This window comes from Lytechinus pictus, chromosome 16 (genome assembly GCF_037042905.1).
Source record: "Lytechinus pictus isolate F3 Inbred chromosome 16, Lp3.0, whole genome shotgun sequence".
In the NCBI taxonomy this organism is placed as follows: Eukaryota; Metazoa; Echinodermata; class Echinoidea; order Temnopleuroida; family Toxopneustidae; genus Lytechinus; species Lytechinus pictus.
This window is the reverse complement of record NC_087260.1, coordinates 22,736,491-22,795,641: the sequence shown is the minus strand read 5'-3', so window position 1 is coordinate 22,795,641 and position 59,151 is coordinate 22,736,491. Positions and strand designations below refer to the sequence as shown.

Below are 59,151 nucleotides of genomic sequence, written 5' to 3'. Positions count from 1 at the left end.
CTAATTCTACTACTATTACTATTACTACTACTACTGCTAATATACGACAAATACTACTACTACTACTACTACTACTACTACTACTACTACTACTACTACTACTACTATTACTACTATAATACTACTACTACTACTCCGAATACTACGAATACTACTACTACTATACTACTACTACTACTACTACTACTACTACTACTACTACTACTACTGTACTACAACAACACCAATAACTACTACTACTACTACTACTACTACTGCTGCTACTACTACTACTACTACTACTACTACTACTACTACTTCAACTACTACTACTACTACTACTGCTACCACTACTACAACTACTTCAACTACTAATATTACTAGTATTACTAGCTACTACTAACTACGACTACTACTACTACTACTATACTACTACTACTACTACTACTACTACCACTACTACTACTACTGCTAATTCTGCTACTCTACTACTACTACTACTACTACTACTACTACTACTACTACTACGGTGATGATGATGATGATGATAATAATAATAATGATAATAACAATGATAAAAATAATGATATTGTACAGTGCAATAACAATTATGATAATACTGATAACAATAATAACATTGATAATAATTCTATTTTACTGATGCATCATTATTACATTTCCGTAAAAAGCCAATTTTCTTAAAAAGCCATTGTCCCTATAAAAACCAACTTCTGTTTTGGACTTTGTAATCGCTATCACTCTGTATACACGCATGAAGTATTTGATAGATGTAAGTTAAAGGTAGCTCCCACATAACATTATTTTGATATAAGTTGACGATTAATTTACTGTTCTATTTAATTGTATAATTTAGGAAATACGTTGCAATCCGTGTATCCAAAATGAGTCTTTATTTTGAATTAGGTATGGAACTCGCCCTTTGCTAAAAAAAACAAACAAAATGAAAATAGAAACGAAAAAAAAAACGCGATCACATGGACAGGGAAGACTGCTTAAAACAAAATAATCAAAACGGATAGAGGACAGTGACACAGAGTTTCCCTGTAGTTCAATTGCGAGTCATGATTGGAAATCAAAATGGCTGATTGTCAAAGTTCTCCTGTACGGATCATGGCTTGGATCATGCCACGAACAATCTCAACCGCTTTATGCAAGTGTCTTGTAGCGTAGATACTCAAAACATTGGCAACTCTAGCTAACTACTCTTAGGAAGAAGAACTAGTACAAGTTGGAAGTAGCAGACATGGCATAAAATGATAACGAATAATAAAATAAAGGAAAATAAACTAAAAGGAAGTAGAAATGACAAGAAACTAGGAAGAAAAAATTAGGTAGCATAGCACAAGTTTCAGTACACGAAACAAGAAATGATGACGTGGTAGCGTGAGCATCCTGAGCGTGGGAGAAACACAATCACCAATTTAAATACGCCCTTTTTGGTTTGGTTCCTTATAGATACCATAACGTGCAGAAAGAACTTGAGGCATCCACCAGTAAGTATATCTTTGTCAAGAACGGGTAGATGGCTTTTCCGGATAAGAAATGACGGCAGTACCTACCAAAACGATTCAAGCATGTCTTTCTCATCCGGGAACCTCATAAACTGTTCACATCCTACATGAAAGCGATGTATCAGCACCTGACAAATGTTGGAATCCGCTCAGGGGATGCCGCCGACGAAGGCGCCTTCGACATCGGTCACGGTGACCCTGTCATGAACGCGAACGAATTCTACAGCGGAATAACAGAGCTTTGGAATTACGTCCGGGACAACTTGGATCCCAACCCAATCGTCATCAACACTGATGATCTGTTGACCAACCCCGCTGATGTGCTTCAGAAGTTCTGCGATCTTACCGGACTTCCTTACAGCGATTCTCTTCATTGGGACGCTTCTCCAGATGTGATCAAGAACTGGATAAGGGTTAGCGACAATGTCATCAAGTTGGCCAATGCGTTTTTTAAAACAGCACTGTTCTCCAGTAGATTTCTTCCGCCAAAACCGGCAATTCCCATAGACAAACTTGCACCAGATGTCAGAAAACTGGCAAAGGTCTCCATCCCACATTTTGAAAACATAAATGGGTTTAAGATATGAAAGAGGTAAAACTACTATCATTTAAAACGATGAGCAATGAAAAAAAAGTTGACTTAAAATATATACAATAATGATAATACACAGTTTTCACATATAACATAGCAAGAGTCTATCCACGGTTGTGTTTACTAATTTCACCGAGGCTTTTGATAGGCTGGATCATAACATCGTTAGAAAGTTGATCAAACTCAATGTACGATCTTGCATCATTAAATAATCAATGTCATATAATGATTATAAGTTTTTGGGGAAGAATCGTTAACCGTGTAAAAAAATATCAGGCACTTTGTCTAATTACCCAATCACGGTGGCGTACCCCAAAGGCACTAAATTAGGTTCTATTCTCTTCCTGATTATGATCAACGATGCTAGTGAATATATATCAGTCTATATAAATATGAAGACGATCTTACTTTGTTGGAATGTCGTAAAAAATATATACACCGAATTAACATTTCTACAATGTCCAATATATATAGATCAGTGGAGCTCCCTAAACCACATTAAGTTGAACCTTTCAAAATGTTCTGACATTCTCAAAATATCCTATATGGTCCTGTTATGGAATACTGCACTCAAGTTTTTGATGGTGGACTGACACAGAAAAATTTAAAAAGTTTAGAGCAAATAAAAAAAAGAGCTTGTAGAATCATGTTGGGCCAAAACTACACAGATTATTATGCCAGTGCTTGCCTATCATCTCATTCTTTAATTCAGAAGGGAGAAACTCAGCCTGGATTTCGCAACGTCTTCAACCAAACATCCAACATTTAATACATGGTAACCTCCTTCAATCCGATTCCGCAATAGCCCCATATCATATTTCTCAAATCTCCTGAATAAAGACTCATTTGAAAGCAATACCTTAAATATGCCTACTTGCAATAAAAATTTATATTATTTAATTAATAGGAAAGTAACACTTCTATTGAATATCCACATACTTTAATGATCTTTTAAAACTTGCTTATTTTGTTTTATTCTCCTTAATTTACCACTTCCTCATTATCTTATGTCTACTTATTTTCATTGCCCAAGTATTCTTGCCTTATTTACTACATACATATTCATTTTGTAAGTTTTTACCAAGATTATTATTTTTTTTTAATTTTTGAAAAATGGAACGAGTCTTTTAATTGTTTGTACTTTTAATACATGACCAATTCAGCCATTGATTTGGCTGCGACTCATGTTTTTTTTAAAAATAAACATTGAATTGAATTGAATCACGTATACATTACCGTATAACGCCCCTGCTCCTGATGCTCTCCAAAGGACGCAGCCGTTTACAGTACGCAAGCATACAAGGAATGCCAGGCTCCCATCCAATAGTATAATTTCTTTTTAAACGTGTTTGAGTGTTTATGAAATGCTACAGTAAAATTATTTGTCAAAGTGCTATGAAGTTTTATATTGAAGAAAATTATTAAATTGTTCGTATTTATTGTCATGTTTATTGTATTGTATATTGGGTTTATAACTAAAGGATATGCAGTATTTTACATAATTTTGTAATGTAAAACTGCATTAATGGAAAGAGTATGATTTTCAAAAAGTGTTTGTGATTGGTGTTTGAGTGCAAGGTGAGTGAGTGTGCGCGCTCGCTTGAGTACTAAGTATGTTAAATTAATTTAGAATGATTTAGTACAAAACAACCCAACAATAACAACAAAATATAAAATTATTTACAAAAAAATCAACGATTCGTGTAAATGCACACACCCACGGAACACTCACACACACCTTCACGCCTCAGCACACACCCATCCACCCACGCACACACACACCCCATCACACACACACACACATATACATATACATAATATATTGTTACGGAATTTATAAGGGGGGTTGGAAATTATTAAACCACTATAGTGTAGGCTCGCACAGATCTCACTGAGTTCACAAGTGTTCGTTTTCTCTCCTCTCACTGTCTCTGTATCAAAGTTCTTACTTCAACTCTTTCAGTTCCGTCAGAACGTAAGTCAATTATCTGTACATGTGTCTATATTCTCTCACAAGTGGGAAACAGCAAAGTGAAACAACCAGGGCTGACTTTTAGGTTAGACTGTCCATTTATTAATAAACACGTTCGAAGAATAAGATACAGTCCCGGAGGGGCCACTTCCATTGACGGGTGGATACCATGCGCGACCACGGGGTCTTGAAAAGCACCCTAAACACGTATTTTCCATATTCTGAAAATGCACCCCTTAACAAGCATTGGCGTGTGAAACCCTACCCTTAACAAGTATTGGCAAGTATTCCCAGAATTGAGCCCCTAAACAAGTACAGCGATGTATTTTCAATATTCTGAAAATGCACCCCTTAACAAGTATTGGAAACAAAACGATACTCTTGGCAAGTATTCCCTGAAATGAACCCCTAAACAAGTACAGCGATATTTTATTGTTATGTCACGGGTCCGTCCGATCGTCGGTTTTACGTTACACACCATTATTTTGGTTTAGTAAGGCCCGACCTTCCACACCTCGCGCAAATCGGACTCTAAACACGTAGTGTTGGGGCAAAAAGGACATCCTTTATGAAACATTTTGATTTTGTTTTATCATCCCCGCATATTTGACCCTAAACACGTATATTTTCCGAGCGAAATAGATACCCTTTTTTCAATATTTTTGTGTTTTTGACACCCTTATCACGTTACGTACGTAACGTGCCCTATCTTGAAAAAGACATCCTTTTTACGTGTTTTTTTGGTCGCGCATGGTATCCACTCGTCAATGTAAGTGGCCCCCCCCCGGGGATACAGTCCAACTACACTCAAATGAAAAGGACTCCACGACATGCCCCGAGGAACTCTCCCCAAATGCGAATTACCACCCCTTTTATAGAGAGCTAAATCGAGCAAAGCATCCTTGAGCTTGTTTCTATCCCTCTCCCAAGAACAGCATTCGTCCTCGGCATAGATGGGCTGCACGCGACTGAGAGTCGGTCCTTGATGTTGCATAACACAAGGGCAGACTCTGTTTACGAGCGATCGAGGCCCTGGACTTATGCAAAACAGAACTGTCCTCGGCGTGAGGTCAGGCGAGGTCGCACGCGACAGAGGTCTGACATCGTTGGGCGAGGCCGCACGCGACTGAGAGACTATCCTCGCCGTTACGTAAGCGAAGGACAGTCGCTCTTGACGAGCGAGGCCCAGGTAATAAATAATGTCTGACCTCAGCTGGGAATGTTGGAAGGACGCTCAGGCAGAACGAGATGTAGACATCCCGCAAGCTATGCGATTTACAAACTCGAGAATGCTTTGCTCTCAATGAATACCAAGAATGACAGTATAGTACAAATACAAATTCGTGACACTATATATATAAATGTATATATATAAATGTGTGAAGTTATACATGTACTACAGCTTTGGCAACTCTTTTATTTAAATATTGTGTGAAAGAAATGGATGAAGAGAACAATGGTATATAAATGTATATATATACATATGTGAGAAATTACAGATGCACAACGCATTTAGCAAATCTTTTATTCAAATATGTAGTGAAAGAAATGAGTGAAGAGAACAATAGTCGAGGGGAACTATATTGTTCTCTTCATTCGTTTCTGTCATGATATATAATTATTTATTTAGGGCGAGGAAGGTAAGACAGGACGGGGATTACCAGAGAGAAAGAGGATGGGAGATAGTAATGGGGATAGAGGAGAGATAAAAAAGGGGGTTGGGGGCCGGGGGAGTATATAGGCATACAGGAAATGGTTTGAAAGAGAAAGAAAGAGAGGAGGCTTACAGAAACGATAAAGAAAAGAACCCCAAAATGAGGAGGAGAGAATGAAGGGTAAAAGAAGATAAAGCCACGGGAGAACGACAAAGGATAAGGCTATGAGGCAGACAAATATAGAGTAAGAGAGGACAAGGGAATAAGGGCAAATTACTTGTTATAAAGTGGAGATATATAAAATCCATGCAAGCTGAAATGTTGACAATGAGATTAACTGATGACTTTGGACTGATTTATAATAACTTTATAAAAAATAGGAGCTATAAATGAGGCCTCGTATCCTATCTGTTTATTCTATCCACAACGTACAAAGGTCAAAAATTATATTCCAAATTATCAATATTGCTTTGTTGGCCGTTTGTGTGTTCAAGGTCAATGGTTACTGACACCAAGATAGCACCACCCTGTGTTATACTCTATGTGGTTCTTTTCTCTTCAGAACTTATCGTATCTTAAATACGTTAGCGCAACTCGTTCGTTTGTATTTTCTCTCACTTAACCAAAAATGGCCGATTCTGAAGACACCCCGGTTAAAATAATCGCTTGGGTCTTGCCAAGAACCATCTCCACGGCTCTATGCAAGTGTCTGAGTGGCGTTGAAGGAATCGAGATTTGGTTTGAACGGTTTACACGAGCGCACTTTATGAAGAATGAGTATGAGAGTCAGACTGGCAATAAAATGCCCCTGGAATATGAGGGCAGTGAAGAGCAGGTACGGGAAGCTGCCAAGTTGTTTGGACGTCTCATTGGTACTGACGTAGTCCCCCAAAGAGCTGTGTAAGTACAAAAAACTCGACAAATTATATTCCTCAATGTTAGATTTTAAAAAGCATCTGTCTGGCTCATATTCTTGGGAATTGTTTTTATTTCTATTATTTCTTTAAAAGAGAAATATATTGATTATGAATATGGCCTTATTATATATCAGTGGAAAGGTAATGATGTGAGGATTACCATTAGGTCATTCAAAAATAACGAAAATAATACATAAGGTGGAAATCGCCAATTAAAAAGCGCTAAAATGCCTCTCCGAAATATGCCTCGCATCGGTCTCTGAATTGACTCGAATTTGATGACGTCACTGTCTGTACGAGAGGCGTGATTGGCTCTCCCACGTCAAGCTCCACTTGCATGCAAAACCTGTTGCGAGGGTACGTTTTCTCCACACTGACACTGAATACTTCGATCATGAAATGAAAGAAAACCCAGAAATTTATCTAGATTTGGATTTTCAAATTGATGATTATGAAGATGAAGAGAATGATGATAAAGTTTCTAACTCTAGAAAAACAAAGTGACGTGGATGGTGGTAAATTAAGGGAATTACGCCGGTGATGATGAGTAAGACAATTCAACTTGCAAGCCGATTCGCTACCAACGCATGCAGCTGCTAGCTGCACCGCGGGTCAAATCCATGAAAATGAATTCCATGCAGCATGACCACATCCAGACAGAGTCTCTTTCCTCTATCAACAACATAATGAGAAGGAAAATAATAAAATAACTGTACTTACAAATAAGTGAATATATCCGAACCTAGGCTGAAGGTAAATCAACTCAAGAAATAGCAGCAGACGATATGCACCGACGATGAATTTCACGTGGCTGGAATAGATTGTCACTCGTTCTGTTAGATAAAATTTATATCTCATTATTTTGACTAAATTACGAAACTCGGATAATTAGTATTCTACATAATAATTAAGTAACACCTGGTACTATTTTTTGAATTACGATAAAATATTTTTGAAGCAAAGAAATTGAGGTAAATTAAAATAAGATATAAAGGATCATCCACTTAGCCGCATGCGATTGTAAACAAACAACCAAAAGCACATGGCCAGCTTGCTCCACTGAACTGAAAATACGTATTTTCAGTTCAGTGGCTTGCTCGCCCATAGAGTTGGAGCGTAGCTTTATCCAACTCTATGTGCTCGCCTTGCTGATTGTTTACAATCGAATGCGAGCTAGGCGGATGATCTTAATTTATATCTAATTTTAATTTACCTCATTTTCTTTGCTTCAAAAAGGTTTTATCGTAATTCAAAAAATAGTACCAGGTGTTACTTAATTTTTATGTAGAATACTAATCCTCCGAGTTTCGTAATTTAGTCAAAATAATGAGATAGAAATTTTATCTAACAGAACGAGTGACAATCTCCCAGCCACGTGAAATTCATCGTCGGTGCATATCGTCTGCTGTTATTCCTTGAGTTGATTTACCTTCAGCCTAGGTTCGGATATATTCACTTGTTTGTAAGTACAGTTATATCATTATTTTCATTCTCATTATGTTGTTAATAGAAGAAAGAGACTCTGTCTGGATGTGGTCGTGATGGAATTCATTTTCATGGATTTGACCCGCGGAGCAGCCATCAGCTGCATGTGTTGGTAGCGAATCGGCATGCAAGTTGAATTGTCCGACTCATAATCACCGGCGTAATTCCCCTAATGTATACCTCTATCCACGTCACTTTGTTTTTCTAGAGCTAGAAACTTCATCATCATTCTCTTCATCTTCATAATCATCAATTTGAAAATCCAAATCTAGATAAAATTCTGGGTTTTCTTTCATTTCGGGATCGAAGTATTCAGTGACAATGTGAAGAAAACGCACCCTCGCAACAGGTTCTGCATGCAAGTGGAGCTTTACGTTGGAGAGCCAATCACGCCTCTCGTACAGAAAGTGACGTCATAAAAAATCCCCAATTTCGCGGACGTAATTCTGCGTGTTTGAAGCATTCAGAGAGAGAACTTTAAACTATCAATTAACTGAGTTCCATCGGTCTCCATGATAAATGATTTACACCATCGTGTTCTCCTTATTTTCTCCTTTAATTTGATATATGATTCTCCATTTTTACGATTTTCAATATAGTTCTACTTTAAAGAGGTGGACGGGGAGGAGAGCCCACCCTCGCACAGAGTTTTGATGGCTTTTGTTTTCTGCTTGTCATATTTTTTTTTACTGTTGAGTTGGAATACTGATATAGAGGTGACATTTTGACCGTTTTTGGTTTTCAGAGAATGTTCACCCATAACAATTATCCAAATTTTAATTGATTCCGAACGTTGGTCTAATTTTATCCTAAATTTAGACCCCCACTGCAGAAAATATTTGAATGTGAAATGAATTGAATGACGAAAAAGGGGTGACCCGACAATTGCTCCGCCGACATCTGCTCCACCGACAATTGCTACGCAAAATAAGACAATTGCTCCGCCGACAATTGCTCCGGACAATTGCTCCGCCGACAGTTGCTCCGTCGACACTTGCTCCGACGATATGTGCTCCGTCGACACTTGCTCCGCCGTTATTTGCTCCGCCGATATTTGCTCCGCTGACATGTGCTCCGCCGACATCTGCTCCGCCGAAAATTGCTCCGCCGACAATTGCTCCGCCGACATCTGCTCCGATTATACGGCAATTGCTCCGCGACAATTGCTCCGCCGATATTTGCTCCGCCGACATCTGCTCCGATTATACGACAATTGCATGAACATCTTATTTCTCCAAGTTGGTCTATGTTAAATGATAAAAAATTCATCCAGATACAAATTGTTTTGTCGTTGTTTTGTTCTTGTTATTCGTTAATGTTTTATTTATTTTATTCTCCCCCTATCATCACAGCTTTCTGCTTAAAAAACAAAACAAATTGTTCTCCCTGCCGCTGCCACTTGACAAATTGTAACGGAGAAGGGGAATGACACACTCCCCATTGAAATTGTGAATCTGGATTTTTGTTCATATATTATTATCATTGGTTTCACTCCGGTCTTGAGCGGGGAGAGAATTTGGGGGGGGGGGGGGGTGCTGGACACAATATCTCTTCTGCTTTCCAGCAACTTATACACCATACATTCGCGCGGGCTCTCTCTCTCTCTCTCTTTCTCGTTCTGTTCTTTCACGTTGTTTATTTTTATTGGTGACCGCTTGATTTATTGTATATTTATCAGTATTATAATTATTAATATTTTTATCAATAATTTTTATTTACGTCTTCGGCCTTATCTACCCTTGCACTTTTTTTCTTTCAATTTGTTTCAAACGAAAGTATGATCATCACTGGCGTACAGATGGGGGAGGGGCGTGCTAGGGGTCACGGATCCCCCCATTCTCCCTACCAAAAAAAAAAGAATAAAGGAAAGGAAAATAAATGTCATCCTTGTCTCGCCCCCTCCATTTTTTTTTTGTTGGCTCATTACGCTACTGGTGAGTTACTATAAAACTAGACTTCGGTTGTATTTTTGTTCTATTCTGTGCAATAGCGACAATATAAATATATTATAATAAATGAATATATGTATGTATCTCTCTCATTACGTCTAAACAAATAATGTTAATTTTAAAAGACAATAATATATATACCAGCAATAATATAGTTACAAATTCATGAAACCCAATACGCATCTCACTGAATTTATAATGCGAGCACAAAGCACGAGCTGTTATTGACATGGAAAGGGGACATTTATACGCCTTTTTTAAATTGTAAACATGAAGCATATCTCGGGGGGGGGGGGGGAGATATCTCGTAAAAGAAATGAGAGCACGATGCGTTAATTGAATATTTTTGATATATTTACCAGAGTTACAATTCTATATATTTCCTTTTCTTTGTGTTATTTCTTTCGACAAACTGTAATTGAAGTATTGAAGAGTATATAGGCTGTTATGCCTGCTGATCATGATAGAACGGATTATTTTGGTGATTCATTAGATCTTAACATGTGTTCTTTAAATTTGGTAATTTGGGTACATGTTAGAAACACAGGCATTGTGCATTCAGATGCACATTGTGGAAATGAGATTCAGTATTCCTTGCTGCTAAGAAAGGTTTTGAAAATGACACTACTCTCAAATCAAATAAAAAAATGATAATGACAAGAACTTGTTAAGTTTATCCTTCTATTTCAATCCCATGAATAAACAGAAATCGCGATATTCAGAAATAATAAGTCATACACCTCCTTTTTTCCTCAAGCTCTCACTCACTCCCCCTCTTTCTCTCTCTCTCTTTCCCTCCATAACCCTTTTCACAATCATTTTTGTTTGATTTCCGCATAAGCAAAACGACGACGACAATGATAATGATGGTGATGATGAAGATGCTGATAATGATGCTGATGATGATAATGGTGGTACAATGATAATGATAATAAGTACATGAACACACGTTTTCTTCTCATATAGTTCATTCTTGGAAAATACATAGGCGGCCATATACACATGAAGGAATATCATTTATAGAAGAAAATCTTGTTTGATTGATTTTTTTTATTTTTTGAAACTATACGTGTAAAATTATATCCCCCATCAACAACAAATTGTTACTTACATTATAACATCATAATGAATATAATTCGACTATTGGCGGACCATATTTAGATTTAGATTAAGATTTATTCATTTTCCGTTCACAAAGCACAACAAAATCAAAGTAACAATACATAGTCAAATTTAAAGTACAATATCAATCGGAATAATGCATAAGAATTAGAACGTATAAACAATGAGAACTAATGCGAACTAAAGTAATCTTGACTAATAACTATATAAAACAGAACATATGGATTTTATTTTTGGATTATTAAAAAAAAATTAATTATCCTTTTTCTATCAGTGAAGAAAACAATCATGATCAACATAAAACAAAAACCAACTCACTATTATATACAGTATTATCATAATCTAAAAACTTACGGTGTGTATGACATGATGTGGATGTGGAGACCAGACTGAGAGCACTGTGTGTACGAGAGGATATGGAAACCAGAGTGGAGGGGTGTGCCGAGAAGGTGACACGACATGTAGCCTTTCACAAGTTGGTATTTTCTTTACTTACTGAATGTCTTGGTCATGTTTGCGTGACTACAGTACAGGTTTTCGACAAAATAAGGTGGGGTATACCGTTGAATTTCACCTGGAGCAAATGGCTCCACTTCGGAGCATATTTCGCCAGTCTGAGCGATTTTGACGCTAAGAATGGGATATGTCTAATTGGCTATATGGTTATAATATTTACATGAAAACGCGTTTTTTTTTCTTCATTTTAATCGCCAGGCACGTAATAAAACTTACACAAATGCTCCCCCCACCATGAATAAGCATTAAGAATATCTATCCCTCCTTTGTGCTTACCCTTTTTTTCTATTTCTTTCTATATGCATGTATCAGGGGCCGCGGAGCCGGGGGGCTTTAGCCCCCCCCCCCCCCAATTTTCCAAAGCCGTGTACAAAAAACGTAAGAATGACCATATGATTGTGATTTTATCATGGACAGCCCCCCCACTTTTGACTCAGCCCTCACTTTGAAAACCGTTCCGCGGCCCCTGTGTATGACATGTATTGTACAACGCCTACTTAGCTTGTTGTACGCGAGCAAATGGGAGGCTGAATGTCAAACATTCGTACCGCTGCACAAAAGACGTACCATCCAAAATGTACCGTCCAAAATGTACCGTTGCACGGCTTTAGGAGGTGACGTCACAATACGATTCAATTCATTGCGCTCAGTAAAAATGCAGGTGCAATTAATACGCGTATAGCCTGCAGGCTAAATGCGCAATGCTGCCCGAGGTGTTCGCTTGTGGGATTTTGCTTTTCGCTTTCCATATTTTTGCTCCCTTTTCATAGATTACTGCAGGAAAAACTCTTTGTTTTTTCATAAATTCGCTAAACTCCGAGGCGTTGTACAACACAAATAGCGAATATTCTTATTCGTGCAATGGTGCGAGATTTCGCATTCGGTGAAAGAAAGAAACACTCTATTCAACTCGGCTAACGCCTCGTTGAATAGAGCATCTTGCTTTCACCTCATGCGAAATCTCGCACCATCGCACTCATGCCTATTCGCTATTTGTATAATATATCATGCAAGCATAGTTTAAGTTTACCTTGTAAATTCATGGAGCTATGCTCCATGGTAAATTGACGCCTTCAGCCTGTGCTACAATTGTCATGCGTATGAAAGTACGAATTAAAAAAAAAAAAATAATTGTCGCATTATCGGAGCAATTTACGGCGGAGCAGATGTCGGCGGAGCAATTGTCGGCGGAGCAATTGTCGTATAATCGGAGCAGATGTCGGCGGAGCAAATATCGGCGGAGCAATTGTCGTATAATCGGAGCAGATGTCGGCGGAGCAATTATCGGCGGAGCAATTGTCGGCGGAGCAATTTTCGGCGGAGCAGATGTCGGCGGAGCAGATGTCGGCGGAGCAAATATCGGCGGAGCAAATATCGGCGGAGCAAGTGTCGACGGAGCACATATCGGCGGAGCAAGTGTCGACGGAGCAACTGTCCGGAGCAATTGTCGGCGGAGCAGTTGTCGTATTTTGCGTAGCAATTGTCGGCGGAGCAAATGTCGTCGGAGCAATTGTCATGGAACCGAAAAAGGAGCATTTTGAAATTATGGACTGACGAAAGCCGACGGACGCTAGGCCGTGGCATAAGCTTTTCCGGCTTGAAGGGCTGGATAAAACAAAAGATAAGAATAAATCATGGTAGGATGAACGAGGAGAAACGAAACAAAGGGGGGGGGGATTGAAAATGTATGAAAAGTGTGTGAACATAAGCAAGGAGAAGTAAAGAATCAGAAATCGAAGGGGATGGGAGCGAAACGGGGGAGGGGGGTAAGAATTGTTTGTCGGGGATATCAAATTACACATAGTAATTAGTATTTATAAAATACTTTCAAAAGAAAATCAGAACTAATTGAGTATCAAAATGCATCTACCAATATTTTCATTGTACTTGTTTAGATACGGAGACGTAAAGAAGAACATTGAACGATCCAGTAGCAAGTATATATTTGCAAAAGAAGGGTATATCGCTTTTGAAGACAAGGCAACTCGACCATACCTACCATCCGGATTCAAACACGTGTTCTTCATTCGGGATCCTTACAGATTGTACACTTCCTACAAAATAGCCTTGTACAAACATCTTGCAAACGTTGGTATCCGAACGGGTGATCCGGACGACGAAGAGGCATTCGACATTGAATATGACGACCCACTCATGAAAGCTAACGAGTTCTACAGCGCAATCTTAGAATTCTTGAAATACATTCGTGACAACCTGGACCCCAACCCAATTGTCATCAACACAAACGATCTGTTGGCCAACCCTGCGAAGGTGCTGAAGAAGTTCTGTCACCTGACCGGTCTTCCCTACAGTGATTCACTACTTCATTGGGATGCCTCTCCGGACATCACCAAGACCTGGAAGACAGCGAGCGACGACATCATCAAGTTGTCCAATGCATTTTTTGAAACGGCAGTCTTCTCAGACGGGTTCCTCCCGCTAAAACCAACGGTTCAAGTAGAAAAGATGCCACGGGATGTTATCAGACTAGCCAAGCAAGCTATGCCCTACTACGAAGAACTGAACAAGATGAAAATATGAATACAAAATCTGAAACATTAATTAACAAATGAAAGGGTGAAAAAATTATTTTCTTCAGAAAAAACCCATTCCAAAGAATTAAGCAATATTGAATGCACATAATGTTTTTAAATGGGAAGACCTACAAAAACAATGAAAAGGATGAGTTTTTTCGGTGGAAAAAATCACACAGGTTATAATTTAAATTACTCTCAAATATATTTTGAAAGCAAAACCCAAAGGGTCATTAGCCGTATAAGTTGAATGATTTGCAGTTGTCCCCGTGTAGACTTATAAGCCACAATAGTTAAAATGACATTCAAATAGCATGAATAAAAAAGTTCTATGTACACTTTGTCACTATGATGTTTGGGCAATATTTAATTGACGGTGCATGTCTGTTTTAGTGTGTTCAGGAAAAATAGCTAGGTCAGTAATAAAACATTTGCCGCCCCTCTCTCGCTCTTTATATGCAATGTATGTTATGGAACTGGCAATACTACTAATAAATGACAAGTCCACCCCGAAAAAAATTGAGTTGAATAAAAAGAGAAAAATCCAAAAAGCGTAACACTGAAAATTTCATCAAAATCGGATGTAAAATAAGAAAGTTGTGACATTTTTAGGTTTCGCTTAATTTCAGAACACAGTTCTATGCATATCCTAGTCAGATTGCAAATGAGGGGACTGATGACATCACTTACTCACTATTTCTATTGTATTTTGATATTTGAAATATGAAATATTTTCATTTTCACCCTTTGTCCTGTGAAACAAAATTTTATTCCTCCCTAAACATGTGGCATTACCATTGTTATAGCATGTATGGTTCGGTTAAGTTGGTTCTCAATGTCAAATTGGTAAAAATAGAAATATTGTATTATTCAGACAATATAAAAACAAAAGAGATAGTGAGTGATGGACGTCATCGAATCTCTCATTTTCATGACACTGAGTTGTGCATATAACTGTTTTGTATAAAAAAGGAGCGAAACTTTAAAATGTCTCAACTTTCTTTTTTACAACCAATTTTGGTCAAATTTTCAGCATTATGCTTGTTTGATTTTTCTCTGTTTACTCAAATCAACATTTGCCGGGGTGGACTTGACGTTTAAAGACATTCGCAAAATTACAAAGGTCTTATCTTAAAAAAATCCTGAACTTCGATGTGTATTCATAGGAATAAAAAATACCAAGGAAAATATATCGAATTTTTGAGACACTTTCAAGACAAATGTATTTTTGACTAAGAAGAAAAAAAACCCAACGTAATTTGGCTTATCTGCTGGTGACTCTTTTGTAACATATGGCATGTATGGTATCCTATACATGTTTTTTAAATAAAAATTTAGATGACTCTTCCGGTCAGAGTGCATTTTTCTAATTTTCTTGAAGCATTAAATCATGATTATCGGGTACATTTTTTCCGGGGCTTCATTTCAAAACGCATCACAGACATGAGAAACAATTCTAAAAATTCGGACACCAGATTGTTTAACATGTTTTTAATGTCCCCTCAACTTAATGTTAACTTTTAAAAATGGGATTTAACAAACAGAATGAGAATGGATCGTTGATCGCATGGTGTACGTAGTACAAAGACATTTTCGATATCAACTTACTTAGTAGAAATAGAACCGTATTTAGTTTATTATAAATCCAATTTCATTTCTGTCCTTTGTTATAAATGTAATCTGATTTTTATGATGTATTTGTCTTGAATCATGTAATATATTGTTTTCCTACTTTCATATTCTTTTGTAAAAAACGAAAAGAGATTCGCGATTCACCATTTCCCTTCTCTGTCCTATCCATCCCATTCATACCCAAATGTATTATTATTTGATATTCTACTTTTTAACCTCTGTGTGTTTGTGAATAAGGGGATATCTCTTCACAATATCTGCTTCTGATTTCATATATACATTCACTTATTGCTGATAACTATATCATATAGCCTATTATGTATGCTTGCGATCACATTGACCTGTTTTTTTTTACTGAAAGAAAAAGAGAAAGAGAAATAGAATTAAAAGAACGAAACCTTAATTCCTGAGTCATTTGTGATTGTATTTATAGGACCACTTTAACATACATAATACTTCTACATTATATGACTGCTAATCATACTAATTTGCACTAAATAATCGAGCTGAAAAATTTTCTTTTCAGGCCAACGAATTGGAAGATAATTATTGAAATATATGGACCACCTGGGGAATTATATTTGGCATTTGGTGGTTTATCAAAGCCGGAGGAGGGCCCATGCAAAGTTGTACCCAAATGTAGGATGCACAAAAAATTAATATAGGATGCTAGAAAGGAAATCCTTGTGCAACTTGCATATATATCAGAAGTCTATTTCTGCCCCCCCCCCCATGGAAAAACACAGTACTTTCACCTTTTTTTTAAAGAAAAGTGGTTAGTAAACTTTCCTTTTTCACATGACACATCCAGTTTTCAGAATTTCTTTTGGAAAAGCCACTTTTTAGTAACTGCAAAACGCAGCATCAACACTGAACTTAGGTATGCGTTTGACACTGCGTTATCTTTACCCCATACTATCTTTAACCCCGGACTATCCTTATAACCCCATGCTATCTTTTTTTGGATTCACACTGTCTTTCTTAACCCCATACTATTTTCTTAGCAGGGGTCAACGCCTTCACCCCGGACTATCACATAGCTCATGAATACTGATGATTTTACCGGGCAGAGTGCGATTAACGTGCAATTTTGACTTATGTGATTAGCTAATGCTTTAATAGCCCCACTTTTCATTAGCCCAGTTTCGTTCACACTGCATCTCTAAGCACCGCGATTGTGCTGCTAGCATCACAATAAGCCGGCTAACCCTGCTTTTTTGCAGGGCCAGATAGTACCGTACTATTTACCGTGCTAGCCCACTTTGCTAAAACGTAGTGTGAAAACGAAGCGGGCTAAGCTTAACCCCGGGAAATTGGTGGGGCTAAGACCCCCCTTAGCCCCACCAACTTCCAGGGGTTAAGCAAAAAAAAGTATAGTGTGAAAAGCAAATATGTTTCACATGGAAAAACGCAGTATCTACATTTGCACAAGTTTAGGATATTAAGCATACTATTTTATTCTTTCAAAGTCCTCGAAAAAAATATTTCTTAAGTATTCCTTTATCGTCAATTGCAGATTGTGTATGTGCCTATTTCAGGCCCCAAGAAACCCCACAAAAGTTGTTGTATTTTGAGATATTGACGTATTTAGATTTGAAGCGAATGCTCAGTTTCCCAGTGGAAAAACGCAGTATCTACAGATGAATAACATGTTACTTAAATTCATATTTATCATAAATTACTCAGTCGATATTGCTTCACTACCAAAAGAATGTACATATGTAATTAAAGGGAAAATAATAGCTTAGATGCATGGAGGGCGCCCTTTACCAAGAAGGACGCCCTCTGTGGTAATTTTACTACAGAGGGCATGATTTGTAGAGGGTGCACTGATCTGTATTGCCCCCAGAGTTTCTAAGCTAGTAAATACACAAAAATCTAAGTACAAACTCAAAAGTTATAAAAGATAAACACAGCAACTCGGGAGACTTGTTAATTGCATTCTTTACAAGAATGTTTTGTGTAATTTTTTAAAACCATTTTGGGGACTTTATCACAGAGAGCGCCCTTGTTAGTAGAGCGTGCCATTCGTGTTTCTAAGCTATTATTTTTCCCTTGACTTACACATTGATTCGTTATTTTATTGTAATGAAAACTGAATGGAATTCTCTTTTCTTCTGTAGATACTGCGTTTTTCCATGGGGAAACCGTGCATTCGGTTTGAATTTCCCCAAAGTATCTACATTTTCTTCAAAAAAATAGAGGAGGTATACAGAAGCGATAAAGAAAAGAACCCCAAAATGAGGAGGAGGTTATATGGAAGAAAGAGGGCAGACAGAGAGATAAGGAGAGAATGAAGGGTAAAAGAAGATAAAGCCACGGGAGAACGACAAAGGATTAAAGGCTATGAGGCAGACAAATACAGAGTAAGAGAGGACAAGGGAATAAGGGCAAATTACTTGTAATAAAGTGGAAATATATAACATCCATGCAAGCTGAAATGTTGACATTGAGATTAAATGATGACCTTGGACTGATTTATAATAACTTTATCGAAAATAGGAGCGATAAATGAGGCCTCGTATCCTATCTGTTTATTATATCCACAACGTACAAAGGTCAAAAATTATATTCCAAATTATCAATATTGCTTTGTTGGCCGTTTGTGTGTTCAAGGTCAATGGTTACTGACACCAAGATAGCACCTCCCTGTGTTATACTCTATGTGGTTTTTTTCTCTTCAGAACTTATCGTTTCTTAAATACGTTAGCGCAACTCGTTAGTTTGTATTTTTCTCTCACTTAACCAAAAATGGCCGATTCTGAAGAAGCCCCGGTTAAAATAATCGCTTGGGTCTTGCCAAGAACCATCTCCACGGCTCTATGCAAGTGTCTGAGTGGCGTTGAAGGAATCGAGATTTGGTTTGAACGGTTTACACGAGCGCACTTTATGAAGAATGAGTATGAGAGTCAGACTGGCAATAAAATGCCCCTGGAATATGAGGGCAGTGAAGAGCAGGTACGGGAGGCTGCCAAGTTGTTTGGACGTCTCATTGGTACTGACGTAGTCCCCCAAAAAGCGGTGTAAGTACAAAAACTCGACAAATTATATTCCTCAATGTTAGATTCTCAAAGCATATGTCTTTGGCTCATATTCTTGGGAATTGTTTTTATTTCTATTATTTCTTTAAAGAGGTGGAAGGGGAGGAGTGCCCACCCCCGCACAGAGTTTTGATGGCTTTTGTTTTTTGCTTGTGATATTTTTTTTACTATTGAGTTGGAATACTGATATAGAGGTGACATTTTGACCGTTTTTGGTTTTCAGAGAATGTTCACCCTAAACAATTATCCAAATTTTAATTGATTCCGAAGGTTGGTCTAATCTTATCCTAAATTTAGACCCCCACTGCAGAAAATATTTGAATGTGAAATGAATTGAATGACGAAAAAGGAGCATTTTGAAATTATGGACTGACGAAAGCCGACGGACGCTAGGCCGTGGCATAAGCTTTTCCGGCTTGAAGGGCTGGATAAAACAAAAGATAGAATAAATAATGGTAGGATGAACGAGGAGAAACGAAACAAAAGGGGGGGGGGGATTGAAAATGTATGAAAAGTGTGTGAACATAAGCAAGGAGAAGTAAAGAATCAGAAATCGAAGGGGATGGGAGCGAAACGGGGGGGGGGGGGGGGGTAAAAAATGTTTGCCGGGGATATCAAATTACACATAGTAATTAGTATGTATGAAATACTTTCAAAAGAAAATCAGAACTAATTGAGTATCAAAATGCATCTACCAATATTTTCATTGTACTTGTTTAGATACGGAGACGTAAAGAAGAACATTGAACGATCCACTAGCAAGTATATATTTGCCAAAGAAGGGTATCTCGCTTTTGAAGACAAGGCAACTCGACCATACCTACCATCCGGATTCAAACACGTGTTCTTCATTCGGGATCCTTACAGATTGTACACTTCCTACAGAATAGCCATGTACAAACATCTCACAAACGTTGGTATCCGGACGGGGGATCCCGACGACGAGGAGGCCTTCGACATGGAATACGATGACCCAATGGCGAAGGCAAACAATTTTTACAGCGGAACCTTAGAATTCTTGAAATACATTCGTGACAACCTGGACCCCAACCCAATTGTCATCAACACAAACGATCTGTTGGCCAACCCTGCGAAGGTGCTGAAGAAGTTCTGTCACCTGACCGGTCTTCCCTACAGTGATTCACTACTTCATTGGGATGCCTCTCCGGACATCACCAAGACCTGGAAGACAGCGAGCGACGACATCATCAAGTTGTCCAATGCATTTTTTGAAACGGCAGTCTTCTCAGACGGGTTCCTCCCGCTAAAACCAACGGTTCAAGTAGAAAAGATGCCACGGGATGTTATCAGACTATCCAAGCAAGCTATGCCCTATTACGAAGAACTGAACAAGATGAAAATATGAATACAAAATCTGAAACATTAATTAACAAATGAAAGGGTGAAAGAAATTATTTTCTTTAGATAAAACCCATTCGAAAGAATTGAGCAATATTGAATGCACATAATGTTTAAAATGAGAAGACCTACAAAAACAATGAAAAGGATGAGTTTTTTCGGTGGAAAAAATCACACAAGTTATAATTTAAATTACTCTCAAATTACTCTCAAGTATAAGTTGAATGATATGCAGTTGTCCCCGTGTAGACTTATAAGCCACAATAGTTAAAATGACATTCAAATAGCATGAATAAAAAAGTTCTGTGTACACTTTGTCACTATGATGTTTGGGCAATATTTAATTGACAGTGCATGTCTGTTTTAGTGTGTTCAGGAAAAATAGCTAGGTCAGTAATAAAACATTTGCCGCCCTTCTCTCGCTCTTTATATGCAATGCATGCTATATGGAACTGGCAATGCTACTAATAAATGACAAGTCAACCCCGAAAAAAATAATATTTGAATAAAAAGAGAAAAATAAAAAAAGCGTAACACTGAAAATTTCATCAAAATCGGATGTAAAATAAGAAAGTTGTGACATTTTTAGGTTTCGCTGAATTTCAGAACACAGTTCTATGCATATCCTAGTCAGAATGCAAATGAGGCGACTGATGACATCACTTACTCACTATTTCTTTTGTATTTTATTATTTGAAATATGAAATATTTTCATTTTCACCCTTTGTCCTGTGAAACAAAGTTTAATTCCTCCCTGAACATGTGGCATTACCATTGTTATAGCATGTATGGTTCGGTTAAGTTGGTTCTCAATGTCAAATTGGTAAAAATAGAAATATTGTATTATTCAGACAATAAAAAAAAATAAAAAGTGAGTGATGGACGTCATCGAATCTCTCATTTGCATGACACTGAGTTGTGCATATAACTGTTTTGTGAAAAATGAGCGAAACTTTAAAATGTCACAACTTTATTTTTTACAACCAATTTTGGTCAAATTTTCAGCATTATGCTTGTTTTATTTTTTTCTGTTTACTCAAATCAATATTTGCTGGGGTGGACTTGACGTTTAAAGACATTCGCAAAATTACAAAGGTCTTATCTTGAAATAATCCTGAACTTCGATGTGTATTCATAGGAATTTAAAAAAATACCAAGGATTATATCGAATTTTTGAGACACTTTCAAGACAAATGTATTTTTTACTAAGAAGAAAAAAAAAACCCAACGTAATTTGGCTTATCTGCTGGTGACTTTTTTGTAACATATGGCATGTATGGTATCCTATACATGTATTTGAAATAAAAATTTAGATGACTCTTCCGGTCAGAGTTCATTTTTTCTTATTTTTTGAAGCATTAAATCATGATTATCGGGTACATTTTTTCCGGGGCTTCATTTCAAAATGCATCACAGACATGAGACACAATTCTAAAAATTCGGACACCAGATTGTTTAACATGTTTTAATGTCCCCTCAACTTAATGTTAACTTTTAAAAATGGGATTTAACAAACAGAATGAGAATGGATGGTTTTTCGCATGGTGTACGTAGTACAAAGACATTTTCGATATCAACTTACTTAGTAGAAATAGAACCGTATTTAGTTTATTACAACTCCAATTTCATATCCGTCCTTTGTTATAAATGTAATCTGATTTTTATGATGTATTTGTCTTGAATCATGTAATATATTGTTTTCCTACTTTCATATTCTTTTGTAAAAAGCGAAAAGAGATTCGCAACTCACCATTTCCCTTCTCTGTCCTATCCATCCCATTCATACCCAAATGTATTATTATTTGATATTCTACTTTTTAACCTCTGTGTGTTTGTGAATAAGGGGATATCTCTTCACAATATCTGCTTCTGATTTCATATATACATTCACTTGTTGCTGATAACTATATCATATGGCCTATTATGTATGCCTGCGATCACATTGACCAGTTTTTTTTTACTGAAAGAAAAAGAGAAAGAGAAATAGAATTAAAAGAACGAAACCTTAATTCCTGAGTCATTTGTGATTGTATTTATAGGACCACTTTAACATACATAATACTTCCACATTATATGACTGCTAATCATACTAATTTGCACTAAATAATCGAGCTGAAAAAAATCCTTTCAGGCCAACGAATTGGAAGATAATTATTGAAATATATGGACCACCTGGGGAATTTTATTTGGCATTTGGTGGTTTATCAAAGCCGGAGGAGGGCCCAAAGTTGTACCCAAATGTATAGGATGTACACAAATATAGGATGCTAGAAAGGAAATCCTTGTGCAACTTGCATATATATCAGTCTATTTCTGCCCCCCTCCCCTATGGAAAAACACAGTACTTTCACTTTTTTCAGAAAAGTGGTTAGTAAACTTTCCTTTTTCACATGACACATCCAGTTTTCAGAATTTCTTTTGGTAAAGCCACTTTTTAGTAACTGCAAAACGCAGTATCAACACTGAACTTAGGTATGCGTTTTATTGCATTTCCTTTAACCCTAAATAGACTGGGCTATTTCGATGCCTAAGAAGACGGGGGGGGGGGGGGCTGATTCAGCCCCATCTCGGCCGTCGATCGCGCGATCGCGACAAAAATTGGCACGCGCTTATCAACAAAACTATAATATCAAATTCTGCGAAAAATCTAATTGCTCATTAATTATGCTAATTTATGCGTAAAATCATAAGTTTGCTCTAATTAATGAAATAATGGCCCTAAAATGCTAATTTCTGTTTCACATACTCTAGATAGGCATCTGATCAAATTTATTTTTCAAAAATTTCAACATCACATTTATATTTTTATGTATTCTATTGTTTTTCTAAATTTCTTATGTATTTCTTTGTTTTTTTACTTTTTGTTTTTTATTGTTTTTTCAATGGAAATTGTCGGGGACTTTATTTTGACCATATAAAAGATAAAATTAATTGATTTTAAGCAGTAAAAGGAAAAATAATGATACATTTATGAATTTTGGCTAAAAACACTATTTGCATTGGGTTTGTACACAAATTCACGTTTTTTTGTAATTTTGGGTCTGCATGCACTTACAAAATGTTGCGTAATTTCGGAACCGCGTACCCGGGGGTCACAATTTTGGTCTCAAAAGTTGCGCGAGACTTAAAAGTAGTCAGCGAGCGACGCGGTCAAAAAATTTCAAGCGGCGGATTTATCGCAAAAAATGTCGAGGGGCCGGGGGGGGGGGGGCTGAATCAGCCCCCCAGTCTTCTTAGGGTTAACCCATATTAACCCCATACTATCTTTTTTTTTATTCACACTGTCTTTCTTAACCCCATACTATTTTCTTAGCCGGGGTCAACGCCTTCACCCCGGACTATCACATAGCTCATGAATACTGATGATTTTACCGGGCAGAGTGCGATTAACGTGCAATTTTGACTTATGTGATTAGCTAATGCTTAGCCACACTTTTCATTAGCCCAGTTTCGTTCACACTGCATCTCTAAGCACCGCGATTGTGCTGCTAGCACCACAATAAGCCGGCTAACCCTGCTTTTTTGCAGGGCCTGATAGTACCGTACTATTTACCGTGCTAGCCCACTTTGCTAAAACGTAGTGTGAAAACAAAGCGGGCTAAGCTTAACCCCGGGAAATTGGTGGGGCTAAGACCCCCCTTAGCCCCACCAACTTGCAGGTATTAAGCAAGAAAGAATGTAGTGTGAAAAGCAAATATGCTTCTCATGGAAAAAACGCAGTATCTACATTTGCACAAGTTGAGAATATTAAGCATACTATTTTATTCTTTCAAAGTCCTCGAAAAAATATTTCTTAAGTATTCCTTTATCGTCAATTGCAGATTGTGTATGTGCCTATTTCAGGCCCCAAGAAACCCCACAAAAGTTGTTGTATTTTGAGATATTGACGTATTTAGATTTAAAGCGAATGCTCAGTTTCCCAGTGGAAAAACGCAGTATCTACAGATGAATAACATGTTACTTAAATTCATATTTATCATAAATTACTCAGTCGATATTGCTTCACTACCAAAAGAATGTACATATGTAATTAAAGGGAAAATAATAGCTTAGATGCATGGAGGGCGCCCTTTACCAAGAAGGACGCCCTCTGTGGTAATTTTACTACAGAGGGCATGATTTGTAGAGGGTGCACTGATCTGTATTGCCCCAGTATTTCTAAGCTAGTAAATACACAAAAATCTAAGTACAAACTCAAAAGTTATAAAAGATAAACACAGCAACTCGGGAGACTTGTTAATTGCATTCTTTACAAGAATTAATGTTATGTGTAATTTTTGAAACCATTTTGGGGGATTTTATCACAGAGAGCGCCCTTGTTAGTAGAGCGTGCCATTCGTGTTCCTAAGCTATTATTTTTCCCCTGACGTACACATTGATTCGTTATTTCATTGTAATGAAAACTGAATGGAATTCTCTTTTCTTCTGTAGATACTGCGTTTTTTCCATGGGGAAACCGTGCATTCGGTTCGAATTTCCCCAAAGTATCTACATTTTCTTCAATATCTAAAAAACAACAACCAATATTTGTTATTTGGGGCTTGAAATAGGCACATATTATATGCTCTTCAATTTCATTATTACAGAATACTGAGAAATAAAATAGTTTTGAGCGGCTATGAAAAAAAAAACCGCCGTAAAAATGCTTAATATTTCAACTCGTGCAAAATGTAGATATTGTGTTTTTCCATAGGGGGTAGATTTTATTTCCAACATGTTTTTAGAATAATGATTATCTTGGAACTTATGTTTAATCAGTTCATTCTATATACAACGTTCAAAGGTCGGAAATTAAGTTCCAAATTATCAATATTGCCTTTTTGTAATGTTTGTGTACAAGGTCAGTTGTTATACTTTATGTAGTTCTCTTCAATTCAGAACTAATCTAATTTAAGAACCATGCCCCTCGTTCATCTTTAGAAGCCGACTTCGCCTAAAGTCAAGATCGCAAAAAAATAATTTAAGACGAATTTCGACTTCAATACCAGTCAGGAACTCGGAAAATGTAACGTTAGGTCTAAAACAGTTGAGAAAAGACAGCAGAAATTACACTGAATTCGCTGCTGGGTTATGATATCATATTTGCGCTCAAAATGTGCGATTTTGGTATCAAATTGAAGAGTAGAATTCATTGAAAACTTACCCATGCATGCTGCAACACTAAAAAATAACACCAAGCTGCACGCTGTAAGTTTGTTGACCCCTTGCAGAATCTCGTTTTTTCTCGTGATACACGAAGAGTTCGAATTCGGCCAAACCGGCGAACGGGAAGTTGAACGGGATCCCAGCTGTAGCTCATTAGCATACGCTGTGCGGACTGACTGTTAACGCAACTCGTTCGTTTGTATTTTTCTCTCACTTAACCAAAATGGCCGATTCCGAACAAACCCCGGTTAAAATAATCGCTTGGGTCTTGCCAAGAACCATCTCGACGGCTCTATGCAAGTGTCTGAGTGGCGTTGAAGGAATAGAAATATGGTTTGAACGGTTTACACGAGCGTACAGTGTGAAGAATGATTACGAGAATCGGACGGGTGATAAAATGCCCCTGGAATATGAAGGTAATGAAGAGAAAGTACGGGAAGCTACCAAGTTGTTTGGGCGTCTCAGTGGAACTGACTTAGTCCCAGAACGAGTGGTGTAAGTACGAAAAAGATCTTAATTATATTCCTCATTGTTGTATTTTTCAAAGCAGATTTTACAGCTTATATTCTTTGGAGGATTGTATATCCCTTTTATTATTTTTTGGAGGGGGCAGCACAGGTTCAATTCATTTCATTTCAGAAAAAAAATTATCTTCTTCCAAATATAATTTTTTGGTATGAATTATACAAAATCTTTTCTTATAACAACATAAATATATAACACTATTTGTTCTTAATTGTGCTAGATATTTTTTAGTCAAAATTTCAACATTCTGTGTAAAAGATATTTAATGAGTTTCAAAAGCATTTAAAAATGTTGGAATCCCCTATATCGTTTTATCACAAAAGCAAACTAAATTTAAATCAGGCATGAAATGACGAAGAAGAGCCATTTTGATTTTGTGGACTGACAAAAGAGGACGGATATTACGCCAAGGCATACGTTAATTCGGCCCTCAAGGCAGCACGAGCTAGGAAAAAAATAAGAAGAAATAGGATGAGGAATAAAGGGAACAGACAAAATACTATGAAGAATATGAACATGAGAAAGAAGGAAAGAACGACAAAAGGAAGGGGGTGAGAGCAGAACAGGGGGGGGGGGGGTTGTTTCACTGGGAGCTGAAGACATAAATTATTGTAATATAAACTAGAAATACTAACATAAATTTACCAATATTTCGTTGTTCTTGTTTAGATACGATTACGTGAAGAAGGACATTGAACGGTCCACTAGCAAGTATATATTTGCCAAAGAAGGGTATCTCGCTTTTGAAGACAAGGCAACTCGACCATACCTACCATCCGGATTCAAACACGTGTTCTTCATTCGGGATCCTTATAGATTGTATACTTCCTACAGAATAGCCATGTACAAACACCTCACAAACGTTGGTATCCGAACGGGTGATCCGGACGACGAAGAGGCATTCGACATTGAATACGATGACCCAATCGCGAAGGCAAACAATTTTTACAGCGGAGCCTTAGAATTCTTGAAATACGTTCGAGACAACCTGGACCCCGACCCAATTGTCATCAACACAAACGATCTATTGGCCAACCCTGCGAAGGTACTGAAGAAGTTCTGTCACCTGACCGGTCTTCCCTACAGTGATTCACTACTTCATTGGGATGCCTCTCCGGACATCACCAAGACCTGGAAGACAGCGAGCGACGACATCATCAAGTTGTCCGTTGCCTTCTTTGAAACGGCAGTCTTCTCAGACGGGTTTCTCCCGCTAAAGCCAACCGTCCCAGTAGAAAAGATGCCACGAGATGTTATCCGACTATCCAAGCAAGCTATGCCCTATTACGAAGAACTGAATAAGATGAAAATATGAATAAAAATCTGAAACATCCGTTGACTAATGAAAGGATGAAGATTGTTGTAGAACATAAATATTTTCATGAAAAAATAAGCCCTCTTCCAAAATTGAGCAATACGTTAATTGCCCCTTCTCTTTTTTGTAATGTATGTATGTTATGGAACTTCTAATTGTATTACTAAGGTCTTATGTTTGAAAAAAAAATCATATTAAATTTGCGCAGACACTTTCAAGATACATGTAACTGTGACTGAAAAAAAATTAACAACATGATTTATATTTTCTAATGGCGACTCCTATTGTAACACATGGAGTCTGTGAAATAAAATTCGGATGGTGATCCAGCATTTTCACTATTTGAAGCATAAAATGACGACTATCTAATATACAATTTTCCCAGGGCTTCATTTTCGAAACATAACAAAAAGTAATTCTAACAATTCTGACTATACATCTTAGATTGTTTAATTTTGAATTATTGTCAAATCATGTCTTAGGATAACGATAGAATGAGACTGTATGGTTTGATGGTCCAAAACAATTGAATACTTTGATATCGAACTTCTTAAATAGTAATGGAACACTTTAGTTTGTTATATAATTTGATTTATATTCTTATGTAAATGTAATCATGCTCTTATGATTTTATCTGTGTTGACTTTTGTAACTTTCATATTTTCAAAGTCTATTATACCCCCCTTCCACAAATGGTAGATGGCGATAGACCATTACCATACACTCTCCGATATCCAGCATCCATATCCTGTTCAATTGTGTAATGTAAAAATGCCGTTAAAACAGAAGTGTACCCCCTCCCCCGTTTTGAAAGTGAAGACCTTTTTCTTTCTTTTTTTTCATGTAAAATTTTGTCATAGACGAAATTTCCTTAATTTTGGGTTGAAAACCTTTTTTATTTATTTTTTTTTGCTTGTCAAATTTTTCCTCGGGAAAATGTGCCTCCATTTGGGAAAATCCTGGATCCGCCCCTGTTCTACTGTTTAACCTCGGTGTGTTTGTAAATAAGGGGATATCTCTTCACATATTCTGCTTCTTTTTTTAACTTGATCTCATATTTACTTTCACTTTTTGCTGATAATTATATTTATCATTTATTATGTGTGCCTGTGCTCACATTGATTTTTTTTACTGAAATAAAAATTTCTGTGAAAATAACGAAACCTTGAATCCTGAATCATTTGTGATATTTATGCAACGTTTTTAACATGCATGATAATTCCAGCTTATATGACTGCTAATCGTGCCAATTTGTACTAATTAAGCGAACTGAAAATGTCCTTTCATGCTACCGAATGCATAAGATAACATATTCAAATATAATTATAAATTGACCGCCTGGGACGCTATATTTGGAATTTGGTGGGTTATTAAAACCCGAGGTTGTACCCATGCAAATCTAGAATGCTAGAAAGGAAAACCTTATGCAACCCAAATGAGAATTCTATTTCATTTGCAACATGTTATCGCAAGAATATATATCTTAAAACATGGGGATGATTTACATATACCCTACCCCCCGGCTCCTCTAACCACCACCTTGAAACCTGGGGATATTCCTTCTCCTCCACCTCGTCCGCTGCAGCTGTTTAGACACCTATTCCAGTCTTGCCATAACGAATATCTAAATGCGGGTCATGACGAAGGTATATAGATCAAAGTCCCCTTTTTGTGTGTTCCTAATCAAAGCTTAATCTTATCTTTCATTAATCATAATGTTAGTAGTATACTATTTCATCTCTTCATACAACATTATATTCCATAATGGCGGACAATGATGAGGAACATCAACATATGCGAATTTTCCTGTGGCATGTTCCACGAACGATCTCCACCGCCCTTACCAAATGTCTCAGTTTTATTGACGGCATGGAGGTTTGGTTTGAATGTTTTACATACTGCCATATGGCAAAGGAACAATATATTCTATTTACTGGTGAAGATTTACCAATGGAGTATGAAGGAAATGAAGAGACGATGAAACAAGCAGCATCGACCTTGGGTAGTGTTGTGGGTGGAAAAGTAGAGGCCGACAGAATCATGTAAGTTAGAGGCGAAAAACCGAATTAAAATGTCATAAATTTCCTAATTTACATTAGATTTGGATGAAATTTCAGAATCAAGCTTGTTTGAACTTTCTCTATCTATTTAATTACTTTTTTTCGTTAAGGTTCATTGACATTTGTTGGCATTGCATGGAGGACTTAATGCCAATAATGTTTCATTTGTTTCAAACACTGTTTTCTTTAGGTATGGCAATATCAAGACGAAGATGGAGTCGTCTACCAGCAAGTACCAGCTGGTAAAAGAGGGGGTCGTGAGTTTGTCAGATGATAAAGTCTGGCAATATCTACCAAAGGGCTTTAAACATGTCTTTCTCATCAGGGATCCACACACAGTTTTCAGTTCCTACAGAAAAGCACTATACAATCATCTTGTCAGCGTAGGTCTTCGGAAAGGTGACGCTGCTGACGAGAGGGAATTCGACCTGAAGAAAGATGACATATTGGTGAGGAATTCTAACGAGTACTTTTCTATGATGCACTCTATCTGGAAATCCGTTCGTGACAGCACTGATCCTGACCCAATTGTCATCAACACTGATGATCTGTTGGCCAACCCCGTTGAGGTGCTTCAGAAGTTCTGCCATCTGACCGGTCTTCCCTATAGTGATTCACTACTTCATTGGGATTCCGCTCCGGACATCACCAAGACCTGGAAAGTTGCCAGCGATGACACTGTAGAAAAAGCGGTTCACTTGTACGGAACAGCAGTAACCTCGAGCCAGTTTCTACCACCTAAACCTCCTATAAGCAAGGACAGATTGTCGCCAGATGCCTTGCAGTTTGCAAAGGATTCAATGCACTTCTTCGAGGAAATGAACAAATTCAAAATATAATTCACCGAGCTAAACATGCGTAGATAAAAATGAGGGCTAAATAAGCCATCTGTTGAACCACACCTGGAAAGCGTTTCATGAAAGGACTTGTCGGATTTTTTGCCGACCAAATCTGCTTTGTCCGACAGTCACCATGGTAACAGTCAGATACCTATACTTCCTATTCAATCATAACCAAGGAAAGTTGTCAGATCTAACAACATATTATATAAATGGCGATAAAACGCTCCTCTGAGTACTACTTTTTATGTATCTAATTGTTCATCTTTAGTATTGAATCTTTCGATTTGTTCCTTTTCCCTGATTCGATCTCCTTTTCCTGTTTTACTTTCTTAAACCCTATACCCACTTAACATGCTTACCGTCACACCCTTGCAGTGTCAATTAACCCTCTTCTCGCCTTTATACAGTCATGAAGGTCTTTTCAATGAATACTTATCAGTAAGCACTAGACTTTCTTTAAATAAGTAAGAAAATGTTATTAGTTGGCCTACATCGTTAGCATTATGCAAATAACTTGTCATTTAAAAAAATAGAAATTACACCTATCAGATGGACATTCTGAGTTGCGGTTCTGCATAAAATCAGTATTTGCATTTCCTCTCATTTTCCGTGTGAAATAAATTTCATATCTTTATAGGGTGCCACGATACTCAATCCCACATTTAATTTTGCTGATCGTCTAATGCCATTGTGCAATGAAAATATACAATATAATAAGCAGAAGTAAAGACGTATAGGCCTATTATTCTGGCCCTATAGAATCAGAGCGCCGTGTGTTTGAATGACTTGCGTTCTTGGAGCGACAATGTGGAGTGGATGGTTGCACCCTTTCCAAACAGGGGGAGGGGGATTTCTTGAAAGAGTAGGTTGAGGGAGGGACGTCAAATTAACGCACCCTATCGAGAAAACCGGGGGACTTTAACATAATTTTAAGTAATAGCTTTTTTCTTTCAAAGATATAATGTATATCAAATTATAATGATAACGCCAACAATATAATATTGTGGCGTAACCGAGCTCTGTCGGGGTAGCGTTCTGCCGTCTCGCAGTCTCCAGAACCCGGTCCACGCTTCTCCTCACTTATATATCTCTTTTGGGGTGGATTTGCTCACAAAAGTATATTGTGCAACGTGGTACACTCTCTCGCTCCTCTGAAATACACCGAATCACCCGCTCACTCACCCTTAATCATGCAAATGAAGCAACTTGGGAGATATTCAATATACAGTTCAACTTGATTTATTCGGAGCTTACATCTTACAACCGCACGCCACCGCAGCTCCCAGCGAACTGACGTACTTCTCCAATAATCTCAAAGCATATCACAACTAAAATATCGCCCTCTATGATTAAACTATGAAATACATGTTAAAGGTATAACTCATTATGCTACACAGCCCCTCCCCAAGTCTGGGCTGTCCTCGGACCAGGTATTAACAACAAAGCATAAACATGAATTTCTTTAAATGTTATCTCGCTCTTCCCAAGAATTATAGAAAACATTAAAACAATGTTAAAAATATACAGGTATATACATTGGCATTGTACATAAAGGAAGTACCGTTCTTAACAACCAAAATAATCTATATACAGAAATAGATAGAAAGAGTAAAGAGAGTAGCATTGAGATCAGGAAAATGTCAAGATGAGAATTACATAAGAAAGGTTAGAAAATAGGAAAGGGAAAACATGGAAGCAAAAATATAAAGCATACATCAAGGCATAAAACAACATTTTGAATACAAAATCAAATGCATCAGAGTCTTTTACTGTTTCTGGCACAAAGTTATAGCGAAAGTTATGTCCAATATCTATTCTGCGGATTGAAGTGCTAGAGGATTTCTTCTTGGGGGTTTCTTCAAGGTGCATGTCTAGAACTACTTTTCATCATCTCGATCTCTCTCTATGAAAGACTTCTTTGGAGGCCAAGGCGTTACCCTGTCGTAACAATCAGCGGATGTGCATCCAACGCAATTCCTTCGAACTATCTATCTGAAGACCAACATCACATGCCATGTTACATTCCGACCTTGGTCACACTCCTACTTCCTGTAGAGTATGTCTTGCTTCATCTCCAGCTGTGCATCCTCCAATAGGACTTCTCCACACTAGACTTTGAAGCCACCGTTGACCAATCGGGCCGGTCGACTGACTGATGCTCCGCTTCCAAGATCTACCTGATCGAAGGTTCTTTCTGTTGGTATCTGCTCATTGCTGATGTCAAGTTCCACGGCAACCACCCTTGCGTCTGCAAAGATCCAACCAAGTGCCCGATGATCCGTCCTGATCTCCGCCCATAGAAGTTCTGTTGCAGCTCCGAAATACTACCATGGCCCATGACTCCTTTTGAGCCCCATAGTAGTTTTTTCTCTGCTTTCTGAATGCAGTACCCCACTAGCATAGGATATGACTTGCTCCTTCCCAACATAGGACAGCTCCAGTTCCCTCGTTGCTAGTATCTGCATATCCAACAAGTACTTCTCTTCGACGTTCAGAGATCCCCATCTCCACGCTGCACTTATCCTGCAAGGAATTCCAGATCCATTCTTCACAGCCACTCGTCGTAGGCGCTATACATTTACATGTATAGGCGCTATCCACGCTGTCGTCTACACACCGACTCAATAGGCGCTATCTCCGCCACACACACTCAAGGCGCCATCTCCGCCACACAAACTCGAGGCGCTATTCACCAACGTGCATAGGCGCTACCTCCGCCACACACACTCAATACGCCATTCCCCAACGTGTGTAGGCGCTATCTCCGCCACACACACTCAAGGCGCTATTCACCAACGCGTGTAGGCACTATCTCCGCCACACACACCCAGGGCGCTATTCACCAACGTGTGTAGGCGCTATCTCCGCCACACACACTCAGGGCGCTATTCACCAACGTGCATAGGCGCTACCTCCGCCACACACACTCAATACGCCATCCACCAACGTGTGTAGGAGCTACCTCCGCCACGCACACTCAGGGCGCTATTCACCAACGTGTGTAGGCACTATCTCCGCCACAGACACTCCGGGCGCTATTCACCAACGTGCATAGGCGCTCTCTTCTTGCCTCTCTCCAGGCACCCTTCCTCGGCGCTCTCCACGCTGTCGCCAACACACACACCAAAGGCGCCATTCACCAACGTGTGTAGGCGCTATCTCCGCCACACACACTCAGGGCGCTGTTCACCAGGGTGCATAGACGCTACCTCCGCCACACACATTCAAGGCGCCATTCACCAACGTGTGTAGGCACTATCTCCGCCACACACACCCAGGGCGCTATTCACCAACGTGTGTCGGCACTATCTCCGCCACACACACCCAGGGCGCTATTCACCAACGTGCATCGGCGCTCTCTTCTTGCCTCTCTCCAGGCTCCCTTCCTCTGCGCTATCCACGCTGTCGCCAACACACACACTCCGGGTGCTATTCACCAACGTGCATAGGCGCTCTCTTCTTGCCTCTCTCCAGGCACCCTTCCTCGGCGCTCTCTTTACCCCTCTCTCCTGGCGATCTTCATAGGAGATATACGTGGCGCTCCCTGTAATACAGGCGCCTAAGTTGAATGAGCTTCCAATACCACGTTGTTCAATCCCACCGCGGCCACCAGTGTGGCGTAACCGAGCTCTGTCGGGGTAGCGTTCTGCCGTCTCGCAGTCTCCAGAACCCGGTCCACGCTTCTCCTCACTTATATATCTCTTTTGGGGTGGATTTGCTCACAAAAGTATATTGTGCAACGTGGTACACTCTCTCGCTCCTCTGAAATACACCGAATCACCCGCTCACTCACCCTTAATCATACAAATGAAGCAACTTGGGAGATATTCAATATACAGTTCAACTTGATTTATTCGGAGCTTACATCTTACAACCGCACGCCACCGCAGCTCCCAGCGAACTGACGTACTTCTCCAATAATCTCAAAGCATATCACAACTAAAATATCGCCCTCTATGATTAAACTATGAAATACATGTTAAAGGTATAACTCATTATGCTACAATATCAACGAGAGGTTGCATTTTTTGTTGATTCTGAATAAATTTGCAAATATTAAAGGGCGCGTGACTCCCCTGCCTCAACCGACCCTTTAGAGGAAGCCAACCCCACCCTTACTCCCTGTTTGTCTGGAAAGGGTGGGGTCACCCCCCACTCCACACCCATTGCACTCCCGCTCCGCGAACGGAGACTGCCGTCACAAACCGATTCGAATCCCACGTTTCATAGGCGACTGTTCGCACTGGGCCACTCTTCACCCATGTGTTGTTCAAAACGATTACCCGGTAGAACACGCCGTCGCGACGCGTCGTGACTACTTATAGTATAAATGTATGATACGTATGTGCCGTGGTCGAGACCCCATTTTCAGCTTAAATTTCCGTTCCAGAGCATCACCAACTTAGAATGCCATAGCAAAATTCATATTTTCCCCGTTCCAGAGACCCTCAAATTCTCGTGGTTTTGCACTTACACTGTCGCTAGCGCTAGCTGCTACCCCGGGGGGGGGGGGGGGCACTCAGTATATAATGCATAGTGGGTATGTGCCGCGGAGGGGACCCCCATTTTCACACTCAAATTTTCGTTCCGAGGCATAGCATTTTTGTCTTATCGAGACAAAAAACAAAGAAAGCCGCTCCAAGGCATAGCACTTTGTTCTTATCGAGAAAAAAAAAGAAAGAAATCCGCTCCAAAGCTTTGTATATTTTTCGTTACGCCGTTCCGGTCGCATTGATCTGCTGCAATTTTGGTGAAAAGCGGCCGCCGAGCGCTGTCCGACCATCGTCTCTGCGCTAGCGCACCCAGCGGAGGCCGCGTATAGCTGCATCATGCACGCATGCCCGTTCCATAGGGGTACATACACACGTACTCGCACGCTGGCGATCCGTTCCAAGGACCCCCGTTTTCACAAAATTGTAGTTCCGAAGCCCGTTCCGAGGACCCTCCTTTTTACAATAAGCCCGCTCCAAGGCCCCCGTTTTTTGTCTCGCCCGCGGCACACCCCTACCACTTTTTTGGTCAAGTGCCCCCCCCCCGGGGCTGCTACCATGCTACGTTCCGGAGATCCCTATTTTTGACGTGGTCACTTCCAGAGCATTGCATTTTTTGCAATCGTTTATAAGAGCCGTTCCGTAGACGCCGATTTTAAGACCCAGATTTAGTTCCAGAGCCCCCTATTTTCGTCTTCCGTGTGGCACATAGGTATCATGTTATATATCGAGTAGACCCGGGTCGAGACGCTTCTACACTGTAAAAAAATATTGGGTAATTTTTTTACCACCACGAGGGTAATTCCAACCAATTTTGGGCAGTATTTTACCCAATGCGGGAATCATATTGTCCAGCAAGGTTACAAAATAAGCAGCAATTACTTTAGAATGGGCAAAATTTTCATCACACTGGATAAATAAAAATGCCCAAAATAAATGCCCAATGTTGGTTGGATGCATAATTACCCTTATGGAGCACTTTTACCCAATATTTTTTTTAGAGTGTATAGCTTTACAAATATTTTGATAAATAGCGTTGTTATCCAATAAACAGAATCATTCCGAAGTGATAAGTGCTTTATTTAAGTTTCGTTTTCTGTTTACTTGCTTTACCTTGATAAACATTTCTCAATTGCATTTACATGTGTCATGCTTTTAAATAAATATGTATCATTGAATTAGAATCTCATTAAATAAATGAAAATAAAATGATATAAATTTAGCTAGAGCTCAATATTATTACTTATATTTTTCGAGAATTTTGAATGATCGCAGTCTAAAGAGTTATGGGAGCGCTTGGAATAAGAAAACAAATATTTGCTCAAGTAAGAATGAAAAGTTCATTGGGTCAAGGTAATATCGATGGCGATAAAAATGTAATACCTTTTATGAAAATGTGTTTAAATTCGATGAACGCTTCGAATGTGAGGAAATGTTTGCTCAAATAAAAAAAGTCATCATTCCCGTATTGATATTATAGCAATGGAGGTGTGTTGCACCACAAATTGCCGCCTTGTGACAATTTCTGCTGCACGTGCCGGTCCCAATTTTTAAGCATATTGTGCCAATTTGTGTCGGCAAAAAGAAACCTAGAACCAAAATTTTACCAAAAATTGTCGCCCATTACACAATTTGTACTAATTTGAATTGATACAGATTGTTCCAAATTTGGCTGATACTCGTTTATTGATTTTTTTTATGTTTTGACAGCTTGTGAGCTTCGATAATGGAAATATTGATATATAAATTAAATTCATTTTAATTGAAATGTACAATTCTATCTTATAGTTTAATTCTTGGGTGGTCAAACAGCCTGATTAGACTAATAATACTTAGCCAAAAGCTTTCAATTAAAAATTAAATGAGAACACCAATAAACGTCATTTAACAATATTTATCGAAGGACGAATGTTGACTATTTGACCGAAATTCAAAAGGCAAATAATTTATAGTTTACAAAAAAGGGTATTTCTGAAATGGAATCAATCAAAGTGCACCGTAGTTCGTGTAATGATATTAGATTATTAAAAGCAATGGAGGTGATTACAAATTAATAGAAATTGATTGTATCGTGATAACAGCAAAACAAAAAATAAAATAAAATAAATTCCATTCATGTTTTCCGTTGATTGAACCGGAAGAACTGAATACAAGTCGCAATGGAAAGTTACTACTGCAATCACTAACAAAATAAATAGCCAAAAACTTTCAGATAAATTTAAATGTGAACGTGTTTGAATTTTCATAACCAATAAACGTCATTGAACAATATTTATCAAAGGGCGAATGTTGACTATTTGACCGAGATTCAACAGGCAAATAGTTTATGGTCTACAAAAAAGGGGAATTCTGAAATGGAATCAATCAAAGTGCACCGTAGTTCGTGATGTCGAACATTTTTCGGTTCACATATGAAATAGAGAGGGATGAAGTCAGTAGGTCAACAAAGGAATGTACTTCTTATTAGATGAATGGCAGCAGGCGGCGACCCTCTTGACTTTTGTTATATCTAAAGAGAGAGAAAAAAAGGAGGAAGAGTGTTAACAACAGAGTTTTTAGGGCGTTACTCTACTACTCCTGTATTGTTTCAAGTGAGAAAGTATATGATGTCTGCCCTCCCTTTTTGAGAATGTACTGGCTTCACCCCTGATGATTATATTTCGACCTTTGATCACATTACGATATGAAAATGATGACATTGGGCTCTGTTTACCAGTGGCGTATGTAGGACAAACGGTGCCCGGGGCAAGTGCTAAAATCGCGCCCCTTTCAAAGTGTAATACATAAATATACATATAAATAGCAATGCGGGTGCAAATATTTTTTCAATAGACGTTAAGACGGAATAGTCATTGTTGGTTTTTTGTTATCGTAAATGTGATTCGTATCTAATTTAACAATGAATGCGAACGCGAAGTGCGAACTGAAAAGTATTGATCTTCTGACTTGAAAAGGGAACATTTATCATAGATAAAAAATTATGACAGGGAATCATGGATCTCATTAAATAACTTATCGACCTAATACGAGGGCAAAGCGTGAGTCTGTTTTTTAAATTCATTTGTAAGATCTTAAGACTGAATATTCTAAACAATTAATGCGAACGCGAAGCTCGAGCCGCAAATTATTGATATTTAGACCTGAAATCGGGACATTTTAGGGAGAAATAATCCTACGATGCGGGTCTAACTAAGCAATTAATGCAGGCACGAGCGATGAGCTGAAATTGTTGATATACTTACCTGAAAGGGGACAATTGTAAGGGGTATTCTTATGAATTCATGAACTTCCCATACGTATCTCATCGGTGAAATGCATGCGCGAAGCGCGGGATGATTTGGTTAATATATCTTCTCCTAAAAAGAGACGATTGTTTGTAAAAATTAATGAAGAGGGTGTAGATCTAACTATCTACCTTATTAAATCAGGGCGTGATTACAAGTCTTTGTTAATTAAACAAGAAAACAAAAGATGTATTTCAGAACTGTTTGTAACAATAAATGAACATTAACATATCAAAATGCTTACAAGCAGCTAGAGATAAAACTAATATATGATATGCGTTTGAAAAAGAAATATTTTAAGGACTGTGTGTTGGAATTCTTGGAAAGAATAAGCATATCACTGATAAAAAATTGGCACGAATACAGTGTATCCAACCTTGGGTAAAAACATGCAAGATTTTTCTACATAGGTTCGAAACTGCATTACCATGGTAAAAGCATAGGACGGGGGTATTAATCACCTTCAGTTGTCTTCCTTTTCTGCGACTTCATTCCTTAAGTTTGACTTTTAGGTATACACAAAAGTTGACAATTTTTGTTCATTTTTTCATTTTCTTTATTCGCGCCCCCTTTCCCTTATTGCGCCCCCTAAAAGTGGCGCCCGGTGCACGTGCCCCCTCGCCCCTCCCTTGATACACTACTGCTGTTTACTCAATCTCGCAATTCTTCATACGACTCATTTTGACATTTACGTTTGTTAGAAAGAGGCCCGGAAAGAGGTAGGGTATGTAAATAAATCAAAGTCGTCAACTGGAACCGTCAACATTGTAACCGTATACTAATACACCTATGATTTTGATCTCGTTTAAGAACTTACTGCAACTAATGTTAGATTCATTTCTAGTGAACAGTCAAGAAGTTGCTTGATCAACATCACTGAAAATGACAGATTTTGAAAGTAAACCTGTTCGCCTCTTCTTGTGGGTTGTCCCAAGAACCATATCGACGGCTTTGTGTAAATGTCTGAGCGCCATTGATGGTATGGAAGTTTGGTTTGAATGTTTTGTCCCCTGCAATATTGCTAGAAAGGAGTATCTGCTTACTACTGGGGAAGAGATTCCTATGGACTATGAAGGAAACGAAGAAAGGGCTCAGGAAGCAGCAACTAAGTTAGAGCGTCTAGCGGGCAGCAAAGTTGATCCAGAAAGGATAATGTGAGTAATAAAGTTATCGCATTTTGTTTGAATTTGCGAAATAGTGATTGATTTTGTATTCGACTTTTCTGGGTTGTTTTGGTAGCATTCGTTTTAAACGATGATGATGATAATAATAATAATAACGTTATATATACTCAGGGTAGCCACGTCAGTTAGGAAACTGCTGTACCAGCGGGCCCTGCATAACATAATGTCATTATTACCCTTCTCCAATCTAAAGGCCGAGCACCTAACAAGAAGGTCCCATTTTTATAAGTCTTTGGTATGACTCAGTCAAGGATCGAACCCAATGACCTCCCGTTCATGAGGCGGGCGCTCTATACCACTGAGCCACCATGACACCATAAAGGTAATTTTGATCCTAATCATCACCGAGTCAAACTTTGGGCGTTGCAGATTAGAGTAAATTTATTAGAAACAGTTGGATACAATAATTAAGAAAATATTCAGATATCATATCGTAGATTCAAAGAAAAGTCAAGATCTCAATCACTCCTCCACACCCATATCATTAATGTAATACACACCCATGTGGGTAGTTATTGAAGTAGTCGTCGTTATTCGTATAGAAATCCGTAATAATATGCAATCTGTCATTGTGGAATTCACCTTGATACATGTCAATATGGCCATTGCCAATCGAATGTAAATAAATAATTCTGTTATTTCATTATAGGTACGGTCACGTGAAACGGAAAATGGAATCGTCAACGAGCAAGTACATCTTAGCCAAAGAAGGTGCCTTCATTTTTCCTGATGATAAATCCCGCCAATACTTGCCAAAGGGGTTCAAGCACGTCTTCCTTATCCGGGATCCCTACAGAATCTTTGACTCCTATAGGAAGGCGATTGTTTGCCAGACAATGAAATTCGGTTTGTGGACAGCGGACCCGGAGAGCTTTAACCTCGAGAAAAACGACCCCTTCTTAAAGCCTCCTGAGTTTTTCAGCAGCGCGTTTGAAATCTGGAAGTACATCCGAGACAACGTGGATCCCAACCCAATCGTCCTCAACACCGATGATCTGTTGGCCGACCCCGCTGGGGTGCTGAAGAAGTTCTGTCATCTGACCGGTCTTCCGTACAGCGATTCACTTCTCCAATGGGATGCCTCTGCGGATGTCACCAAGACCTGGAAAGTGACGGTCGACAAATCATTGGAGGACTTTGGAGCATTTTATGACACGGCGAAATATTCAGATGGGTTTATGCCACCTAGACCAGCCACACCTGTGCACAGTTTGGAGTCTGATGTCAAGAAGCTTGCGAACGCTTCAATGCCATACTTCAAGGAAATGAACAAGTATAAAATATAATATATCCACTCGCGTAAATCCAAGCGGTGAAGCTATCGTTCAGGAGGTGGTGGTTGTCTACTTGTTTCACCCGCACTTGAATATGACGTCATGGATTTACGCCAATGAATGAAGCTACCCAACAATTTTGTTTTTCGGTTCATTTTCATTGTTATTAACCATGTATATCATTTCTTCTCTTCAGATATAATTTACCTTTACATGTGTTACTACTTTATTGCAAAAAAATCAAACAAACAAACAGGAACAAAAAGAGAATTTTATAGGGAAATGACTTTAAGAAATTAATTTGTATATTATTACATGTTGTTGTCGAAGAAAGACTGGAACTCTCCACTGAGCAGTTGAGTGGCGCATGCTTAATGATTTTGTAGCATAATGAGTTGTACCTTAAAGTTATATGTTATAATTTGATCGTTTTGTGATTCTTTGCCATTTTATGGATAAGTACGTCAGTTCGCTGGGAGCTGCGATGGCGTGTGGTTGTAAGATATAAGCTCTGAATAAATCAAGTTGATTTGTATACCGAATATCTCCCAAGATGCTTAATTTCCATGATTTGGGATGAGTGAGCGGGGGATTTGGTATATATCAGAGGAATGAGAGAGTGTATCACGCTGTACAATAGACTTCTGTGAGCGAATCTGCCCCCCAAAAGAGATATAAAAGTGAGGAGAAGCTTGGACCAGATTTGGAGACTGAACGACGGCAGAATACAATAAAAGGGAAATATTATTTCAAAGTAAGTAGCTACGCTTACAGTGGAAGAGATTCCGATGCTGTCCCGGTCCACCAACTTTCGACAAAGGCCTCTCGGCTCTCCATTGTGATTTGACTTGCATTTTCAAAGGAATTGGTGCGTTGTGAGAGTTTGCCCGTAGTAAATGCGAAAAGTCCGGAATGACGAGGTGCCATTACTATTTAACTCCAGTTTTCAGGGCCGGACAAAATAAGGTAACCTTATCACGAGGCGGATATTGCCATGTTATCAGAGGAAATGTTTTTGTAATTCAACTCCAACACGGCCTATTGTGAGCAAAATACAGATACGTTTACGATTCCTCTATGGAAATAAGGTTTATTCAAACGAAGTTACTTACTCATCAGATCTCAAATGGGCTTTATAGCCTGACGACCACGATTAAATAATTCGTCCTGTTTGTAGGCGTATTCCATTTCTAACATATCGAAAACTTGTATGCAGTGTACCGGACATGTAAAAACATAGCAGACGACGTTTGCAGACCTCGCGATCATCGTATGACTAGTGGTGCGGAATGTTCCATTGCGGCTTTATGGGGGAAATAGCATTACAGAGGGATAAAATGTATACACAGATAATGTTTCAGCGTTGATTCGCAATATTTTGAGTCAATTTTCATGAATTATCGTTCTTTGAACATTAAAACATCATTATACAATGAAAGAAATAAGCAAAACTTAATTTTCAGACTTAGCTATGCAGTGGTAAGCTAGGATGCACCCCTCGTATACATAATGGACCCGTCACGAGTGTAGGTTTGCTCTTCGGACATCACTATCACAAAGAAAATCTCCTCTGATTTGATGATAAAAGTACCCTATTTCCTTATTAACCAATCTCCATGGTTCTTTCATGAGTATTTGCCTTACAATGTGCCCTTTATTGTAATCTGGGCGGAAATTCATGATACCACCACCCACCGATGTGACGACGGAAATAATCCACCCGGGTACTATAAAAATGTCCCCCAAACCCATTATCCCAATACATATTCCTGACTATGGATGGTTTCTAGTGATTTTAATGTAATAAAGTGCCATATTTCCCACCAATTGAATGTAAAAAAAATTATGGTCATCTGATAGAAGAAGTTGTTACCATTCATTTCAGGGGGGCGGAAATTCTATCTGAATCAACGCTTGTCCTTGATACACATTTGTTTGTGAAAAAAGGGTATAATGCAAGGGAATTCTGCGTGTTATAAGGGTGCGCGCGTGCAGCGAGGACCTTCTGTCCGCTAGTTTTCCATATGAAGAAAGATTGACGGCTGCCTCTTCGACGATTAGAATACAGAGTTAACATGATTTGTGGTCAGAAAACCTTGGTCTTGACCGTGGTATTGGTCTTCGTCATGTTGATGTGTCCTGGTGAATGCGAGGCTTCCTGCTGTTGCCCAACCTTCTGGACTGCATACAACAGTAGCTGTTACAGGTATGTTTACATTTTGCCGGCCTTGGCCCGAGACACGTGTATAGAGTATATGGGATGTTTCCTACCTGCAGCGGCCTCATGGCTCGGAAGTATATACCGCCCTCCTCGATACATCCATATGGTAAAAACAGGGACCAGTTGGTGTCCTTAGAGTGCCGCACCCTAAGTTGGTGACCCTAGAGAACATCACCAAAGGGTGTAAAAGTAACAACCAAAGGTGTGGTAATAAAACCGAAAGATGTTGAACTAACATCAAGAATTAAAACTGGAGTAAAGTAACTGGTGTTATTCTCTGTGTACACCACCAAAAACCACAGTTTTTTGTTTCGTACAGTCAACCCAAATTTCCAGCCTCTCACCAGATTTGTATATTATTTTGAAATTTGGGTTTTCACAAATAGATTGTGTACAGGCCATAGTAAATAGCTGTGATTAACAAAGACGAGAAAAGTTACACCAGAAAAAAAGTGGGGATAAAATGTCAATTTGGTGGAGGTTATCTAGACTTATTTTGGTTAATTTCTTTTTATTCAAGCTATATCAATTATATCAAAAATACCCGTTTACCTATTAACCATGGTTACTTTTACAAAAATCATGCACATCATCTATAATATTGCTGACCCCCCCCCCCCATCGCCCATTTATACCTTGGTCACATTTGTTCTACGGCGGCCGTACGGCGAGTCGAAAACAGCCGTTTTATTCATTTTTATTCAAACCACCTTTATGTAGCTGGTACCAAAAAGATGTTAAAACGGCTGTTTTCGACTCGCCGTACGGCCGCCGTAGAACAAATGTGACCAAGGTATTAGAGGTTGTAATTTCTCCTTTTATGACCTATCATGGGGGGGGGGGCGGGGGTATGAATTCTGTGTTGCTTTATAAGCATGATAGCTCCTTCCGCCCCAACCCCACTTGCTGGCTCATGCTAGAAAGAAAAGGAAGCCTATTTTCATGATTGATATATTTCCTTTTTCCTTCCTCCTCTTCCCACGCTTTTACTCTTCTACTTTGATTTCGCAGATTGTTCAGTTACAGTATGAATTGGCATGAAGCCGAGGCACATTGCACCCAATTCTCCAGACCGTCTCTTGGTGATGGAGACAGGAATAGCTTTGCTCATCTTGTATCCATCCATTCCCTAGATGAACATGATTTCGTTGTTTCTTACTTCAGATCTACAGGAATCAAGGTAAAAGATCATCGGAGTGGTGGGAGTGGTTAGGCCTACTCTAGTTTTAAAAATCAACCCTAAACGTAAATGAGACCCCTCATTGAAAGACAGTTAATCACGAATGTCAAAGGTCGCTCCAAAATCTAGACAAAAGACAAACTCAGAAATAATATCTTTCACTGGTGACTGGTATGTTCCTTAATTGTAAACTGGCCAATACCATATAGTTTGTGCTGTGATCATTATTATAATCATAATCATTATCATTAAAAGTAATATCAATATTACTATTATTATTATTATTATTATTGTTATAATTATTATTACTAGAAGTATTAATATAGGTAGAAGCAGTAGTAAATAATTGCAATGATAGTATAGTAGTAGTAGTAGTAGTAGTAGCCTAGTAGTAGTAGTAGCCTAGTATTAGAAATACAATGTTGTAGTAGTAGTAGTAGTAGTAAATATCTGTAGTAGTGGTAGTAGTATAAGTAGTGAAGTAGTAGTAGTAGCAGTAGTAGTAGTAACAGTAGCCGTAGTAGTAGCCTAGTAGTACATAGTAATTTTATTATTATTATTATTATAGTAGTAGTAGTAGTATTATTATTAGTAGTAGTAGTAGTAGTAGCAGCAGCAGCAGCAGCAGCAGTATTCTCTTAATGCAAAGGAGCTAATCTAATCTCTAATCACAGTCCTTTCTGATTGCTACTCGAGACCAAGTCTGCAAAACCAGGCGATTCACCAACGACTCATATGGCAAAACAGGTCAAATATGCAAATATCACTCGACAGAACTGGTCCCTTGTCTCACTCTTAGAGTCGTGTGACTAGGGACCAGTATGCTATTTTGCATTCAGAGATCTGGGGCCCGTAACACAAAGGTTATCAATAATTGTAGAACATTTTTATACGATTGATTGCATTGACTACAATGTACAATCAATCGTGAAAATCAAGTATACGATTAATCGCTAACCTTTGTGTTACGGGACCCCGTACTGTTACGTCAAATACGGGCCAGCAGCCTTGCATAACACCACCTCAAGTCCCCAACTATTCAAATCTGACCCAGTTCCTTACCCATAATGCAACATTCTGAATGGTGTAGTCTTGTGATACAGACCCACTAGGCTCATAATACGAATTTACTACTCAACATACCGCAATAAATGTTACAAAGGAGCAAAACAAGTAACTTTCCTCTAAAAGCATTTTAGTTTTTCTCTCCCAAAATGCCAATAGACTAATTTATTCTCCATAAAACGAAAAGCTGTCCCAAGGGGTAAATTTTAAGACTAAATGAGATACGACATAAGTGATAGTCAGTTCGGTCCTTATTTAATATTATTAATATTATTAAATATCATTATCATTATCGTAATCAGGATCAGGGAGATGATGAATCAACTGGGCGTGATATGTGGGTTGGTTTCCATGACATCACCAGCGAAGGGAACTTCGAGTGGACCGACCGATCGTCGTTCAACATGAACGTGTGGTCACCCGGACAGCCCGACAACGCTGGTTCGAGAGAACACTGCGGGGAGATTGTTGGCGTCTACGGATATAAGTGGAACGACGAACCGTGTGACCGAGTTGCTCAATACTTCATGTGCAAGTTACCAGTTTGGTAAATTGAACGGGGACTTTCCACGAGGCCGAGGATTACGTTGGTCTACATCGAAATTATTTTCTGAACGGCCTAATCGTAGGGTGGTGATACACTATACGTCTATAGACAGGTGCAGTTTTAGGATTTCGAGGGGGGTGGGGGGGATTTGACCTGATTTTGGCGCCCATGTGTACCTTTCGAAAAATTGCGCCAGGCAAACATAAGTGTCTTTTATATGCATGTTGAATTATCTTATTTCATAGTCACAAGAAAAAAGGGCAATTAAAGACAATTTTTTTAATGATGTGCTCATGAAACAAATCAATGAATATATGTGATATAACTTTTTTTTAAAGAAAAAAATGCGAGCGCGAGCGATTTTCTGTTGTCTATTTTAAGCATTAGGGGGTTATGTACCATCTCGCAATCTTAGATCAGCTGAGAAGGATCTTTTAAATTGTCCTAGTATTCAGACCAAGTTTTTTTGGAGAACGATCCTTTGCCCATGCTGCCCCTTCACATTGGAATACCACCCCATCATAACTCTTCTACACCAAAGTTTAAACCACTCTGAAAGCATATTTGAGAAGAATTTTAAATGAGTTAGTGACACGATTGCCAGCAAATGTCTCTCTTTTCTTTGCCTCTTTTGTCTTCTTAAAAAAGTGCATAGCATAAGCGGATCCAGCAGGGGGCCTGAGGGGCCCAGCCCCCCTCCTATAGGCGGAGCAAAAAAAAGGGAAATAAAAAAAAGGGGAAAAGACAGGAGAAAAGAAAGAAGGGGAAACAAGAGGAAAAATACGAGCGATTGAAATAAGATGAGGGGAAGACTTGGACAATACTTTACAAAAATATTTTATGCCACTATACAAAATTTTCGCTCGCGCTTCGCGCTCGCATTCCTGTTTAGGTGATTGACATATCATGCTTAATATGGAGCTTCAAATATCAAATTTTGAAGTCAATATACAAAACATATTTCAGCTCAGAAATCGATTTTTTTTATTTTTTTTAAATTTACAAATTGATTTTTAAAAAGTGCTCTGGAAAAATGTATGTTTTATGGTCTGATTATTAACATTTTCTGCTCGCGCTGCGCGCTCGCAAAATTTGGTTTGTTAGGTATCTATCATTTTCCTGTACTACATAAAGTTCTCAATATATTCCTAATCAGGTCAGATTGTCAAAACGTATCAGCTAGCGCTGCACGCTCGCATTTTGATTGGTGAGTTATGTATATCTCAATATTAATTCTTTAACAAACAACTTAAAATCCCCGTTTCATGACAGTTTACCAAAATTACGGCTCGCGATTTGCGCTTGAACTGATTGTTGAAAATAATAATATTAACTCATGCATCTTATTCGTAATTACAAAAATGCTTTAAATGTCCAGTTTTCAGGCCAGAATTTTTACAGATTTCGCGCTCTCATAAGGCTTATTAGATTAATAAATACTAGTAAGATATTAATTCAATAATCAAATTGTCCCTTTTTTCAGAATGTAATATCGACAAGTCTCATCTCGCACTTAGGAAAGAAAATAGGAAGATAGTCATCATTTCATATGATGACATAATATTCCTAGAATGTCCCGGTCATATGTCAAAACTCAAAGTTATAATAATGAAAAATATCAGTTCTATTTTAACAGTAATCCATATCCACCTCACAATTTTCCTACAAAGTGCTTGAAATACAGAGCTTAAATTGACCCTTTTTCAGATCGGCATATCAAATATTTTAAGCTTGTGATTCTCGCTCGCTTTATTGATTTTCATGATAAAAAAAATGCCCAGATTCTAGGTCGAAATCTGAAACACGCGTGCGCATGTTTTATTCAGATACACAGCTTGTTCTCTAAGTAACAGTTTAAATCATTATCCAGTTTCAGATCACAAAATCAAAAATTTTCTGCTCGCGCTTTGCGCTCGCATTATTAATGTAGGAAGATTTCAAATTACTCATCCTTTTCATGATTTACAAAACATGAATAGAGTGTCCCATTTTTAGGTGAAAATTTTCGCATCAATTGCTTAGTTATATACCTATTCTTTTCACGATTACAAAAAGTGCTTGGAATTTCCATAACTTCAGGCAGAAATGTAAAAATCATGTTATAATTTGATTAGCCCCCTCCCCCGGGGTCGAGACGCTAATCTATCGCTTTACAAATATGTCAATAAATGATGTTGTTGTCCAATAAACATAATTATTCCGGAGTGATAAGTGCTTTATTAAAGTGTCATTTTCTGTTTACACGTTTTACCTTGATGATAAATTCTTGTTTGCATTTACATGTGTCATGTTTTTCAATATTGGCCTATGATTTATATATCACTGAATTAAACTCTCATCAAACAAAATTAATGAAATGAAATGATAGAAAATTTAGAGTTCAATATTGTGATTTTTTTCGGGGATTTAGGTCTTAATGATCACCGTCTTAAGAGGTATGGAATAAGAAAAAAAATGTTTGCTCAAGTAAGAATAAAAGTTTATTGGGTCAAGGTAATATCGATGGCGATAAAATGTATACAGTATACGCCTTTATGAAAATGTGTGTAAATTTGATAAACGCTTCGAATGTGAAGAAATGTTCGCTCAAATAAAAAAGGGTCATCATTCACGTATTGATATATGATTATTGAAAGCAATTGAGGTGATTGAAATACAAATAAAAAGTATCGTGATAACTGCAAAAAAATATAAAATGCAATAAATTCCATTCATGGTTTCCGTTGACTGATCCGGAAAAACTGGATAAAAGGCGCAGAGGAAAGTTACTACTACAATCACTAACAAAATAATTAGCCAAAAGCTTTCAGATAAGTTTAAATGTGAACATGTTTGAATTTTCATAACCAATAAACGTTATTGAACAATATTTATCAAAGGTCGAATGTTGACCGAAATTTGACCAAAATTCTACAAGCAAATGATTTATGGTTTACAAAAAAGGAAAATTCTGAAATGGAATCAATCAAAGTGCACCGTAGTTCCTCACTAGTTCGAGGTGTCGAACATTTTTTCGGTTCACTTATAGGATTAAGGGAGAGGTACGAAGTCATTAGGTCGACAAAAATGAATGTAGTTCTAATTAGATGATGGTAGCAGGCGGCGACTCCTTTGACTTTTCTTATATCTAAAGAAAAAATAAAAAAAGAAAGAAAAGAAAGGAGGAAGAATGTTAACAATGTTTTGGGGGCGTTACTCTATTACTCCTGTTCTGCTTCAAGTGAGAAATGTATAGGCCCGATGATGTCTGCCCTCCGTAATGGCTTCACCCCTGTTGATCGTATTTTGACCTTTGACCTTTGATAACGATATAAAAATAATGACATTGGGGTTCTGTTTACTCAATCTCGCAATTCTTCATACGGCTTATTATGTTTGTTCGAATGAGGCAGGGAATGAAAATAAATCAAAGTCCTCACAGCGTTTAACAACCGGAACCGTCAAAATTGTAACCGTATACTACGTAATACGCCTATGATTTTGATCTCGTTTAAGAACTTTAACAACCAAGGTTAGATTCATTTCTAGTCGACAGTCAAGAAGTTACTTGATTAGCACCACTGAAAATGACAGATTTTGAAAGTAAACCTGTTCGCCTCTTCTTGTGGGTCATCCCAACCATCTCGACGGCTTTGTGTAAGTGTCTGAGCGCCATTGATGGTATGGAAGTTTGGTTTGAATGTTTTGTCCCTTGCAATCTTGCCAGAACTTTGCCCTAGTAACTTTCATGGAATCCTTAATTATGATTGGCTGTTGGACTGTTACCATGGTAGTTACCATTGGATGGCAAAGTATTATAGTAACTTTTATGCAACGGGGACCAGATTCAGACATCAGATCTGCATGAGATTCAAAAGAAATGTCAAGATCTCAATCACTCCATACACCCATATCGTTAATGTAAATTAACACTCACTAGGGTAGGTCCAGTTTAATTGTCTTGACCATCAAATAATTCAGGTAGTCATTGTTATTCGTATATAAGCCGTAACTTCTAAAATGCAATTGTTCATTGTGGATTTCAACTTGTCAATTGAATGTATATACAAAAAATTATGTGATTTTATAGGTTCAGGTACGGTCATATGAAACGGAAAATGGAATCTTCAACAAGCAAGTACATCTTAGCCAAAGAAGGTGCTTTCATTTTTCCTGATGATAAGTCCCGCCAATACTTACCAAAGGGGTTCAAGCACGTCTTTCTCGTTCGGGATCCCTACAGAATCTTTGACTCCTATAGGAAGGCGATGGTTTGCCAGACGATGAAATTTGGTTTGTGGACAGCGGACCCGGAAAGCTTTGACCTCGAGAAGGACGACCCCTACTTAAAGCCTCCTGAGTTTTTCAGCAGCGTGTTTGAAACCTGGAGGTGCATTCGAGACAACGTGGATCCCAACCCAATCGTCATCAACACCGATGATCTGTTGGCCGACCCCGCTGGGGTACTGAAGAAGTTCTGTCACCTGACCGGTCTTCCGTACAGCGATTCACTTCTCCAATGGGATGCCTCTGCGGATGTCACCAAGACCTGGAAAGTGACGGTCGACAAATCATTGGAGGACTTTGGAGCATTTATGACACGGCGAACTATTCAGCTGGGTTTATGCCACCTAAACCAGCGGCACTTGTGTAAAGCCTGGAGTCTGATGTCAAGAAGCTTGCAAAAGCGTCAATACCATACTTTGAGGAAATGAACAAGTATAAGATATAATGAAGCTGCCTAGGATTTTTTTTTGCATTATTCTCATTGTTATTAATCTTGTATATCATAGCTTATCTTCAGGGCCCCGTCTTACAAAGACTTGTGTGATTAATCCGATCAATCACAGCTATGGAAAGCCAGCAACGCCAACATCTAGAATGCATGTTTTTGTAAAATGCTTTGGAGATATTGATCTATATTTATACATTCATCGTTTTATTGACATTTCAGCATGCTTCTCCCTGATTACAAACATGACAAAAAGTTACGTTCAAATTTCATGTAAAAAAAATTATGACATTGATAGATATAGCTGAGGTTGATTGGATCGGTCGTAACTCTTTGTAAGACGGGGCTAGGTATATATAATTAACCTTTACATGTGTTGCTCCTTCATTGAAAAAAAAAACAGAAACAAATCAGGGCCCCGTCTTACAAAGAGTTACGATTGATCCAATCCATCGTAAGTCTATGGAAATCCATTAGTGTATAAGTTTTTCTACCGGAAATTTGCAAAATGTCCTTTGTAACATAAGCAAACACACCAAATTGTCAAGAAATCAATGAATTTATGTAAATGCATCATATCTTGAAAATATTTTTGAAAAAACATGTATTTTAAGATGTGGGCGTTGCTGGCTTTCTATGGTTGAGTTTGATCAGATCAATCGCAAGATGGGGACCAGAAGCAGGAGAATTTCATGGAGAAATACAATGGAAAGCGTTTTAGGATAGAGCAAGATTAAAAAGGAATTTCAGAAAAAAAATAATTTGTATAATGACATGTAGGTATCGATGAAAAACGATAATGACAACCCTGCATCTCTTTTTTATTGTGCCATTCAGTAAGAGGAAATACATTTTTTTTTTCATTGCTCTCCTTGTCAAGTATTTTAGTTATGTTTTCTGTTTTTGCGTTTTATCTGTTAATTTGTTTTATAAAAAAAAATGCAGAAATCAATTAAAAAAAATATGTTATTATATTACCTTATATTATTATATTATTATTGTGGCCCAGTGGATTAGTCTTCTGACTTTGAAATAGAGGGTCGTGGGTTCGAATCCCAGCCATGGCGTAATTTCCTTTAGCAAGAAATTTATCCACAGTGTGCTGCACTCAACCCAGGTGAGGTGAATGGGTACTCGGTAGGAAGAAATTCCTTGAATGCTTTGAGCGTCTAGGCAGCCCAGCTAAAGTCGGGGTAATAATAATAGCGGGGCCCGCTGGGAGAAGAGTTTTCAGAACTAAAGTGGCTTCCCTGGGTATATATACCTATATTATTATTATTGTTATATTATGAATACTCTTCTATTGTTATTATTATCATTATTATCGTTAAGTAAGTATCGTTAGTGTTATTATAAGCAGCAGCAGTGGAAAGTAGCATTAAAAACTTTCTGATTAGCATTACCAAACAGTCAATATTTCAGGCCCCTGGGAATGATTTTTTAACAGGGGATGCCGATGCTGATGTATATTTAAAAAGAGAAAAAAAGACGGTTTTCATTACACTCTTAGACATGTTGGGCAATATAGTGTCCACACAACAATCGGTTAAAACTTTATCCAATCCTGGGATGTTTTAAACCAATAATGTGGGCTTTGGGTAAAAACTTCACAGTATTGGTTGAAACTACCCAGAATTGGATAATTCTTTTTAACCAATTGTTGTGTGGAAAGTATGTTGCCCAACATGAGTGTATAAAATGGAGGTCATTTTGGTCCCGAGAAATTCGAAAAAAAAGGAAGGTCATTTTGGCTAAATTTATCAAATTTTTCACACCTTCTAGAATTCCAGGGGGTGCTGCATGTGGAGAATAACACACGCAACACCCCCCGCCCCCAGGAATATCTTGCGTGTGCCACACCCCAGCACCCCGCTTCCCATGGCCATGATACATTTTCTATTATTGTTGATCGCGGTAAAAATATAATATATATATAAAGTATAAATATAATATATATTTATACATACACACACACACACCATATATATATATATGAATATATATATATATATATATATATATATATATATATACGTGTGTGTGAAATCATATATGTACAACAGCTTTGGCAACTCTTTTATTTAAATATTTTGTGAAAGGAATGGATGAAGAGAACAATGGTAGGCGTAGCTTAAATCAAGGTTGCCTTAATTTTGGTATGGAGTCGAAAATCTGTCTATCTGACGGTCAATCGGATCGGGGTCGCCTTAGCCACTAACCCGTCTCTGTGGTCTCGTGGTTAAGGCACCGGCGTTCAAAGCTGGGGGCCCGGGTTCGATTCCCGGCAGACATTTTGTTCGGCATCACCAATTTTTCCAAAAGGGCAGATAGCTCTGGGGAACCTTGATTTAAAGAGAAATTCCAGTATTTGCAGTAAACACTGATTTCATGAGAAAGTCTGTAAAACAAGGCTTAATTGTCAGTATATCATCGAGGATCTAGATCTGGTACAGTTACATAAACTGAACTTTGTGAAATCTTGAAATCTACGCTGAAAAATGTTCACACTGAAGATCACCAACACAGATAGGCACACGTGGGACAGTGTATTATTATTGCTAAAATAAAGACCCGACGGAAGTGACCGAATCCGCGCTTATTTTGCTTATTTCTCAGCAATCACACAATTTCTTCCAGAATCCTTTGGCACATATTTTTTATTCATACAAACAGACACTTAGGTGGTCATTATATTAGATTCTGTAAAAAGTCATTTTTAGATCGTTACCAAAACTGGAATTTATCTTTAAGCTACGCCTACCATTGTTCTCTTCATCCATTCCTTTCACAAAAAAAATATATATACATAAAGTGAACCCCCCCCTACTCTTTGTCAAATTTACTTCAGCACCCCCAGAATATATAAACAAACAAAACAATCGTTCCCAGGGCCCTGCATGCTAACAGCGGATATGTTTTTGTTTTTCATCGCCAAATCGACCCGTTATATGAGCGAAATACAAGTAAATTTGCGTGCGATTCCCATATGGAAATCAGATTTATCCACACGAATGTGATTTCTTGATCATTCTTATAAATGTGCTTTTGCCTGTAGACCACGATTCATATCAATTAGTTCTGCTGTAGGCCTATTTACTTTCTCAAAGACTGACGGCATTTAAAATAAATCTTAACAAGACGATAATTGTGAATTAGGCCTATTCATCTGTAGATTTTCGTTTAATTCTTCAACGATTAAAATAGAGATCAGACATGAAAATCTTGGTCTTGACCCTGGCATTGGTCACCGTCATGTTGGTGTGTCCTGGTGACTGCGAGGCTTCCTGCTGTTGCCCAACCTTCTGGACTGCATACAACAGTAGCTGTTACAGGTAGGTTTACACGGGCTTTACAAGGGGATGAGTACGCTGTAACCCCCCCCCCCGAAAAAAAAACCCAAGGCCGTTCAAACTGACTATAGGGAAGCGTTTCATGAAAGGATTTGTTGGACGTTTCATCCGACAAATCATGTCAACCAATCAAAATCTAGGAGAGATGTCACATCTGACAACTTATCAGACAAAACGCCAGCTCCCCTGATGGTGCCCGTAGAGGGCCGCACCCTAAGTTGGTGACCCTAGAGAACATGAGACCAAAGGGTGTTAAGGTAACAACCATAGGTGTTGTAATAAAACCCGTATAGGTCTATAACACTAAACTTAAAAGTGGAGTAAAATGGCTGGTGTAATCCTATGTTTACACTACTCAGTACCACACCTTATGCGCATACATTCGTAATTCCGAAGCTTCGTTATTCCGAAGGTTCCGTTATTCCGAAGGTTCGTATTTCCGATGGTTCGTAATTCCGAAGATTCGTTAATTCGAAAACGAAATAAGGTTCGTAACTCCGAAGGTTCGTTAGTCCGAAAACTAAATGAAGTTCGTAATTCCGAAGGTTCGTTAATCCGAGAACGAAATGAGGTTCGTAATTCCGAAGGTTCGTTAGTCCGAAAACGAAATGATTTTCGGATTAACAAACCTTCGGAACATCGAACCTTATTTCGTTTTCGGATTATCGAACCTTCGGAAAAACGAACCTTCGGAATAACGCAGGGGCCGCGGAAGCGGGGGGGGGGGGGGCTTCAGCCCCCCCCACTTTTTTTCAAAACCGTGTACAAAAACGTAAAAATGACCATAAGATTGTGATTTTTTGCATGGTCAGCCCCCCCACTTTGAAAACCGTTCCGCGGCCCCTGTAACGCCACAAATGTTCGGATTAACGAACCATTTTACGTTTTCGGATTAACGAACATCGAGGTATAGGCAATTTGCGTGTTTCGGAATTACGAAGTGTAACCCAATTTATGTTGCCTTAATACAGTCAACCTAAATTTCCACCCTCTCACCTTGGACTACTACTTGTAGGTCCATGCTTTCACCATGGACCTATTACAATAGGTCCATGCTCTCACCAAGCTTGTACATTTTTAACAAGTAGATTGTTTACAAGCTATATTAAATGGCTGTGGTTAACCAAGAGGGACAAAAAAGAAAATGGACGAGGTTATCTAGACTCGTTTTGGTCAATTTATTCATTCTAACTTTATTGATCTATTTTTCAAATACTACCACTTATTCATGGTGTCTTCTTAAAGAAAATATTTGTATAGAAAGCCACCTTTGACTCAATTACATATTTAGTGGGTGGATCACATCTCCTATAGGCCTGATATCTTTTTTTTTTTTTTTTGGGGGGGGTATGTTTTTGGTGTTGCTTATAAATTATGATGCATGATATCTCCTTCCGCCCCAACCCCACTTTGAATAATACTAACTCATACTGGTGTGCATGTCTAGAATCTAAAGAAGGCTCCTCATTTTCCCAACATTTACTCCTCGACTTTAACTTCGCAGATTGTTCAGTTACAGTATGAATTGGCATGAAGCAGAGGTGTATTGCAATCAATTTTCCATATCATCCCTTGCTAATAGAGAAAGGAATAGCGTGGCTCATCTTGTATCCATCCATTCCCTAGATGAGCATGATTTCATTGTTTCTTACTTCAGATCTACAGGGATCAAGGTAAAAAAAGTAATATTTCTTTTATTGTTGGAGAGGGGGGGGGGGGTACTTAGTTTTCAAAACCAACCAACATGAATTACACCCCTCATGGAATTAAAGTTAATCAGGGAATTTTGAAAGTCTCTCCGATTTCTAGAGAATGAATGACAAACTCAGAAACAATATATTTTACAGGTGACTGATGCGGTCCTCTATCGTACACCGGTTGTTGTTGCTGTGATCGGTATAAGTGGAAGTAGACTGATTTATTCATTACTAATAAAAGCTGTTTCAAAATATATATTTTTTAGGTTGGCTGAGATGAGAGTGGAGGGGGATGACCATGCCAAAAATGACAATCAGACAATCAGTCATTTTTACGTTTTTTGTACACGGTTTTGGAAAAGAGTTGGCTTAAAGGGATGGTCCAGGCTGAAAGTATAGAGTAGAATTCACTGAGCAAAATGCCGAAAATTTCATCAAAATCAGATAGCAAATAACAAAGTTATTGAATTTTAAAGTTTAGCAATATTTTGTGAAAACAGTCGTCATGAATATTCATTAGGTGGGCTGATGATGTCACATCCCCACTTGTTTTTTTGTATTTTATTATATGACATTAGGTTTTTTCAAATTTTTTCCTCCAAGAACTATATAGAAAAATTGGATTGACAACTGATTTAGTGCATTAGATATTTATTGCTGCAACTTATCTTATCATAAGTAATATAGGGTATTTATAATGCGCACATATCCACCTTGTTAGGTGCTCAAGGCGCTCCTATATTACCCGGCTAAGCTAGGCGTTCATAGCGCACACAGCTTTTTAAGGAATTACTTCCTACCGGTACCCATTTACCTCACCTGGGTTGAGTGCAGCACTCATAAGGGAGACATATTATTCACATAAGTATGAAATAATGAAAAAATAAGATTTTATGTAATAAAATAAGAAAAGTGGGGATGTGACGTCATCAGCCCACCTAATGAATATTCATGACGACTGTTTTCACAAAATATTGCTAAACTTTAAACTTCAATAACTTTATTATTTGTTATCCGATTTTGATGAAATTTTCGGCATTTTGCTCAGTGAATTCTACTCTATGTATTAAAATATAAATATTTTCAGCCCGTACCATCCCTTTAAGTCCCCACCCCTCCCGGTTCCGCGGCCCCTGCAATTTCAATCATCGTTATCATTACCATGCTCAGGATCAGGGAGATGATGAATCAACTGGGCGTGACATGTGGGTTGGTCTCCATGATACTAACAGCGAGGGAAACTTCGAGTGGACCGACCGATCGTCGTTCAACATGAACGTGTGGTCCCCCGGACAGCCCGACAACGCTGGTTCGAGAGAACACTGCGGGGAGATTGTGGGCGTCTACGGATATAAGTGGAACGACGAACAGTGTGACCGAGTTGCTCAATACTTCATGTGCAAGTTACCAGCTTGGTAAACTGATGGGGGACTTCCCATGAGGCCGAGGGTCCACGAGGCAAGGGTCTTGGGAGCGATTTTTTTTTTTACTGGGGGTACTGATAAATTTGAAAAGCAAAAAAAAGAGTTTCATTACAAAATGAAGGTTATTTTGGTCGCTAAAAATTTGACAAGCAAAAAGGAAAGAAAAAAATGAATTTCACTACAAAATAATTTTGTTACATTTCTCCATTTTTTAAACCTACTAGAATTCCAGAGGCTGCTGCCTATGGAGAATAATACACGCAGGTGTTTCAGCACCCCTGCTTCCTAGGGCCATTCATGTTTGTTTACATCAAATTATTTTGTGCTTAGCTTAGTCTTAGGTTGGTGATACACTAGACTGAGGCCGGCGTCGGAGGCGGGTCGACTTTATAATGTAAACATCCCCCCCCCTTGAAAGCCGGACTAATGCCGGCGCGGACTGCGTCCACCTTTGGATGTGGTTTGAAGACGGTGCGCCGGCTTCAGTTCTGCAATTGGTAGGCCTATGTGTAACACCCCCCCCCCCCCCCCAGTGGGCTCATACTCGTATTTCATTGGGTAAAAATCAAGCTACGTATGATTCTTGGAGCTCCGTTTGATTGTCATGATTATTACATTATTACATTAAACAGAAGCAAACAAAGAGAGCAAAGAAACTCCTTTGTCTTCCCTCTTGAAATATTTTCACGAGGATACGCTTTTCTGTTGACTTTCAAAAAAATTAAGACAAATTAAAAAATGAAAACAAACAAGATTTTCATAAACCATTGTTATCTTGTCATCCCATCTGTGGAGCATTTCATGAAAATAATGGTCGGTGACATTCATTGATTATTGTTATTAGCTACCAAAAACAATGATTCTGATTGGCTGAGGAAAAATCAGTGGAGGCCTTGTAACCATTATTTCATATTTCATTATAAATCAAACCTCATATGCATACATGTATATTTAAGGAGTTCCGATCCGAAAATCCCATTCGAGCACTGTATGCTGGCGCTGTTGAAATCGTAGTAAATAGAGTCTTTTAGGATCGTGTACAGCAAAATTAACAAAGTTGGACCAATGACTTTAACTCCGAGATATATATTAAACGGTTGAACTTACAGAGGGAGGGGAGACAGACAGGCAACGAAGGGGAATCGAAATGGCGAGGGGGGGGGGGGGGTAGAAGAGAATTAAAGAGCGTAATAAAACGCACGTGCGTATTAAGACAATCATTAAATTATAGGTTTCCGATAGGCCTAATAGTTAATCAGTACACGTACAACCTATAACATTGAAACGTACAGACATCGGTTAATACTTTAAAGGCATATTATGTACATAGTTATTGGCAAATTAGAGCGTATTGCTTCCCATTTTCTATTAAGGCATATGAATCACCTTACATGAGCAGAGCACAAAGTAAAGTACCCTTTCAATCAAAAACAAAAGTTGGGACAAAACAAAAAATAACCCTGTAAAAGCGTTTCTTGACTTATCTTTTGGAAAAACGATCTCCCAAGTCATGACTGACTGAATCTATATTTAACTTTTTTTTCGTCTCAAATACTGATTCGTTGAAAACTCACGCCATTTTGATTTCGGGTGAACTTCTTCAATTGTTTTATAATTAAACTTCATTACTATTTACAAGATCATGATGTCACTCAATATGCCTATGTCCTTTGGTATACTGCATTCTTACTTTGATTACATGAGGATTGAAAATGTGATCAACGTTTAGTGTGAATAAATGAAAATTAGAATTTACTGTTAGGGCAGTACCATACAGTACACATAACATAATATAGCTTGGACGTGAACCCGATCACTTTTCCTGTAATTATAGCAATACACTGGTTGAATTTCCATGATTTATATTTTATTGGAATCTTTAGAAAAGGCAAAGTCAAAAGTTGAATTCGATTTGACAACATTATTTTCTTCGGTTGATCGTCTCCTTCCATCATCCGTATGTGTTTACAGTATATATATTGTTAACACGTTGTTGTTACTTGCATGTTTATTTGATTTGTTCTTTTCTCTTTTCGCTTGTATTATAAAAAAAATCAAATTATACATGGTTTTATGATGAATAGGGTCGATCTTTATTATTTCCTTGAACATAACATGTAAACTGTTGTCCATGCTTTGCTTCCGTGTGAGTTACTGGGATATAATTTTGATATTTTATATAGAAATAAAGTTGAACTTTAACATTCATTTCGTAATCTTTGTAGTGAATTCTGGCATGTTCCCTCTCCATTCATCTTTACTGAACTCTTGCTCTGGCTAACATTTGTACGAAGGTCACGTGAAAACGTTGTTCATCTAATTTACGCAAAATAGATGAAAATTTCATTTTCCGTGACATCTTAAAAGCATCTCCCAAAATGCGCTTTTCCGGTCTGGTTTATTTCTCTTGCATGGATCAGAGGAACGTGATCCATTTGTATTGTGCAGTAGCATCACCAATAATAATTGATATGTATTAAGTATATGCGCGTGAGCAAAATCTATAAAGAAGATTTGATTTGGTTTTGTGATGACGGAAAGGAAAATAATTT

The 59,151-nt window shown here is 38.3% G+C and overlaps 8 protein-coding genes and 1 pseudogene across 9 annotated transcripts; all 9 read left to right on the top strand.

Moving 5' to 3' along the window:
* Window positions 1-1,077: 1,077 nt before the first annotated feature.
* Window positions 1,078-2,098, top strand: LOC129279575 (uncharacterized). The gene is given in 2 exon segments (XM_064110955.1): window positions 1,078-1,166; window positions 1,456-2,098. Coding segments are annotated over 2 exon segments (732 nt in total).
* A 4,115-nt stretch (window positions 2,099-6,213) lies between these two features.
* LOC129279576 (uncharacterized) lies at window positions 6,214-16,286 on the top strand. Its single transcript, XM_054915678.2, has 2 exons — window positions 6,214-6,630; window positions 13,615-16,286. The coding sequence occupies exons 1-2, from the start codon at window positions 6,359-6,361 to the stop codon at window positions 14,258-14,260; spliced, it is 918 nt and encodes a 305-aa protein (XP_054771653.2). The 5' UTR covers window positions 6,214-6,358; the 3' UTR covers window positions 14,261-16,286.
* Window positions 16,245-22,292, top strand: LOC135156963 (uncharacterized). The gene is made up of 2 exons (XM_064111073.1): window positions 16,245-18,908; window positions 19,647-22,292. Exons 1-2 carry the CDS (start codon window positions 18,637-18,639, stop codon window positions 20,290-20,292), a joined length of 918 nt encoding a protein of 305 aa, XP_063967143.1. The 5' UTR covers window positions 16,245-18,636; the 3' UTR covers window positions 20,293-22,292.
* An 879-nt stretch (window positions 22,293-23,171) lies between these two features.
* LOC129279111 (uncharacterized) lies at window positions 23,172-28,429 on the top strand. Its single transcript, XM_054915223.2, has 2 exons — window positions 23,172-25,925; window positions 26,625-28,429. Exons 1-2 carry the CDS (start codon window positions 25,654-25,656, stop codon window positions 27,268-27,270), a joined length of 918 nt encoding a protein of 305 aa, XP_054771198.2. The 5' UTR covers window positions 23,172-25,653; the 3' UTR covers window positions 27,271-28,429.
* Window positions 28,430-28,951: 522 nt separating this feature from the next.
* Window positions 28,952-31,747, top strand: LOC129279694 (uncharacterized). Its single transcript, XM_054915796.2, has 2 exons — window positions 28,952-29,312; window positions 29,521-31,747. The coding sequence occupies exons 1-2, from the start codon at window positions 29,035-29,037 to the stop codon at window positions 30,167-30,169; spliced, it is 927 nt and encodes a 308-aa protein (XP_054771771.2). The 5' UTR covers window positions 28,952-29,034; the 3' UTR covers window positions 30,170-31,747.
* A 5,620-nt stretch (window positions 31,748-37,367) lies between these two features.
* Window positions 37,368-40,944, top strand: LOC129279294 (uncharacterized). Its single transcript, XM_054915389.2, has 2 exons — window positions 37,368-39,100; window positions 39,780-40,944. Exons 1-2 carry the CDS (start codon window positions 38,829-38,831, stop codon window positions 40,414-40,416), a joined length of 909 nt encoding a protein of 302 aa, XP_054771364.2. The 5' UTR covers window positions 37,368-38,828; the 3' UTR covers window positions 40,417-40,944.
* On the top strand, window positions 40,896-47,611 carry LOC129279213 (echinoidin-like). The gene is made up of 3 exons (XM_064111072.1): window positions 40,896-42,610; window positions 43,637-43,805; window positions 45,173-47,611. Exons 1-3 carry the CDS (start codon window positions 42,480-42,482, stop codon window positions 45,419-45,421), a joined length of 549 nt encoding a protein of 182 aa, XP_063967142.1. The 5' UTR covers window positions 40,896-42,479; the 3' UTR covers window positions 45,422-47,611.
* Window positions 47,612-48,983: 1,372 nt separating this feature from the next.
* Window positions 48,984-50,128, top strand: LOC129279579 (uncharacterized; annotated as a pseudogene).
* Window positions 50,129-53,112: 2,984 nt separating this feature from the next.
* Window positions 53,113-58,807, top strand: LOC129279201 (echinoidin-like). 2 transcript variants are annotated; one of them, XM_064111306.1, is made up of 3 exons: window positions 53,113-53,460; window positions 54,983-55,151; window positions 56,346-58,807. In XM_064111306.1, the coding sequence occupies exons 1-3, from the start codon at window positions 53,342-53,344 to the stop codon at window positions 56,592-56,594; spliced, it is 537 nt and encodes a 178-aa protein (XP_063967376.1). In that variant the 5' UTR covers window positions 53,113-53,341; the 3' UTR covers window positions 56,595-58,807. The 2 variants fall into 2 exon arrangements, with proteins under 2 accessions (XP_063967376.1, XP_063967377.1); XM_064111307.1 differs by having other exon boundaries at window positions 53,187-53,460; window positions 55,061-55,151.
* Window positions 58,808-59,151: the final 344 nt, after the last annotated feature.

What these genes read in the sequence shown, in the direction of transcription:
- LOC129279576 (XM_054915678.2), top strand. Translation starts at nt 6,359, where the DNA reads ATGGCCGATTCTGAAGACACCCCGGTTAAAATAATCGCTTGGGTCTTG. An exon ending in GTAGTCCCCCAAAGAGCTGT is followed by an intron (nt 6,631 to 13,614) that starts GTAAGTACAAAA and finishes GTACTTGTTTAG; the next exon opens with ATACGGAGACGTAAAGAAGA.
- LOC135156963 (XM_064111073.1), top strand. Translation starts at nt 18,637, where the DNA reads ATGGCCGATTCTGAAGAAGCCCCGGTTAAAATAATCGCTTGGGTCTTG. An exon ending in GTAGTCCCCCAAAAAGCGGT is followed by an intron (nt 18,909 to 19,646) that starts GTAAGTACAAAA and finishes GTACTTGTTTAG; the next exon opens with ATACGGAGACGTAAAGAAGA.
- LOC129279111 (XM_054915223.2), top strand. Translation starts at nt 25,654, where the DNA reads ATGGCCGATTCCGAACAAACCCCGGTTAAAATAATCGCTTGGGTCTTG. An exon ending in TTAGTCCCAGAACGAGTGGT is followed by an intron (nt 25,926 to 26,624) that starts GTAAGTACGAAA and finishes GTTCTTGTTTAG; the next exon opens with ATACGATTACGTGAAGAAGG.
- LOC129279694 (XM_054915796.2), top strand. Translation starts at nt 29,035, where the DNA reads ATGGCGGACAATGATGAGGAACATCAACATATGCGAATTTTCCTGTGG. An exon ending in GTAGAGGCCGACAGAATCAT is followed by an intron (nt 29,313 to 29,520) that starts GTAAGTTAGAGG and finishes TGTTTTCTTTAG; the next exon opens with GTATGGCAATATCAAGACGA.
- LOC129279294 (XM_054915389.2), top strand. Translation starts at nt 38,829, where the DNA reads ATGACAGATTTTGAAAGTAAACCTGTTCGCCTCTTCTTGTGGGTTGTC. An exon ending in GTTGATCCAGAAAGGATAAT is followed by an intron (nt 39,101 to 39,779) that starts GTGAGTAATAAA and finishes ATTTCATTATAG; the next exon opens with GTACGGTCACGTGAAACGGA.
- LOC129279213 (XM_064111072.1), top strand. Translation starts at nt 42,480, where the DNA reads ATGATTTGTGGTCAGAAAACCTTGGTCTTGACCGTGGTATTGGTCTTC. An exon ending in TACAACAGTAGCTGTTACAG is followed by an intron (nt 42,611 to 43,636) that starts GTATGTTTACAT and finishes TTGATTTCGCAG; the next exon opens with ATTGTTCAGTTACAGTATGA. An exon ending in TCAGATCTACAGGAATCAAG is followed by an intron (nt 43,806 to 45,172) that starts GTAAAAGATCAT and finishes TATCGTAATCAG; the next exon opens with GATCAGGGAGATGATGAATC.
- LOC129279201 (XM_064111306.1), top strand. Translation starts at nt 53,342, where the DNA reads ATGAAAATCTTGGTCTTGACCCTGGCATTGGTCACCGTCATGTTGGTG. An exon ending in TACAACAGTAGCTGTTACAG is followed by an intron (nt 53,461 to 54,982) that starts GTAGGTTTACAC and finishes TTAACTTCGCAG; the next exon opens with ATTGTTCAGTTACAGTATGA. An exon ending in TCAGATCTACAGGGATCAAG is followed by an intron (nt 55,152 to 56,345) that starts GTAAAAAAAGTA and finishes TACCATGCTCAG; the next exon opens with GATCAGGGAGATGATGAATC.